Source organism: Pinus tabuliformis, chromosome 2_1, assembly GCF_031772625.1.
Source record: "Pinus tabuliformis cultivar Carrire ecotype Pingquan chromosome 2_1, CPIR1, whole genome shotgun sequence".
Classification (NCBI taxonomy): domain Eukaryota; kingdom Viridiplantae; phylum Streptophyta; class Pinopsida; order Pinales; family Pinaceae; genus Pinus; species Pinus tabuliformis.
Window position 1 is genome coordinate 102011457 of NC_142299.1, and position 72089 is coordinate 102083545.

Consider the following 72089-nt stretch of genomic DNA (forward strand, 5'->3'; position numbering starts at 1 on the left):
ATTAAATAGTCTGTTTACCTTTGCAACTTACATGTTTCCTTTCCTAAAGTATTATGATAAGGCGAAAGTATTAATCGATGTGTAAGATGGGTTGGTGTAAGATTATTCTTGTACCGTCTGCGTTCTTGTATTGATGGGAGCTGGCAGCATGAACACGGTCACTGCCGATGGCCATTCCAGTTTGGAAATTCACGCATATGCCTCGCCAAAAGATCAATAGGATTCTGTTGGGCTTGGAGCATGAGGAAAATACGGGATATGGAGGCCAGGTTTTCAAACAAATACCCTGATTTTAGTCTTTTGGTAAAACATCTGAAAGCCAGTGTGTTTATTTCTGCAAGTGGATTTATTTTTCCTTATGAAAATGTGTTTCATTTCCTTAGTATGCAAATGTGTTTTATGCAAGTGTGTTTCCTGTAACTTACGATTGATTTACTTGCACATTTCTAAGTGTTAATGGAATGTTGTCTATATAATAAGGATATGTGTTTATGCTTAATCTCTTGTAGGAATAGTTCAGTTAAAAGACTAGAATTTGGTGAAGGTCGTACCTTTGGGCTGAAATCTGTTAGGATATTCTGACACATAGGAAATAGTTAAGTACAACTTGGTCTAGTATAGAGTTAGGTAAAGTGTGTTTCTTTACTATGTACATTTTGTAACTTACAATCTGACGGTCACGATATGTAGTGATCCAACGGTTCATTCTCTCCTCGGTATTACCGACACTTGATCCGTGGCTTAGCACCCGATTGGTCCATGATCTCTATTTAAAGAGCATGGAGGGTCATTTGTAGGGTAATCCTTCTATGAGAGAAGCATATGTAAATTTTCATTCTTTTATTAATAAATTGCCTAAAGTGGCCGCGTTGGCTCAAGCCGTGGACTGTTTCCCTCTTTGAGGGTTTTAACCACGTCAAAATACTGGTGTATTGATATGTGATCTGTTTGTTCCTACATGGTATCAGGGCCGCCTCTCTCTCTCTCTCTCTCTCAATTTTTGTATAGCTCACTTGGTGCAAAGCTAATTTATGAGAGTAGAGGTCTTCAAGTTTCCATTTTGTGGGGGCGGATTTTTCATTTCCGCACATTCCCGCACTTCGTCGGCGACTTCATCAAATTTTCTTCAAAAAGCCATAACTTCTTCATCCGGAAGCCGTTTTCAGAACCGTTTTTTTTGAAACAGCCTAATTTTTCGAGATCTTTCCATTGAAACACTTAGTTTTAGCATCTATAGCATTAGTTTTTTTTAAATGGAAAGTCCATGCCAAGTTATTCTTGAAAGCACCAACTACTTCCAATGGTGGTCCTACATTGTGGATTTACTTAGAAGTAAAGGTATTTACAGAATAGCCACAGGCCAAGAGACCAAACCAAAAGATGAAGACAAGGCAGCTAAATGGGAAAATAGGCAAGACCAAGCACGTGGGTTGATAGGGATGTCTATTTCTCCAGATCTTAGATTCCATATTGCAGAACTTGATACTCCTAATGAAGCAATGAAACCTATTACTAAAGTCTTTGGAATTAAAAATGAACTTAAAGCCCATAAACTTGAAAATGAATTGCTTACTTCGGACCCCAATAATTTTTCTTGCATTGAAGATTTTTTGTCCAAGTTCAAGATCCTTAGACTTCTCTTGGAAGGTGTTAAGGTTAAGAAAGAAGATAGTAGCCTTATCTACTCCATTCTTACTAAGTTGGGACCAGCCTATTCTGTGTTTGTTTCCACCTTCCATTCTACAAGAGAAGCCTTCATTTCTCAAGGACAAACCTACAAGTCCCCTTCCTTTGATTCCTTTTGTGATTCTTTAATAAGAGAACAAGAAAAACTCTTACACCTTGGTCTTCTTCATCTTGGAAACTCTTCTAAGAAAGCGTTAGCCGCCCTTCAACAACCAAATCCAAAGAATCCTAAGAAGTTGTATCCTAAAAAGAATGGTCCTAAACCAAACAAGGGTCCTAAGCAATTTCAGCCTCAAAATGAAAAATCATTTCAATAAAATGATAAGACAAATAAAAAAAAAGGGAAGAAGACTGATAGACATTGCAACTTTTGTAATCGAGATGGCCACTTAGAATCCAAATGCTTTAAGAAGATGGAAGCCTTGGAAGCAGCAATGAAGAAGCATAACATCCATTTGGAGCAATCTTCAACTTCAACTTCATCTTCAGGAATGGCACTTTCTGCGTGTGGTTGTCAAGCATCTCGGTCTGGCTATGCACTAAATGTATCTTCTTTTTCTCATTCTCATGAGTGGCTCATTGATTCTGGAGCTTCTTATCACATGGCCAAAAACAAAGCCATGTTTTCTTCTTTAAATGATTGTAACACCAAAAATATATATGTTGGTTATGATAGATCTCTTAGTGTTGTAGGGACTGGAACTGTTCATCTAGACAATGGTCAGTTTAATGATGTATTATGTGTTCCAACCTTATCCTGCAACCTTCTATCTGTATATCAGATAACCCATTCAGGTGAAGGTAAAATTGTTGAATTTTCACCTCACGGTGTTGTAATTAAGGACCTAAGAGATCCTAGACAGATTTTAGCTACTGGCATTGCTGATGATTCTACAAGGTTGTATAAGTTTCACAACTTTGGGTCATCAAATCTTCCCTCAGTATTTGTTGCTCATAATGATGAAGTGAGAAAACTTTGGCATGAGCGATTTGGTCACTTAAACTATCGCTCTCTTCAGAATCTATGTAAAGAAAATATGGTGACAGGTCTTCCAATGGTATCTTTCAGAGATGGTGTTTGTTCTGGATGTGTACTCGGAAAACATCATCGTGACAGTTTTGAAAAACGTGCCTCTTGGCACGCCTCAGCCCCTTTACAGCTCGTGCATAGTGATTTATGTGGTCCACTTCCTGTTGCTTCATTCTTTGGCTACAAATATTTCTTAACTTTCATTGATGATTTCTCCAGACGCACTTGGGTATACTTCTTAAAACTCAAGAGTGAAGTATTTAACATGTTCTTGGCCTTTAAGGCCTTTGTTGAAAAACAATCTAGACATCAAATTCTTAAGCTAAGATCTGATAATGGCGGAGAATATGTTAAAAACACATTCATCAACTTTTGCACTGAGAATGGAATTCAAATGCAACATACTGTTCCATATACTCCACAAAAAAATGGTGTAGCTGAAAGGAAGAATCGCACCTTAAAGGAAATGGCTAATTGTATGCTTCAATCTAAAGGATTTAGTCTTAATTATTGGGCAGAAGCAATTAACTGTGAAAATTACATAATAAATCGCACTCCTACTAAGGTTTTAAAGAATATCACTCCAGAAGAAGCATGGAGCTCAATCAAACCAGATGTAAGTCACTTTCGTGTTTTTGGAAGTGAAGCATGGGCCCATATTCCAGATGAGAAACATAAAGCTTTAGAACCTAAGAGTGAAAAATGTATTTTTGTTGGATATTCTGAAGATGTCAAAGGATATAGACTTATTCCACTTAAGTCCAAAAATGTTATCATTAGAAGAGATGTAAAGTTTGCTAAAAATATATCGGCCTGCGAGCCTAGTTCGGCGGATGTGCCACCTCTCCCTATCTCTTCTACTTTTGAAAATATTTCTTCTTCAGATGATGAAAGCGAGGATGAAAATCCTCCCCCGCCTTCTCAGGATCCTCCTTCAGCTCCTCAGCTTCCAAAATGGGTCCGTGCTACTCGGGATGCAGTAGGTGATCTTGCCGGTGATCCTACAGATCAGCGCCGTACACGTTCTCAGTTCAAGAGAGCCTCTTCTTTACTGGCTCAAGCTTCAATGAATTATGATCCTGACACCTTTGCAGAAGCTTCAGGCCATCCAGATTGGGAAGCAGCTATGAATGAAGAATATCATTCATTATTGGCAAATGATACATGGGATCTTGTTCCTCTACCAAAGGGACAAAAACTTGTTAGATGCAAATGGGTTTACAGAACCAAGTATGGACCAGATGGGAAAGTTGATAAAAATAAAGCTCGTCTTGTTGCTAAGGGTTTTTCACAAGTTGAAGGCATTGACTATACTGAAACCTTCTCCCCTACTGCCAAAATGAACTCTATCTGCCTTGTTCTTTCCCTTGCTGCTTCTTTCAAATGGGAAGTCCATCAGATGGATGTTAAATCCGCCTTCTTGCATGGGGACTTGCATGAAGAAATCTATATGGAACAACCTATTGGCTTTATACAAATAGACTCCAGCCTTGTATGTTGGCTTAAGAAATCCCTTTATGGTCTCAAGCAAGCTCCTCGAGCTTGGTATGCCAAAATGGATAACTTTCTTTTAGAAAATGGCTTTTCTAGGTGTCATTTTGACAATACTGTCTACACCAAGAAAGTGGGCAAGTCCCTTATCATTCTTGTTCTTTATGTTGATGATCTTATCCTGACTGGTAGTGATCCCAACCTTATAAACCATGTGAAGTCTAGCCTTAAAAGGAAGATTGAAATGACAGACTTAGGACACTTACATTATTTTCTCGGTCTTCAAGTCTTGCAATCCAAGGAAGGTATTTCCCTTTCCCAATCCAAGTATGCCTGTCATATTCTACGCCATTTTCACATGGAAGACTGTAAGCTAGCCCCTTCTCCCTTTCAGTCTGGAGTCAAACTTTCAGTCACTTGTACTTCTCCTGAAGTTGATGCTACCTTATACCGTCAACTTGTAGGAAAACTTTTGTATCTAACCCATACTCATCCTGACCTTTCCTTTGTCGTTGGCCTTGTTGCTCGGTTTATGCAAAACCCACATGAAATTCATTGGAAAGCAGCTAACAGAATACTTCATTATGTTCAAGGTACAGTTCAGTTTGGGATTCATTACAGTGCCGAAGCAGCTCCTCTATTGGTTGGTTTCACTGATTCCGATTAGGCTGGTGACCCTGATGATCGGAAGTCTACTGCAGGTTATGTGTTCACTCTTGGTTCAGGACCTATTACATGGGCTTGCAAGAAACAAGGTGCCATTTCTCTTTCTTCAGCAGAAGCAGAGTATCGTGGTGCCGTAGAAGCTAGTAAGGGTCAGATCCTGTCAGAGTTTGTGTTGTAGCTCTGATACCAATTGTTGTAGATCTAACCCAAAGATATGATGATGATAGAAATAACCCAAGAATAACAAGATAGAAATGATTCTCTTTATTGATCAAACCCTTAAGGTAGGGCAACACCTTACATTCACTCCTTAAGGAAGGAGAACACTCCACAAGCCATATGCTTGTTCATACAATAATACTTCTCTTCATATCCTCCATGTGGAGTCTCTAGCCTTTATATAGGCCTCATACATACAATACCATGTATCATTACCATGGTTTCCTCATACCATCAACTAATACCTTGGGCCCCTTACATTATTATTAACTACTTGTGGTCCCTTACATGACATGGGTTAACCACCTTATTTATTACTATGGCCCATCCCATTATTACATTATTACCTTGGGTACCTCCCTTGGTACCCCATATTATCCCCCCTAGGTATATAACACAATCCTAGTTGTAAACATAATTTTATCAGTGTTAATTTGGCAAAAAAATTGCAAGTCCCAGCAAAACAAATTGAACATACACGGGTTGATAATGAGGATGTTCAAGTGTACAAGGATTTGAAGATTTCTATGGATAAATATGTGTTGCATGGTGATTTTTATGCTTCAGAAATGGATAATATGGAGGTTTTTTTGGGATATCCTTGGATGGAATCCATGGGTACTATCAATATTAATGTGCAGAAGAAATTCCTCAAGCTATGGTATAAAAAGAAGAAAATTACTGTTGGAAATAATACTGAGAGGGGGGTGAATCAGTATTATCTAGCAATTTAATAAATCTTCCTTATTTGATCTTTGAATTATTTTTGCATGTCAGTACCATAAAATAATGAGCATGAACAAAGAAAACAGATAGTCACACCAAGAACACAAGATGTAAGGTGGAAACCCAATGTGGGTGAAAACCACCTGCTGCAATATGTCTCTATCTTCTTTCAAATTAGAAACTCCTTTTTACAATGATTTTGTACTGGTGCAGTCCTTTACCAGTACGCAGGCTGCAACCTGCAGAGAGCTACAACTCTCTCTCTCTCTCGTTTTCCAGTATACTCCTGGAAGGGAGCTACAACCCCCTACTTCTTTTCATAAAGCATCAGATGATCAACAAGTACATAACAGTTACAATCCACTACAGATATCAGATCAGCAATAACAGAACTAACCCAGAACACCTTATCAACAGAGAAATTCAATCAACAGAACATCTTAAGATAGAGACGCAGTTTTCCCTTCTGTGGCCTGCGACCAGACGCAGTTAACCTTCTACTCCCCTGCGTCCACACGCCGAGATCCTTCTGCTGCGCTGCGGGCCCACGCACTATTCCTTCAACTGCTCTGCGTTCTGTTGCTTCAGGGACGCACCCAGAAACACTATCGCGCCGCGTCTTTTTGCTACAGGGACGCACCCAAAAACACTATCGCGCCGCGTCCTTTTGCTTCAGAGACGCACCTGAACCTTGATCGCTCTGCGTCCCCACACAGATCTCCAGTTACTGAACGGCGTCCCGGACGCACCTGAACTTCGTCTGCCCTGCGTCCCCACGCAGATCTCCAGATTCTGCACTGCGTCCTGGTGCGCTTTCCTTTCACTGTACCTGCGTCCCTTCGGGTATGAATGATTTCAAGACTTTAAGTGTAACCCAAACAGTCAGATCTTCAGATCTGATCTTGCGCCAAAGAGATCTCAGTCCTTCAGTAGATTCGCCTTTTAGATCTAGACCAGATCTCACCCCATAAGATATTCAACCAAAGACATATCCAAGCCAAATGATCTCCTTTGCTTTATATAGGCAAGCTCCTCCTCAAATCATGGAACAATACCACGAGCCGACACCATAATAACACAATACCGTCGGCTAGATACCAAGAGTAAAACACAAGAAACCCCCACGTGGGCTTTTCTCTGCCTAGAAATGTGTGCACTGGGTGGACGCACCTCCTGAACGGCTGGCCTGCGACTCTGGACGCGGTCCCTGCATGGTGTACCTGCGGGTACGCACCTTCTGAACTGATATCCTGCGTCTTTCTTAATTTTTCATAAATTGAGAGCCTTGTCATGGGAGTTGCCATCAAGTACAACATCTGTAACATATAGCCATACCAGAAAACATAATGCCAACAATCTCCCCCTTTGGACTTGATGGCAACCTTACAAACTTCAGCTTCATTCTCCCCCTTTGACATCAAGGGCAAAGGGGTATGCTCCCCCTAAGCTCATGCTCCCCCTGAAAAAGGAACCAGATCTGCAACAAAGAACCATAATCCACCATGAAAGAGATAGAGACATATTGCAGCTATTTCCAAGATCTCCTTCTGACCATCCTCCATAATGCCAACAATGCATTATATGCTCCCCCTGAACCTGTACCATCAATCAGAAAGGTTCAACAATAAGATGATGCATCAACAACCCCCAGCTTTTGCCTGAGGTACTCAAAAGTGTCCCTGGGCAATGGTTTGGTGAAAATATCAGCAACTTGTTCCTTAGAAGGAACATACTCCAACTTGACCTTCTGTTCAAGCACTTGTTCCCGGAGAAAGTGATACTTGATTGGTATGTGCTTGGTTTTTGAATGCATAACCGGATTCTTTGAGATGCTGATTGCACTTATGTTATCACATAAGATGGGGATAGGTGGTGTACAAGTTATTTGAAAATCCTGCAAGGTCTGCATCATCCAAAGGAGTTGGGTGCAACAAGATGCAGCAGCAACATATTCCGCTTCAGCTGTAGACAAGGCAATCGAACTTTGTTTCTTGCTGAACCAAGATACCAGTCTGGAACCCATAAAGAACGCACCACCACTTGTGCTTTTCCTGTCATCCACGCTTCCGGCCCAATCTGCATCTGTATAAGCATGAAGAGTAAGATCTGTATCTCTAGGATACCATAAGCCATAATTTTGAGTCCCTTGTAGATATTTGAAAATTCTCTTCACTGCCTGAAGATGAGTCTCCTTCGGATTTGCCTGAAATCTTCCAACTATTCCAACTGCATGCATGATGTCTGGTCGGGTACCTGTCAAATAAAGTAAACTTCCAATCATAGATCTGTAGGTTGGTTGATGTACTGCTGCAGATTCATCATTTGCACTGAGACTACATCCTGTGACCATGGGTGTACATACTGGTTTTGCATCTTCCATGCCATATTTCTTCAAAATCTGTTTGAGATACTTGGTTTGAGATAAAAAGATTCCTCCTTCCTTTTGTTGGATTTGCAAACCAAGGAAATATGTCAGTTCTCCTAGCAAGGACATTTCAAATTCTTTCTTCATGACCGAGGCAAAGCTTTGACTCATAGCTTCTTCATTGCTGCCAAAAATAATGTCATCTACATACACAACAAGTATTAGCAATTTGTCATTTTCAACTTTTATATAAAGATTGCTATCTGCTGAACCTTTTGAAAAACCTTGTTGATGAAGATATTTGTCCAAGCGGTAGTACCAAGCCCTTGGAGCTTGTTTGAGACCATAGAGGGCCTTTTTCAATCTGCATACAAGGTTTGGATCATTTCCAAGAATGAACCCATCTGGCTGTTCAATGTATACTTCTTCTTCCAAGTCTCCATTCAGAAAGGTTGATTTCATGTCCATTTGAAATACTTTGAAGTTTTGAAAACTTGAGAGAGCAAGAAACATTCGGATGGCCTCAAGTCTTGCAACAGGAGAAAAGGTTTCTTCAAAGTCTATTCCTTCTTGCTGCGCATACCCTTTACAAACAAGTCTGGCTTTGTTTCTAATTACTTCTCCATTTTCATTCAATTTGTTTTTGAAGACCCATTTTGTCCCGATAACATTCTTATCTTTTGGTCTAGGAACCAGCTCCCAAGTGTTGTTCTTTTCGATCTGCTCAAGTTCTTCATCCATTGCTTTCACCCAACATTCATCTTTGCATGCCTCTTTCACATTTTTTGGTTCAGTTGAGGAGAGTAATGCTAAATAGCTTGAAGCTTCTGCAATTGTTCTTCGAGTTTGTACACCTGCTTCTTTCTGTCCCATAATCTGAGATTCTGGATGGTTCTTCTGAACATATCTGGATGGAGTCTTTTCTTCTATTCTTGTTTGCTCCTCTGGTTCTTCTTGAGGTTCTTCTTGAGATTCTTCTTCTTCATCATTCTGTCTTTGAGGGTAGCCTTCATCTTCTTCGATGTCTTCACGATGTACTTGCCTAGGAATGTATCCCTTCTCATCAACCACTACATCAATGCTGTCAACAATTCTGCCAAGTCTTTTATTGTAGCATTTGTATGCTTTGCTATATGGAGAATAACCAAGAAGAATGCCTTCATCTGCTCTAAGTTCAAGTTTGCCAAGCTGCTCATCAGTATTCTTGATATAGCATTTGCTCCCAAAGATTTTGAAGTGCTTTACTGAAGGAGTCCTACCATTCCAAAGCTCATGAGGAGTTTGAGTGCTGTTCACTCGGACATTCGTTTTGTTGAGAATAACAACCGCAGCATGTGCAGCTTCACCCCAGAAAGTAGCGGGAGTTCCTGATTCATCAAGCATAGCACGAGCCATTTGTTGGATTGTTCTGTTCATTCTTTCCACAACTCCATTTTGCTGGGGAGTTCTTGCTGTAGAGAATTCTCTTCTTATCCCATGTTCTTCACAGAAATCGAAAAATTCATTTGAAGTAAATTCCCCACCTTTGTCGGATCTGAGGCACTTAATTTTATGACCTGATTCATTTTCAACCAAGGCTTTGAAGGATTTGAATTTTTCGAATGCTTCATCTTTGTGCTTCATAAGTCCTAACCAGACAAACCTGGAGAAATCGTCAATGAATAATATCAAGTATTCTTCTCCTCGAGGTGTTCTTTTTCTGAAGGGACCGCATGTATCTGTATGTACTAGCTCAAGAGGCATGCTAGCTGATCCTTCTTTCTTTGGAAAGTTAGTTCTGGTTTGTTTTCCAAACTGACATGATTTGCATATGGTGTTGTCAGGAATTTTGATATCTGGAAGATCGCGAACTGCCTGATATTTGCATGCTTTCCTTATTTGTGAGAAGCTTAGATGTCCCAACCTTCGATGCCATAACCAGTGCTCTTCATCCTTGCTCAGATAGCATTGTTGTTGTCCTTCTTCAAATATGTACAGATTATTTGGAGTTCTTTTGCCTTTGAGTACTGTTTTACCTGTATCAAGATCACGAACAAGACATCCATTCGATCTGAATATAACCTCGGTTCTTTGATCACACATCTGGCTGACACTTAGAAGATTATGCTTCAATCCATCAACATACAAAACATTTCCAGCTTTGACCTTTTCTTTTAACTGAGCAATGCCTTTTCCTTTTATAGTTGCAGGAGTATCATTTCCAAAAGAGACTTTCTTTCCCTTTTCTAGAGCAGAATAAGATTCAAGTTTTTCTTTATCACCTGTCATATGCTTCGAACATCCACTGTCAATGTACCATAGATTTTCCTGTCCCTCTGCATAAAATGCTATCCCACATCTTTCTGTTTGAGGTTCCTTTATTCTCCATGTTTTAGTGCTTGAGCCTTGTTCCTTTTTCTGCTGAAACCTGCTCCTGCATTCAGATTCTTCATGACCAAAGTTATTGCAATTAGAACATTCGACTTCATTTTCAAGAACCGAAAAGTTGTTATAGGTCCTTTTTGTAATCCCTGTCATACTTCTTTGTTTTTGAGCTTCCCTGGTCATGATTGTTTTATATGCAACACATTGAGCTGCTTTGTGCCCAAAGTTATGACAAGAAAAGCATTGTCCATTGAAGAAACTTCTGTGGTTATCGAATCTACCAGCCAACTGATTGTAATTTCTATTTTCATCTATTCTTGAACCAAATTGAGAAGATTTTACCTGTGGCTGGTTCACCCTTAAGATGGATTGCCCCTGATAGTTTCTGTTTGTAATTCGTCCCTGCTTTACCTGATGATCTTCATTGTTCTTTTGCTCATTTCTTCTTGCTGCATCAAGATAACTCTTTGAGGTGGATGCTTGAGAGGTTTCTCCATTGTAGCCCAGACCTGTCTTGTTTAGAGGAGACCGCTGCACATTGATAATCTTATCCAAAGTTTCAGATCCTTTGACAAACTTAAGATTAATAGCTTTTGTTTTCTCAATCTCTTTTCTAAGACCAACAATTTCTCCTTCTAGTTTTTCAAGATGTTTTTCCTTTTCATCAATTTGAAATTGTAGAGTATCAATGATCACATTCTTTTCTTCTATACATCTCTTGAGTCTAGTAATTTCATCATAAAGGTTATCCACATCTATAGCATCCATATAATCATCATCTTCAAATGCCATTAACAACTTATATTCATTACCTCGTTCATCTTCATCACTGTTCGATAGACCATCACTATCTTCATGGGTGTAGTAGCTTTTCTTATTTGCACTTTGTTTCTTGTTCCATCTAGCAGGTTCCTTTCCTTTATCCTTATAAGGACATTTTGCAGCATAATGACCTACTCTTCCACAAGCAAAGCATTTAAAAGGTAGCTTACCTCTGAACCTTCCAGAACCCCTTTGAAGATTTCTGACAAAATTTGATTCTTCTTCCTCTTCTTTTGGAACATGGCTTGCTTCATAATGATCTTCTTTGCCTGATGCCTTGAAAGCAGCTTCCCTTCTGTCTGATGGACCTCCCTTTCTCATTTCATAAGCATTAAGAATTCCATGTAGCTGAGACATAGTGAGAATTCGGAGATTTTCCTTTTCTTCTATTGCAGATACTTTAGATTCAAACTTGGGGGACAATGATCTTAGAACCTTTTCAACTACTATAGCCTCTTTTATTTCTTCACCCAAATTTTTCATACAATTAACAATCTCATCTACCTGAAGAAAATAATTAGCCACACTTTCATCATTATACATCTTGAGAGTCTCATACTGAATCCTGAGAGTTTGAAGTTTAGCACGCTTTACCTGTTCATCTCCTTCATAGATTGTGACCATTTTGTCCCATATCTCTTTTGCGGATTTGAAGTGCATTACCTTCATGAATTCCGTTTGGGATATACTTCCTAATAGAGTACTGACTGCTTTTGCATTTGTTTCATACTTCTTCTTCTCAGCTGCATCTGTAGGAGTAGCTGAAGGAAAAGCGTAGCCTGTTTCAACAATGTCCCAAACTTCTGTACCAAGAGATTGAAGATATGCAGTAACTCTTACCTTCCAATAATTGAAGTTTGTCCCATCAAAAACCGGTGGCCTGATTGATGCTTCTCTCTCGTAGTTGCTCATGATGAACGATCTACCTTCAAGCGATCAAGCTTCTCTGAAGGACCTGCTCCAATACCAATTGTTGGAAATAATACTGAGAGGGGGGGTGAATCAGTATTATCTAGCAATTTAATAAATCTTCCTTATTTGATCTTTGAATTATTTTTGCATGTCAGTACCATAAAATAATGAGCATGAACAAAGAAAGCAGATAGTCACACCAAGAACACAAGATGTAAGGTGGAAACCCAATGTGGGTGAAAACCACCTGCTGCAATATGTCTCTATCTTCTTTCAAATTAGAAACTCCTTTTTACAATGATTTTGTACTGGTGCAGTCCTTTACCAGTACGCAGGCTGCAACCTGCAGAGAGCTACAACTCTCTCTCTCTCTCGTTTTCCAGTATACTCCTGGAAGGGAGCTACAACCCCCTACTTCTTTTCATAAAGCATCAGATGATCAACAAGTACATAACAGTTACAATCCACTACAGATATCAGATCAGCAATAACAGAACTAACCCAGAACACCTTATCAACAGAGAAATTCAATCAACAGAACATCTTAAGACAGAGACGCAGTTTTCCCTTCTGTGGCCTGCGACCAGACGCAGTTAACCTTCTACTCCCCTGCGTCCACACGCCGAGATCCTTCTGCTGCGCTGCGGGCCCACGCACTGTTCCTTCAACTGCTCTGCGTTTTGTTGCTTCAGGGACGCACCCAGAAACACTATCGCGCCGCGTCTTTTTGCTACAGGGACGCACCCAAAAACACTATCGCGCCGCGTCCTTTTGCTTCAGAGACACACCTGAACCTTGATCGCTCTGCGTCCCCACGCAGATCTCCAGTTACTGAATGGCGTCCCGGACACACCTGAACTTAGTCTGCCCTGCGTCCCCACGCAGATCTCCAGATTCTGCACTGCGTCCCGGTGCGCTTTCCTTTCACTGTACCTGCGTCCCTTCGGGTATGAATGATTTCAAGACTTTAAGTGTAACCCAAACAGTCAGATCTTCAGATCTGATCTTGCGCCAAAGAGATCTCAGTCCTTCAGTAGATTCGCCTTTTAGATCTAGACCAGATCTCACCCCATAAGATATTCAACCAAAGACATATCCAAGCCAAATGATCTCCTTTGCTTTATATAGGCAAGCTCCTCCTCAAATCATGGAACAATACCACGAGCCGACACCATAATAACACAATACCGTCGGCTAGATACCAAGAGTAAAACACAAGAAACCCCCACGTGGGCTTTTCTCTGCCTAGAAATGTGTGCACTGGGTGGACGCACCTCCTGAACGGCTGGCCTGCGACTCTGGACGCGGTCCCTGCATGGTGTACCTGCGGGTACGCACCTTCTGAACTGATATCCTGCGTCTTTCTTAATTTTTCATAAATTGAGAGCCTTGTCATGGGAGTTGCCATCAAGTACAACATCTGTAACATATAGCCATACCAGAAAACATAATGCCAACAATTACATTACAGGATATTTCCATCCATAAACAGGTAGAGCACATGGAGGCTGAAGCAGAAGATGTTCAAGGGACTGACATATCAGATGATGAGCCTTTGATGATCGACAATCAAACACAAACAGAGGCTGCAGAAGAAAAGGTTACAGGTGATGATACATCAGAGGAGGGCTCGGTGGTTGAAGTCATATTGAAAAAGAAGACACCACAACAGGCACCACAGCAGGGTGAAGTCAAGCAAAAGCCATCGTGGGTTAAAACTTCAACATATCATCACCCACATCACCCCGCAAGACAACCATCATGGAAACCAAGTAGTCACATGATGGATAGAAAGGAGAGACGATCCACCTACTACACATCAACACAGAAGAGCTACCACGGTCAACTTCCATCTCAAGCGAGCGAGGCACCAGCGAAATCGGGGGTTCACCTTTCTCTTGGATGGCTAGATGCACGTGCATGGTATCAGTGGACTACTCTTTTGAGTAGATCTTATTATTTGTGTTCTTCCCATGTTTCGGGGACGAAACATGCTTAGGGGGGTGGAATGTTATATACCTAGGGGGGATAATATGGGGTACCAAGGCCCTAGGTATATAACAGTTTGGCTTTCAGCAGCAGCATCCGACTACACTTTGGTGTGATAATCAAAGTGCCATTCAACTATGCAAAGATCTAGTCCAACATCAGCGCAGCAAACACATTGAATTGCACATGCACTTCATCAGAAAGCTCATTCATGACCATGTTCTTGAAGTGCAATATTGTTCAACAGATGATCAAGTTGCAGACATCTTTACAAAGGCTCTCACAGAGGCGAAGTTCACTAAACTTCGATTTATGGTTGGAGTTTAGGAAGTTGTCACTAAGGGGGGATAGGCTTTAGTGCCTCCTTCCTTCCCTATTGTGTCATATTTGTAAATCCTTCAATGCTATCCCAAGTTGTTCTTAAGGGGGGATGTTAGGATATTCCGACACATAGGAAATAGTTAAGTACAACTTGGTCTAGTATAGAGTTAGGTAAAGTGTGTTTCTTTACTATGTACATTTTGTAACTTACAATCTGACAGTCACGATATGTAGTGATCCGACGGTTCATTCTCTCCTCGGTATTACCGACACTTGATCCGTGGCTTAACACCCGATTGGTCCATGATCTCTATTTAAAGAGCATGGAGAGTCATTTGTAGGGTAATCCGTCTATGAGAGAAGCATATGTAAATTTTCATTCTTTTATTAATAAATTGCCTGAAGTGGCCGCATTGGCTTAGGCCGTGGACTGTTTCCCTCTTTGAGGGTTTTAACCACGTCAAAATACTGGTGTATTGATCTGTGATCTGTTTGTGAACGGTGTCCTTTGGTGTTCTGTCTGAGGAACTTACCCTGTAAATTCCTACAAAATCTCTATTTGATAAAAGTGCAGATATGGTTAATTTCATGACAGTCATCTAAGAAAGAAGGGATGCTTTGTTTTTAGAGTGAATGATCACTTTCCCATGAAGAAGTTTCTGTTGCAGTAACAATTTCCTTTGGTTTTCAAAGTATTTTTTACTCTTTGAATGAATAATTAAATAGGGAATCTTTCTATTACATGCATTTATTTCTCTGTTGTGGTTTTCTTTGCTTGTTTAGGAGAGAGAATTAGTAGAGCATGAGAGAGAATTAATGGGGTCTTAATATTGAGTCTATATTTGGGTTTAAAAGTTGAAGGTACCTTTCTAAATTCCTTAAAAAGGATATTTTGTATATTTTTTTAAAAGTGGATTTGTAAATGAGTTGAAAATGTAAGGTGAGAAGTCAACTTTATTGATGATTACTTCATTTCTAAGGAGAAAATGTGCCATTTTTCACTCTCTATTTAATAGATTTTTTTTTTTGTTGGTGTTTGAGTCCCATTTTTTGGGACATTGGCTCTTGTCCGAAGTCAAATTGGGACACAATGTGCATTTCCTCTCTGTGTCTCTATCTTATTCTCCAATAGTGAGAAGAAATATTGTGTTGCCTAATGATCCGGATTGGATCATTATATTGTTTGTCATCCATCTCAATGATTTTAGAGTATAAAAAGAGGAGGAATCAAGTCATGGAACCATTTTTCCAGCAAAACCTAGTTTGGCAAAATGGGGCCTGAAACCTTCTAGGAGCTTTTTGAGGCATCAAACAACGTTTTTTGGGGGTAAAATCTTGTTGCTTTAGTGAACAATTTTTCATTTTATTTTACACACAAATACCTTTCCAATTGCACAAGAATTGCATCAATCAAAGTCTATATTGAAAGTTATGCCTCGCAGAAGTTGACCTTCATGTTTTCACCACCATAGTTTGAAAGGATGTCATGTCAGCCCCCATTATTTATGGAAAAATGGCTAGCCACATGATTATGATATAGAAAACTCTAGAATATTCTATATTGTAACTATGGTTAAGAGTTGAAGTAGTCAAACCTAACCACTACTAGGCTATCGGTTGGTGTTAAAACCGAGCCACTAGGAGGAAAAGGGGTTCCATCATTTAGAGTGCATTTGTTCCATAGTTAAGCAAAAATGGCCAAGAGGGATAGGAGGTTGATAAAACAGAGAGGATTTGTTCTTTGTAGTAGCCCATGGGCTACAAACCATAATTTTTTGTATTCGCAGCCATATTTCCATACAAAGAAAGAGAGCGGAGCGACTTCACCTTCCAGCTGGGTTTTTCTCCCGAAAGGGTTTCCCAGAGCATATCTTGTGTTGGATATATGTGTGAGCTGTTATTTTTCTATTCTCTATTTTCTACATAATTTTCATTCGCATGCATGCACTATTAATAGTAAAATCTAAATATCTAGAAATATAAGAAAATTGTAATAGTGTAGAATTTCATATTTTAATTATAATTTTATTAGATCTGTTGTGATGAAATGTCCAGTGGAATATCCACAACTGTTTACGGATCACCTAAACTTGTTCTCACAAATTATTTTTATTGGAGCAAACACATGCTACCTATATTCATCACTAAATATTTATGGGAACTTGTAACCAAGGTGTTATCACTGAAAATTCTGTTGCTAAAAAATTTTTAGCCTAGCTTAAAGACAGGGTGTTTTCGCAGCGCATGAATTCTTTTTAGCAGTTTCGCAACGCTACCTGTTTAGGTGATTTCGTAGCGTGCTACGAAATTGGGGATTTGTTCGAGTTTTCAGTGGAGGCCCAAATCCTATCATGCCTATTGTACACGGGCTACAACTGCTGTGGATGAGGTTGATCTGCTTAAAAGGTCTAATGTCAGATCTTTCAGATAAGATTGAAGATATCAAGGCTTACAAGGTTGTTCGTGTATTAGTTCTTCCATGTGATTGTATCTGCCAGAGGCAAAGCAACGGATATGTAAGCAGATTTTATTCTTGTATGTTATACCCCATGCCATCCTCAACTAATTCAGAACTCCGAGCCTCTGTCCTGCCATATACATTTCCCGAAAGTGGCTCTGAACAAAACAATTCAATGGGTCCAAATGAATGTCACTTTGATTCTTCTTGTTACTATGTCCCTTACTGACCTGAGCATTTTGTTTCATCTTCTCATGTAAATACTTCTGCAAGTTGAGAGTGCATAACCGTTGCCCCACTTGCAGACATGAACTGGGGAATATAAGATGTTTGGCTCTTGAAAAGGTTGCAGAATCTCTGGAACTTCCTTGCAGACATCAAAAGCTTGGTTGTCACGACATATTCCCATATTATAGCAAGCTCAAGCATGAACAACAATGCATGTTCAGGCCTTACAGTTGCCCTTACGCAGAATTCTGAATGCTCAGTTACTGGGGACATTCCAGCGCTTGTGACTCACTTGAGAAATGATCACAAGGTGGACATGCACAATGGCTGCACCTTCAATCATCGATATGTAAAACCTAATCCTCAGGAGGTGGAAAATGCAACATGGATGCTGACGGTATTCAACTGTTTTGGTCAACAATTCTGTCTTCACTTTGTAACATTCCAGCTTAGAATAGCCCCTGTGTATATGGCCTTTTTGCGCTTTATGGGTGATGATAATGAAGAAAAAATTTGGCGTGCGGGCAAATGGACAAAAGCTGTGTTGGCAAGGCTGAAACTGAGGGTCACGGGCTGTATATGGAAAGAACAGAGATGATGCTATGGAATTGTCTTTTTGTAAATCCTACTAGATAGTGGGTCCATGACTCATCGTAGTCTAATCTACCTCGAATTTGGAGTAAACTTATTAATGAAGGGTTTGATGTGTTCATCTATATTGAGTCTGCAGGAAATGGAATGCGGCATTAAGTAGTGATCCAGGTACTGCAGAAGATGGGTGTGAAGATTTTCTATGTGCAAAGCTTCACTTAGTGGATCTTGCAGGTTCTGAACGAGCCAAGAAGATAGGTGCGGATGGTCTCTGTTTCAAAGAAGGTGTTCACATTAACAAGAGTTTATTGGCACTTGGAAATATCATAAGTGCATTGGGAGCGCATAAGCAAGGTCAATACCGCCCTTTCTGAACATGGACGTTCAGATTCTGGGCAATAGACAGCAGGCATATCGACACAAGATATCTCAACTTTCTCTTTTCAAAAAGGTCTTGAAGTCAGACATATATGGCGCCTTTTAATGTTTCCTGTAGTATCCTTGAACACTTGCGGTAGTTACACTTGGTGCAAACGGTCGAATGGTGGATTTATAACTTCGACAGCATCAAAACATTAAGAGAACACGTGGTAACATGCAATCTTATGTAATGAAAGCTAATGATGGATATAGCTGACATCTGGAACGTGTGAATAGCTATTTGGATGCGCCTAGCCGTCCTTATGGTGGAGTTTCTTGTTCAAAACATCCATATGCTGTTCTGGATGATGTTCCTAGATATACAGAGCTAGATTTAAAGCACTCCAGAGCACGCCAAAAAATGAAACACGCGGTGATCTGAGTTAGAAATACAATGCAATTATTGCAGTTGTCTCGGATAGTTATCTGCGGATGTGGTATTCAAAGCCGCAGCACCTCTTCGCACCAGTCCATAATATTGTAACGAGGATCACGGGAACCTAATTGAAGTTCAGTAATGGCGACAGTTCTGTTAAGCCGTCTAGCATTCTGTACATGCGTATGTTCAGCAATAAAAGCCCGAAATCCATCGATGCAAGCAGGCAAATGTTGGAAAAGACGGATATCATGGTGGTTCATTTGGGCCACAAAATCATCAGGCAGTGAAGGTATCTGCACATAGTGACAAAGGTTCACTGATTGATGAAAATAACAAATTGGCAGGGAAGCATAACAAAGGAGTGGTAGAGACTATGGTCCCTGAAAACATGTTAAGCAATGGGATTAATCCAGAAAGGCAGAGATTGCAGCGCTTTGATTTGCACAGTCAGCCTAGGAATATTGCAGATGATTTCATCCAGGAAACAGAGTTTGAGAGGTTTCCTCCACTAGGGCAGAAGTCATGAGGGAACAGAAGTAGACAGAAGGGCATTTCACAAATGACAGACACCTTATCTTAATTCTAGAAACTGATGCATTCTGTAAAGTAGCGCAAGGGATAGCTCTTGTAAAGGATTCTATAGCAGTATCGAATGAAACTTCTAAAGAAAATCACTGGGGATATAAGGAAGCGTTTGCTTCTCATAAGCATGCTTTGGGGCATGACAAACATGAGATTGAAGTTTCTAATGGCGCTGAAGTTCTAAAAGATGGCATTGTTTCTGACTCACCTTGTAACACTACCGATAGTGAACCAGATGATTGATGCATCTTTCCCAGTTGAAGGATTTCGCAGTGTTAATGCGACTATGGCTGTCAATGATAATTTCTGCCATAATGATGAACCTGGTTTAAAAGATGAAAGCCTGGGCATGGTTGAAGAACCCATGGCAATTGATGAGAGTGTTTCTAAGGTTGATGCCCCAGTAACTGGTAATGAGAGTGCCTACAAGGCTGAGTTCATTGAGGCTGTTGAAGAGAGGAAAGTCAATATTGGGTTTCCAGTGACAGTTGATGAGAGCGCTTGCAATGTGAAAGACACTGTAGCAGTTACTCAGGGTGTGTGTATGGTTGATTGTCATGTGGCTGTTGAACAGAGTGTCTGCAAGCTGGATGCTCTTGCAGCTGTTGATGCATGCACCAACATTGGGAAGTTTAAAGGTCAGGAGGAGGTATTGGATGAATGTTCTGTAGAGATGGTCTCAGAAGTCGCCAGTGATGATGTTTATGAAGAAGATGATGAACCTGTTTATGAAGATGGAAAATGCAGAGATCAAAATCCTTGTTATTGGGATGAAGATATAGTAGAAGAACTGGAATGCCCTCTATTCCTCGTGATAAACTTGAAGTGAAATTATTAAGCTCTGTTAGCCCTTCAAGATTTTTCTCCTTGCTCGAACATATAAAAAAAAAAACTTGAAATGTGGCAGTGGGCATTAAACCCTGAACTGGATGAGGCATTACAATTTCTTCAATCATTGAGATCTGTGTTGTATGCCTTCAACAAAGATATTGCCAAGGCAGAGGATATTATTGCTGAGATGTTTTGTTTGACTATAGAGAGCAGATTACATTATTATCTGGCGTTTGTTTCCGGCACTTTGGTGGTCTGTGCAAGTCTTATTTCAAAGCTGTGTTTTGTGCTTGCACAGCAGTTTCGTAGCGCGCTACAAAACTGCTGTAGCTGCATGTTGACAAATCAGCGAATTTTTCTGAAAGGTGTTGTCTTCACACATGGAAAATGGCCAGCACATTGAAGACGTGGCAGCCTATGCTATTTTGAGTAATTAAAGATAAAAGGCATGCTTCCTTGGATTCGAATATGTTGAGGCAAACTAAGGACCGACAAACAGGAACAGTTTCCTATATTTCAGGGTGTTGGAAAACATGTTGCATTAAAGGCCAGCAAGCAGCTACAGACACCTATCACAGCCAAACTAAAGGAAGCCACTTGTCAGGGAATGAGCCTGTTCTCTCCTTTTTCTAGTAGGAGCGCCATCTTGGTTGTAATAAATGCTATTTCTAGCATGATGTAGAGTTAGAGTTTTAATTGTCTTAGGATTCCAGCGTTAATTGTTTAGGATTGTAGTGCTGTCAGTTAGTAGTAAGTGACTTTATTAGTTAGTTTAAAAGGTGTATAGGTGGCATTAGGAAAGGACTTCGAATTCCCCTCAGAGGAATCGGAGTCAAGTAGGAGAACTTTATAAATAGCTGAAAGAGAAATAAACAAAGGGTTGGAGATTTTATACAAAAACAGAGTTTATTTGGGCCAATGTAAAGACTTATTACAGTAATAGTAAAACAGTGGTTGTTTCTTCTCAAGATTCTCAATGGATTATATTGTTCAAATGTGATAGTGTTTTATTTTCTTAATGTTCTTTTACAGCCTTGTTATAGCACAATCACTCAGAATTCATATCTTATGCTCTGACTTCCTGTGTGTTTGGCAAGCTGTGGTTTTTGTGAAGTATGTTTGAACATTTAATGCAAAGAGCCTTGACTTCCATGAAATGACTGTGCTTTTGTTTACTAAAGGTGTGAGACTCCATAGCCCAATGAAGACTAATTTGATATGTGTCCAACCAGCTTTGTTTTCATGAATGTGTGAAGAGTTAGCCATCTGTTGTTGTGATTGATTTTTATCAAAAGTCTGTGAGAGAGCCCTCTCTGACCAAAGAGGCTAATCTTTGGTCTAAAGTCTGGTTGAAAGAGTTACATGAAATCTTGCTTGGCTGCAGCCCTTAGTACTGATTTTGTGATAACATTTTGGTGCGTCTGCCGGGAGTCTGAAGATTATTTTTTCCCGAAATTTTAAGATTGAATTTCTGAAGGTAGCAGGAGTTCAAAGTGGTTTTCGAGGCTGCAAACCTACCTTGGCGACTCCATTGTTGAAGAATTCAAGGTTTATACATTCATGGTGATTCCACTGGAGTTATGAAGGACCCAGAGGCTGCCATTCTTTGTTCAAGGTATGCATGCATAGATTTCTCAGGAATTCATGGTTTCCCAAATCATTTTCCCAAGGATGCATATTTTCTAAGGAATGGTCCCAAATTTAATGGAAAAGATTTGAGTTTAACTCTGAAGCATATCTCATATTTCTGTCATTTTTCTGAGCTTCTTAGGGTTAAACATGAAGATGTTTTTATAAGATTATTCTATGATTCACTTCAAGGGAAGTGCAAACAGTGGGTTGAATGCTTGCCTGCCAAATCCATTAAGTCATTTCAAGACCTTTGGCTCATGTTTTTGGAGGAATGGATAGATAGGTCAGAGTTGGTGGCAGACTCTCCCTCAGTTGAAGGTTTCAAACAATGGAATGATGATCATAGTAAAGAAGAAACAAATGAATCTTTTTCTTTGTCATTATCCTCATATCTAAAATCCTTTGACTGCAAGTCAGAGGATAAGATGAAATTTTTTGATGAATTTGCCAAAGACATTGAGAAAGAAATTGAAGGTTTAGAAGGACAAATTCAGGCATACAGTTTTCATGATCATGATCATTATTCTCAGAAGTTTTCTATGGCAGAACGCAAGGAGACTATGCTGGTTCCTTTCTCTTTCACGATTGAGGAACTGAACACTGTGGTTGAAGATCAGTTTGCACAGCTGGAAAGTTACAAGGAAAAACAAGCTGATCATGTATTCTGGGATCCTGTAGCTGATTACATGGAAGAGTTTTATTCTCCAGTATTTCAGTTTTTCAAAGAAGATCAGAGACAATTTCAGTGGCAGCGGTCATCACACTATCATATTGGCTCTGAACTCCGATGCAGTCAAAGAAGTCAAATATCAGATAAAACAGAGGATTGGTTACATTGGAAATTTCATATTGATTGAGCAGAAAGAAGTTGAAATGGTTAGGGTAGGTAGGTAGAGGTAAATGCAAATAAGCTCAAGGTTAACTGAGCATTTCTTTTTTCAGTAGATGTAGCTTTCTTTCTCCTACAGTCATGCTGGTCAAGCAAATTTCTGTTTGTCAAATAAGTTTTACAAGGCACTGGAACTGCAGGTTCTTAGTGCACCACAAGGGCACACTATCCCAAGTGGAGCCACTGTTATCACTGAAAATTCTGTTGCTAAAAAATTTTTAGCCTAGCTTAAAGACAGGGTGTTTTCGCAGCGCATGAATTCTTTTTAGCAGTTTCGCAGCGCTACCTGTTTAGGTGATTTCGTAGCGTGCTACGAAATTGGGGATTTGTTCGAGTTTTCAGTGGAGGCCCAAATCCTATCATGCCTATTGTACACGGGCTACAACTGCTGTGGATGAGGTTGATCTGCTTAAAAGGTCTAATGTTAGATCTTTCAGATAAGATTGAAGATATCAAGGCTTACAAGGTTGTTCGTGTATTAGTTCTTCCATGTGATTGTATCTGCCAGAGGCAAAGCAACGGATATGTAAGCAGATTTTATTCTTGTATGTTATACCCCATGCCATCCTCAACTAATTCAGAACTCCGAGCCTCTGTCCTGCCATATACATTTCCCGAAAGTGGCTCTGAACAAAACAATTCAATGGGTCCAAATGAATGTCACTTTGATTCTTCTTGTTACTATGTCCCTTACTGACCTGAGCATTCTGTTTCATCTTCTCATGTAAAAACTTATGCAAGTTGAGGGTGCATAACCGTTGCTCCACTAGCAGACATGAACTGGGGAATATAAGATGTTTGGCTCTTGAAAAGGTTGCAGAATCTCTGGAACTTCCTTGCAGACATCAAAAGCTTGGTTGTCACGACATATTCCCATATTATAGCAAGCTCAAGCATGAACAACAATGCATGTTCAGGCCTTACAGTTGCCCTTACGCAGAATTCTGAATGCTCAGTTACTGGGGACATTCCAGCGCTTGTGACTCACTTGAGAAATGATCACAAGGTGGACATGCACAATGGCTGCACCTTCAATCATCGATATGTAAAACCTAATCCTCAGGAGGTGGATAATGCAACATGGATGCTGACGGTATTCAACTGTTTTGGTCAACAATTCTGTCTTCACTTTGAAACATTCCAGCTTGGAATGGCCCCTGTGTATATGGCCTTTTTGCGCTTTATGGGTGATGATAATGAAGCAAAAAAATTTGGCGTGGGGGCAAATGGACGAAAGCTGTGTTGGCAAGGCTGAAACTGAGGGTCACAGGCCGTATATGGAAAGAACAGAGATGATGCTATGGAATTGTCTTATTTGTAAATCCTACTAGATAGTGGGTCCATGACTCATCGTAGTCTAATCTACCTCGAATTTGGAGTAAACTTATTAATGAAGGGTTTGATGTGTTCATCTATATTGAGTCTGTAGGAAATGGAATGCGGCATTAAGTAGTGATCCAGGTACTGCAGAAGATGGGTGTGAAGATTTTCTATGTGCAAAGCTTCACTTAGTGGATCTTGCAGGTTCTGAACGAGCCAAGAAGACAGGTGCGGATGGTCTCTGTTTCAAAGAAGGTGTTCACATTAACAAGAGTTTATTGGCACTTGGAAATATCATAAGTGCATTGGGAGCGCATAAGCAAGGTCAATACCGCCCTTTTTGAACATGGACGTTCAGATTCTGGGCAATAGACAGCAGGCATATCGACACAAGATATCTCAACTTTCTCTTTTCATAAAGGTCTTGAAGTCAGACGTATATGGCGCCTTTTAATGTTTCCTGTAGTATCCTTGAACACTTGCGGTAGTTACACTTGGTGCAAATGGTCGAATGGTGGAGTTATAACTTCGACAGCATCAAAACATTAAGAGAACACGTGGTAACATGCAATCTTATGTAATGAAAGCTAATGATGGATATAGCTGACATCTGGAATGTGTGAATAGCTATTTGGATGCGCCTAGCCGTCCTTATGGTGGAGTTTCTTGTTCAAAACATCCATATGCTGTTCTGGATGATGTTCCTAGATATACAGAGCTAGATTTAAAGCACTCCAGAGCATGCCAAAAAATGAAACACGCGGTGATCTGAGTTAGAAATACAATGCAATTATTGCAGTTGTCTCGGATAGTTATCTGCGGATGTGGTATTCAAAGCCGCAGCACCTCTTCGCACCAGTCCATAATATTGTAACGAGGATCACGGGAACCTAATTGAAGTTTAGTAATGGCGACAGTTCTGTTAAGCCGTCTAGCATTCTGTACATGCGTATGTTCAGCAATAAAAGCCCGAAATCCATCGATGCAAGCAGGCAAATGTTGGAAAAGACGGATATCATGGTGGTTCATTTGGGCCACAAAATCATCAGGCAGTGAAGGTATCTGCACATAGTGACAAAGGTTCACTGATTGATGAAAATAACAAATTGGCAGGGAAGCATAACAAAGGAGTGGTAGAGACTATGGTCCCTGAAAACATGTTAAGCAATGGGATTAATCCAGAAAGGCAGAGATTGCAGCGCTTTGATTTGCACAGTCAGCCTAGGAATATTGCAGATGATTTCATCCAGGAAACAGAGTTTGAGAGGTTTCCTCCACTAGGGCAGAAGTCACGAGGGAACAGAAGTAGACAGAAGGGCATTTCACAAATGACAGACACCTTATCTTAATTCCAGAAACTGATGCATTCTGTAAAGTAGCGCAAGGGATAGCTCTTGTAAAGGATTCTATAGCAGTATCGAATGAAACTTCTAAAGAAAATCACTGGGGATATAAGGAAGCGTTTGCTTCTCATAAGCATGCTTTGGGGCATGGCAAACATGAGATTGAAGTTTGTAATGGCGCTGAGGTTCTAAAAGATGGCATTGTTTCTGACTCACCTTGTAACACTACCGATAGTGAACCAGATGATTGATGCATCTTTCCCAGTTGAAGGATTTCGCAGTGTTAATGCGACTATGGCTGTCAATGATAATTTCTGCCATAATGATGAACCTGGTTTAAAAGATGAAAGCCTGGGCATGGTTGAAGAACCCATGGCAATTGATGAGAGTGTTTCTAAGGTTGATGCCCCAGTAACTGGTAATGAGAGTGCCTACAAGGCTGAGTTCATTGAGGCTGTTGAAGAGAGGAAAGTCAATATTGGGTTTCCAGTGACAGTTGATGAGAGCGCTTGCAATGTGAAAGACACTGTAGCAGTTACTCAGGGTGTGTGTATGGTTGATTGTCATGTGGCTGTTGAACAGAGTGTCTGCAAGCTGGATGCTCTTGCAGCTGTTGATGCATGCACCAACATTGGGAAGTTTAAAGGTCAGGAGGAGGTATTGGATGAATGTTCTGTAGAGATGGTCTCAGAAGTCGCCAGTGATGATGTTTATGAAGAAGATGATGAACCTGTTTATGAAGATGGAAAATGCAGAGATCAAAATCCTTGTTATTGGGATGAAGATATAGTAGAAGAACTGGAATGCCCTCTATTCCTCGTGATAAACTTGAAGTGAAATTATTAAGCTCTGTTAGCCCTTCAAGAGTTTTCTCCTTGCTCGAACATATAAAAAAAAAAACTTGAAATGTGGCAGTGGGCATTAAACCCTGAACTGGATGAGGCATTACAATTTCTTCAATCATTGAGATCTGTGTTGTATGCCTTCAACAAAGATATTGCCAAGGCAGAGGATATTATTGCTGAGATGTTTTGTTTGACTATAGAGAGCAGATTACATTATTATCTGGCGTTTGTTTCCGGCACTTTGGTGGTCTGTGCAAGTCTTATTTCAAAGCTGTGTTTTGTGCTTGCACAGCAGTTTCGTAGCACACTACGAAACTGCTGTAGCTGCATGTTGACAAATCAGCGAATTTTTCTGAAAGGTGTTGTCTTCACACATGGAAAATGGCCAGCACATTGAAGACGTGGCAGCCTATGCTATTTTGAGTAATTAAAGATAAAAGGCATGCTTCCTTGGATTCGAATATGTTGAGGCAAACTAAGGACCGACAAACAGGAACAGTTTCCTATATTTCAGGGTGTTGGAAAACATGTTGCATTAAAGGCCAGCAAGCAGCTACAGACACCTATCACAGCCAAACTAAAGGAAGCCACTTGTCAGGGAATGAGCCTGTTCTCTCCTTTTTCTAGTAGGAGCGCCATCTTGGTTGTAATAAATGCTATTTCCAGCATGATGTAGAGTTAGAGTTTTAATTGTCTTAGGATTCCAGCGTTAATTGTTTAGGATTGTAGTGCTGTCAGTTAGTAGTAAGTGACTTTATTAGTTAGTTTAAAAGGTGTATAGGTGGCATTAGGAAAGGACTTCGAATTCCCCTCAGAGGAATCGGAGTCAAGTAGGAGAACTTTATAAATAGCTGAAAGAGAAATAAACAAAGGGTTGGAGATTTTATACAAAAACAGAGTTTATTTGGGCCAATGTAAAGACTTATTACAGTAATAGTAAAACAGTGGTTGTTTCTTCTCAAGATTCTCAATGGATTATATTGTTCAAATGTGATAGTGTTTTATTTTCTTAATGTTCTTTTACAGCCTTGTTATAGCACAATCACTCAGAATTCATATCTTATGCTCTGACTTCCTGTGTGTTTGGCAAGCTGTGGTTTTTGTGAAGTATGTTTGAACATTTAATGCAAAGAGCCTTGACTTCCATGAAATGACTGTGCTTTTGTTTACTAAAGGTGTGAGACTCCATAGCCCAATGAAGACTAATTTGATATGTGTCCAACCAGCTTTGTTTTCATGAATGTGTGAAGAGTTAGCCATCTGTTGTTGTGATTGATTTTTATCAAAAGTCTGTGAGAGAGCCCTCTCTGACCAAAGAGGCTAATCTTTGGTCTAAAGTCTGGTTGAAAGAGTTACATGAAATCTTGCTTGGCTGCATCCCTTAGTACTGATTTTGTGATAACACAAGGGATATATTATTCCTTCTCTTGATGAATTCAAAGCATTGAGTGATGATGATAAGGAATATCTAAAGAAATTTATTAAGAAATATAATGAAGCCCTTTCACTTTTAGGGAGTATTGTTGAAGAATCTATATTTCCAAGAATCAGTGGTGTAGTATCATCCAAGCAAGCATGGGATATTTTAAATAACACATATGAAGGTGTGGTTGTAGCTAAATTCCAAACATTAAGGAGGAATTTTGAAAATGCCAATATGCAAAGTAATGAATCCATTCATGATTACATCACAAAAATGCAAGATCTTGTTAATCATATGAGGTCATTTGGTGAATATTTTCTAGAAAGAAGGTTGACTGAGAATATTTTAAGAAGTGTTCTACCCAAGTTTCATATGGTCACCACCAATATTATGGTATCCAAACATTTAAACATAATGAAAATTGATGGATTGAGTGGGTTATTATTAACTATTGAAGAAAATAAACCTTTTGAAGAAGTGCAACATGCTTTTTCTACAAGGCATAGATGAAGAAGAAGATGTAGGGGTCAAAATCATAATCAAAATAGAAATCAACAAAATTCGCAAGGAAATGCATCTCCTTTGAGAGGCAAAGGAAGGAGTCCTAGCCAGTTCGGAGGAAGAGGAAAAGATGGATCTTATGGAACAGGACAAATAGGACATGGAGGAAAAAATGGATGAAGAGGTGGAGGACCACAATGTTATTATTGCCAAAAATTTGGCTATATTGAAAGATATTTCTATGTAAAAATGCAAGATATCAAACATAAGGATGCTAATACAATTGTTGAAAAAACTAGGAATGAGAAGCTATTCATCTCAAGTTTGATGGAACATAGTGAATAAAGTGAAGCATGGTATATTGATTTAGGATGTTCAACTCATATGACATCTCAAGAGGAATTGTTTACTAAAATTAATGTCAACTATTCTGGCAAATTTATATTTGACAACGATAATGTTTCTGAGGTGAAAGGGAAAGGTATAATTGAAATATCAACATTGCATGGAAAGAAGAAGTTGGTTGAGTACATTTTGTTAACACTAACATTGAAGAAGGACCTAATTTCTGCAGGACATATTATGGAGAAAAAGTACAAGTTAGTTTTTGATAATAACAAGTGTTTATCATGGATAAGTTGAATCAAAATGCAGTTGTAGCAAGAGGCAAAATTTTCAATCTTTCCTTTGATCCAAGTAATTCAAAGATTGAATGTTACAGAGGAGATGAATATCAAACTTCGACATTTAAGGATTGGGACATCTGAATTTTCAGAGTTTGGTGTTTCTAAGAAAGCAGAGAATGATGAATGGCCTTCCTCATATCAAGTTGGATGATGAAGTATGTGAAGGGTGTATTTTTTGGAAACAACGTAGGGAAATTTTCTCAAATAGAGCATGCAAGGCCTGATAATGTCTAACATTGGTGCATTCAGATTTGTGTGGTCCAATGGAGGTTGTGTCTTTTGGAAAGGAACATTATATTCCTGCTTTCATTGATGATTATTCTAGGAAGAATTGGGTATATTTTTTGTAGGAGAAGTCTAAATTGTTTTCTCATTTTCTTGAGTTTAAGGATTTTGTTGAAAGGAAAGTGATTTGAAAATTCTTACCTTTTGAACATATAATTGGGGAGAATACAAGTCAAATGAGTTCTTGAATTATAGGAAGAATGGAATAAAGTGAGAGTTTACCAATTCATACTCTACTCAACAAAATGAATTCGTGGAGAGGAAAACCATGACCATAGTTGAAATGGCTTCGAGCATTTTAAAAACAAAGTCTCTCGGAAATTATTTTTGAGCCAAATCAATACACACAATAGTATTGACTCTTAACAGATGACCTATGGCAGCAATGTTGAATTTGACTCTAGAAGAAGCATGGTCAAGATACAAACTGAGTGTTGCACATATGGAAGTTTTTTGTTGTACTACATATTCACATGTTCCTAAGGAAAAGAGGAGGAAATTGGATGATAAAGTGTGAAGTGTATCTTTATTGGATATAGTACTAAAACAAGAAGTTATAGGTTGTTTGATCCTCAAGCAAAGAAGGTGGTAATAAGTAGAGATTTTTTGTCTCATGAGTAGGGCATATATCAACCAAAACACGTATAGTTTGTGTTTGGTCAATTTAGTGTGTTCTAAATTGCTATTTAAAATGTCAATCCGAGATTCGTAAACTGACGAAGTGAAGTGTACTATATGTACTAGATAACCATTTCCTTAGTCTTTTGTCGTTTTTGAATTTTTTAGTTTGTTTTTGGATTTATCTTTCCCTAATGTGTGATTGCGAAAATGAAAGTTAAGTATGGAATATGGATGGATGGTGATGATGATTTCTACAGTGATTTTTCAAAACTTAAAAAGTGCTCAAAAAGAAAGCTTTAAAACAACTGTAATGAAATCAATTCTTAAGAAAAACAGTGAACTAATGACAATGGCCCAGTATCCTTGCTGCTGAATGAAAAGAAAGTAAAAACTGATCTTAAAGCAACTCAAAGCAAAGCAACTAATTCACACTACTTTAACTCTTCTGATCCTTTACCCTTCAGCTCAATCTACCTTGTGGGAAGCAATCATGAACAAGTCAAGCAATATGATATCTAAATGGCAAGAAATTAAATTGCATAAAAGAAACTAGTCACACTACTTCAACTCTTCTGATCCTTTACCCTTCAGCTCAATCTACCTTGTGGAAAGCAATCATGAACAAGTCAAGCAATATGATATCTAAATGGCAAGAAATTAAATTGCATAAAAGAAACTAGTCACACTACTTCAACTCTTCTGATCCTTTACCCTTCAGCTCAATCTACCTTGTGGGAAGCAATCATGAATAAGTTTAAGCAATATGATAACTAAATTGCAAGAAATTAAATTGCAGAAAAGGAAACTAATCACACTACTTCAACTCTTCTGATCCTTTACCCTTCAGCTCAATCTACCTTGTGGGAAGCAATCATGAATAAGTTTAAGCAATATCATAACTAAATCACACTACAATAAGTAATATTCTGATTTCTTACTAATAGATTCACTTGACTATAGAAAGAAACCATAAACTGATGAGCAGTATGATGTCTAAATAACAGAAAAATAAATAAGCAAATCACAACTTGAAAAAGGACAATGCTGGAATTAAACTTCAGAAAATGAAAGTTAGCAGGAAGGACAAGATGATCTCATGTGTCAATAGTTATCAAAAAGATGAAAATTTTCCCGGGCTGCCTAAGAAAACTTGCAGAAAAACATTGATCAGCTGACAGCTACAAGAAAACAGAAGTGAAAATATAAACAACAGTGAATTAAAAACATCAAAACAGCATGTTATATACAAGCTAGCAATTATGAAAACAGAAACATAATGAAATCAAATGACAACTATACAAGGCTTTAGTGCGCAGGGGCCCTCTGCCACCTCAGCCAGTCAACGAACAGTCACACGAATGAGCTCAAGAAAGTAGTCTTCTCATGTATTAAAGCAGCAACAACATATATAAAACAAAGTACAGTGGGGTGATAATAACAACAGTTCAGAAATTACATCGCAAAAAGCTTCTACACAGCATTCATCAACGCGTTATTTATAATTAAAAAGTGCTAAAACTAACTAACTGAATCCTACGCTATTAACTGCGTTGCCAAAGACACGTAGATCTCCTCAGCCGAGATCTAGCGTAACTGTCATCATGTCTATTAAATCTTCGGAGTGGTAGCTGTTGGATTCAGGTTACGGGGATGATCTACAGGTGTGTTGGTGTCTTCGTGGGCTGAGGATTGTGCCACGTAAACGTTCACGTGCTCAAAACAGAGATGTGCCACAGCTAAATTCCTTGGTTGGCTTTGCCTTTGACCCTTGTTGACCGTGACCTTCTATAGATGATTTGGCTGATTTGAAGGGACACGTTCCATGTACCCGTCACCTGTAGCTTGCCCATGTGGCTCGTTTCTTCATAGGACACCTGTAGCATAGCTTTTAACAAAATAGCTGCGGAATCCTGTGCTGGCTGCGGAAACCTGTGCTGGCAGTTTCCGCAGCTGCCTGAACAAAAATCTAAACCAAACAACAGTCATAAGCATAGTCAGAAAACCATGTAAAAAGCTCTTTTTAGACTATAATGCAATGATTTAACAGCTTGGTGGATGAAGTAAGTGGAAAAAGAAGGCTGAGAGGGTGTATAGGAAGGTGCAGGTTTGAGGCTCAACATACCCCCACTGTGAAGGTGTTGCATGCCCTCATGCAACCAAAATTTAGTTATTTCCCTCTAATCCACATGTTCTGAGGCTTCTGCAAGGACATCTAGTCCTCTTTTCTTCTTCTTTGATGCTAACATCATCCTTGGTTTCCTGACTAGACATTTGAACTTGAGATTAATCAATGCTCTGCTTAACTTTTTGCACTTCTTCTTCAGTTTCCTGTTTTTCTTTTGCCACAGTCCTAAATGGAGCATAGTGTTATCATGGACAATCTTGTCTACCTTACTCTGCTCTTTGAGTGCTTCATTTTCCTGTTTGATATGCCTATTTAGGACTTCTAACTCAAATACCTCTTGTTTCAAAGACTGAACTTGTGCATCAAGTGGCAGAGTGGTACTCGGTCCTGCAGCTGATTGTTCTAAGGATTCCAGGTAGTTATATACCTCTTGCTTATTAGGATCTACCTCAGGTGTCTTTCTCGGACTAGGCTCAAAATCTGGTGGAGGAGGAAGACCGCTCTCTCTTTCCGACTGAAAAGGGCTTTCCTCACGTGGAGGACTTGATTCAATGCTTGGCTGAGCTGGAGATTTCTCAAGTGTCTCTTCACCTAAATCAATAAAGTGAGACTGTTTTTCTTGGGTTTTATTCCCTCTCCCTTTTAGCCTAGTGCTCCTCCTTAAGTATGGACTAGTACTCTTCTCTTGTGCACTCCATTTTCCTTTTTGCTTTTTCTTGGCTATAGCAGCAGCCTGAAGGTGTACTAATCTTTCTGACAGAGGTTGATAATCCTCTTCTATGGATTGCTCAGGGGATGGATAGACTTCTTGAATGGTTCTTTTGCCTTTTTCTTTCTTTTGTTTCTTATTTTTAGCTCTATCTTCTTCTTCTTTTTGGACAGTTTCTTGAATTTCTATTGTAGGGGAGTCTTGGACTGTAATGTTCTTTTCTTTCCTCCTACTTTTCCTTGGAATCTTTGGTGGACTGCTTCCAGAGGCCTCAAACGGCTCTTGGAAGTAGTTCCTTGTCAAGAATTTCTCCCAAGTATCCTTGTTTTCTTTAACTGATCCTCAATAAGAATTTTTATGAATCCATGATGGTAGAGATGAGGTTCAATGTTGCCTACGTGTTTTTGAACTGTAAAACTCATCTTTTTCAAACTTAATAGCAGAAAATGAGGAAAATTAAGAGTGTGACCCTCTATGAAATTCATCATCAGTCTGGCATGATACATATACGTAGAACCAAAACGACCTTCACACGTGATAAATTTTTGGATGACTAACAGTAGACTAGACCATTCCTCTTTTAGTGCATGAACAGGGATGCCTTTTGTAAATACGGTGGTATCCATACCTTGGTTTTGTAGCATGATTCTCCATATTTGATCGTCCACACTTCTATTTTTAAACCACCTTTCACCTTCTTGAGGTAGGCCTGTGGCAGCTGCTACTATGGCCTCAGTCACTGTAAACTTTAAGTCTCCAATCTCCACTGTTTGTCCATCAAAAGACCGCGCAAAAGCTTTGGTCACCTCCTTGTTATGGCCTTTAAACTTTTGGATAAATCGTAGCCACCTGGCTTTCTTCAGCAATTCCTTAGTTTGAGGATAACCCTCCAAGTATTTCGGTCCTTCTGGCTCGACTCTCAGTAATTTACCCATCCTCTGTTTTAAATTCCAGTTGAGAGTTCTTCTGCATGAGAGGGTTTAGGAAAAATGGCTCTGTTACAGGGTTTACGATAGACTATAGTGACTGCAAGCGGGGTTTAGGATGACTGTAGTGACTGCAGTCAGGGTTTAGGATGACTGTAGTGGCTGCAGTCGGAAATGGTGAACAAACTGTAGTGGCTACAGTCGGCAATGGAGAACAGGGAATGGAAGTACTTGAATTACCGGAGGAATAGAGGGTGAGCAGTAGTGAACAAGTTCAAAATAAAATGCGAATGCATGCGAGGAGTATGGTATAAGTGGAGTGGTGAACGAGTGGAGTAACGGTGGGATTCTTTCGAATCGGATGACTGTGTATGAAATTTTACACATCTCAACAGACGGCTGCGGAAATTACGGCTAAGAAGAGCCGTAACACAATAGGTCACGTCTCAAGAGTACGGGTAATAAATGGAAGTGCAGTCAGTCTTGAGTTTAAACTCGGAATAATCATGAGACCGTTAGAGAAATGAATGCGAGGTGTGTGGAGTGATATCGTGGAATAGGAGTGGTAGTGGAGCTATCGTATCAAATCATTGCACATAGTAGAACTTGTTATGGTTTAATAACTATGCGTAATTATGACTTGAATTGTTATTTGATAAAGATTTTTGATCATACCTTTGGAAACTTTGTCATTTCTTGCTCAAGGCTTCTAACCAACTGCTCTTCTTTGTTTCTTGGAGATGCCCCATGTCTTTATCTCAATTATACCTGCATTTCATGATTATGGCACTAACAGTTGACTGTAAATTTTGAAAACATAGTGATGTTGGCTGCGAAAATCGTTTCTGGTTGCGGAAACTGCTTCTGGCTACGGAAATGGTTTCCAGCTGCGGAAACTGAGACATCACCCCTTAACTGCACAAAAATAGTTAGAGAAGAACTAACTGAATGAAAATAGTCCTGAAAGGGACTTTTATTGATGAAATGAAATTTAATGAGTGGAATGAAGTGAAAATGAAGTGGAGTGAAGTGAAATGGAAATGAGAATGAGATGGAGATGGAGTGAGATGGCAAATGAGGTGGAGTGAAAATGGAAAAAGAAGGAGAGGAGAGATTTTTTTTTTTTTGGAAAATATAGAGTGTCAGGTGTCCCTGATTTTCACTCTACATTTTCTGCATTAGACCGCCAATCTGTGATTGGTTTTCAGGCTTATACACACATTTTTTTTTTATTTTTTTTTCAAGAACTGGAAGAAACAAAGATTAGGCTGGTGGGGGAGAAGGATTCTTCTCCACCAGCCTTATTGCAGAATTCTCTTGGAACATTTTGACAAATTCCTCTTTTGAGAGTGGCTTATGATAAATTTTCAATCGATGGCCATTCACAATAAGAGGAGTCTGAAATTCATCAATGGTCTTGATTCTTACCGCTCCATTGTTAAAGACTTTGTCAATCTCATATGGCCCAAGCCAATGAGTCTGAAATTTTCCTTTGAAGTCTTTAAACTTGGAATCAAACAGTAACGCCCAATCTCCCTCTTGAAACTTTCTCTATTTGATGTATATGTCATGCCACTTAGCTCTTTGATGTTGAACTAGATCAGTCCTTAAAATTGCATCTTGTCTGATCTCATCTAGCTCATTCAGCTACTCCATTCTGTGCTTTTGGGCTTCTGATAGATTCATCCCCAACTGAACTGCCATCTTGAAAGTCTTGACTTAAAACTCAAAGGGGAGCAGGACTTCTTTCCCATAAACAAGTTCATAGGGAGAATGTCCTGTTGTGTTCCTCCATGTAGTTCTGTAGGCCCATAAGGCTTTAGGAAGCCTTTATGCCCAATCTCTTCTATGTAGATGAACAATTTTGGTGATGATGTTCTCAAGAACTTTGTTTGTAGATTCCACTTGGCCATTTGCTTGCGGATGGTAAGGAGTAGATTTTTTATGCTTGATTTTGTATTCTTCCATCAGCTTCTCCATCAAGTTAGATGTAAATTGACTTCCCTGATCTATCACAACTTCTCTTGGGACACCAAAACGAGTAAAAATATCCTCAAAAAGAAATTGAACAACTGAATTTTCAGTGGCAGAAGGCAATGCTTTGGCTTCTACCCATTTAGTGACATAATCAGTGCAAGCCAATATATACTTCTTTTGTCTAGATGGTGGATTAATGGGTCCAATGAAATCTAAAGCCCATTTTTCAAAGGGTTCGATGAGTACCTGTGGCTGTAATGGAATTTCATTTGAAAGAGTCGGTCTCCCAACTCTCTGGCAGCTGTCACACCTTCTGACATATTGTTTTGCATCTTTGAAGAGAGAAGGCCAATAATATCCTAAAGAAAGGATTTTATAGGCCGTCCTCTTGTCAGCAAAGTGCCCACCGCATGGTTCATCATGACATGCCTTAAGGATGTCAGGCATTTCATCTTCCCGAACACATCTTCTGATCACACAATCTAGCCCTGTTTTAAACAATTCATTAGAAATCCATGAATAATTCGAACTCTCCTGAATAATTCTTCTCTTTTCATTAGGAAATAAATGTGGAGGTAGCTTCCCTGTAACCAAATAGTTAGCAATATCTGCATACCAAGGAGTCTTAGTAGTTACTGCAAACAAATATTCATCTGGAAACTTATCCTCTACAAGAGAATCTTCGTTAGTATTTTGGATTCTAGACAAGAAATCAGCTACTGTATTTTGTTTCCCTGGCCTATCCAACACAGTAATATTGAATTCTTGTAAAAGTAAAAGCCATCTTGTAACTCTGCCATTAGTAATAGGTTTGTTCATGAGATATCTAATTGCATAATGATCAGTATGGACAAAAGTTTCATAGCCTGTTATATAATGTCTAAACTTGTTGATTGCATGAACAACAACTAAGAACTCTTTCTCAGTCACAGTATAGTTTAACTCAGTGGGAGTCAAACTTTTACTGGTGTAGTAAATAGCATAAGGAACTAAATCCTTTTGTCCCAACACAGCTCCTAGAGCTGTATCTGAAGCATCTGTGGAAATATGGAAAGGAAGTTTCCAATTTGGACCTCTCAAAATGGGTGCTTCAGATATTCTTGTTTTCAAAGTTTCAAATGCAGATTGACAATCAGGATCCCATTTGAATTCACAGTCTTTTGTAAGTAATTTGAAGAGTGGAGATGCTATTTTGGTGAAGTTTTCAATAAATCTTCTATAGTATCCAGTAAATCCAAGAAAACTTCTAACATCTTTTTGACAATTTGGAATAGGCAACTTGGAGATGACTTCAAATTTTGATCTATCAACTTTAATCCCATCCCCTGAAATATGATGTCCTAAAACAATCCCTTCAGTAAACATCATAAAGCATTTTTCATGACTTAATGATAGGTTTGTTTCTTTACATCTTATAAGGACTTTTTCCAAATTCTCTAATGCCTCTTCAAACGAATTACCATAAACTGTAAAATCATCCATATAAACCTCTACACAATCATGGATTAGATCGGAAAAGATTCCTAGTACTGCCCTTTGAAATGTTGCGGGTGCATTACATAATCCAAAAGGAAGCACTCAGTAAGCAAAAGTTCCCCATGGACAGGTAAATGTGGTCTTGTCCTGATCTTCAGGTGCTACCTGAATCTGATTGTAACCACTAAAACCATCCAAAAATGAAAAATACTTTTTGCCTGCTAAAGTATCTAATACCTGATCGATAAAGGGTAAAGGAAAGTGATCCTTCAAAGTTGCTTTGTTCAATTCCCTGTAATCAATGCATACCCTCCATTTACCATTCTTTTTAGGTACTATAACCAAAGGAGAAACCCATCGGCTATCTGAAATTGGATAAATGAAGTTCACATTAAGTAACTTTTGGAGCTCTTCTTTCACTATCTCCCTAAGGTTTGGATTCATCCTTCTCTGAGGTTGTCTGGTTGGTCTACTGTTTTCCTCAATGTAGATGTGGTGAATGCAAGTCTTAGGGTAAATACCTTTCATATCGGTATACTCCCATGCAAATGCAGTAGAATGTTTTTGCAAGATTTTGGTTAGTTCTTCCTGTTGTGATCTTTCCAAATTTTTGTTGATATTCAATGTTTTTCCTGGAAAGATCTCAATGGCAGAACTACCAAATTCTTCCATAGAGAAAAGAGACATTTGTCTAGATGATAGATACTCAATGTCATAATCTAACTGAAATTGTGTGTGGTCATATTCTGAAGATGTTTCAAAATTTTCTAATGTGTTCAGAATTTGACTATCTTCACTAACTTCAGAAATGGTAAAGACGGGTTGTATAGTATCTTCATCATCAATCCACTCATTATCTCCTATTTCTGTAATTGCTTTTGCTGGAGGATACAGATTGAATTTCTTTGTCGAATTACCATCAGAAATATCCCAGACCTACAACTGATAAAAGCATCAGCTGTGGCTAGCCAAGGTCTTCCTAAGATGAGAGGATGTCCTCCTAAATTACTCTTGGGAGTTAAAATCATGAAATCCACTGGATATTCCCAAGAGTCTAAGGAGACTGAAATGTCTTCTAGTACACCATCTGGTTTAATAATTGATCAATCTGCAAGTTGCAGTAAGGTAGGTGTAAAGAGAAGATTAGGAAGTTTCAGCTGTTCCATAGTCTGTCTACCCATAATGTTGATAGCAGCCCCTAAATCAATCAAAGTATTTGGAATTTCTACCCCATTGATATGTGTTTTGACAATTGGACTACCAGGATCTACATACTTCTGCATAGTAATTTTTCCCATCATGATGTCTGCAATTTTCCCTACCAGGTGGATTCTTCTTGTATCTCTAGGTTTCCTTCCTGGTCTTTTAAGACTCAACTCCTTTATTGTTTTTGCTAGAATAGGAATCTCTTTAATGGCTTGCAACAAGGGAATCTTGATACAGACATTCTTCAATTCATCTAGAAAATCATAGTTAGGCAACAAGATTTGTTTTTCCACCCCTTTGTCAATTTGTAATCTTTCAGGAAAAGGAGGTGTGGATGAAGATGCAAGTTGCTCAACTATAGGAGTTGTGGGGGTTAGCTCTTTTTATTTTTCTTTCTGAGTGTTTGGGTTTTGAAGAGATGCTTCAGAACCCTTATTGGCTTCAAGAGACTCTTCCTCGGAAATGCTTTGATTTTGGGCATCTATAGAAGGTTTATCTAGAACTCTACCAGGTCTGAGTTGTACATCATTGAGAGGAACAATCATATAGGCAGGAAATTGTTGACCTTCTATCATGTAAGCATTTTGAGGGTTTTTATTATTGGGATTTGGCAATGGCTGAGAAGGAAGTTGATTTGACTTCTGTTGGAATGGAAGCAAGAGTTGAGAATTTGGGTTTTGTTGAGAGGGTTGTTGTTGTTGAAATGGAAATGATAGTTGTGGGTTTTGATTTGGAAGTTGTGGAGCTTGTTGGTTTTGAAAAGATGGAGGATATTGATAAAATTGAGCAAATCTCCCATAAGGATTTTGCATACCTTGTACCCATGATTGAAAAGGATTTTGAGGTTGGGACCAAGGTTGTTGCCAAGGATTCCAATTTGGTGGGGGTTGAAAGTTCATAGAGTTGTTAAACCCTTGATTTTGTTTCCCCTACCAAGGTCTCCTTGCAACAAAACAGAGAGACTCAATTGTATTTGGATCTTCTTGAAAGACAGCTTTGAGCCCAGGAATTGAAGGACAATCCTTGGTCTCATGATTCTCTGAACAGATCACACATGTTTCTACAACTTTTGCATCCAAGGGACATTCCCTGAGAGCATGTTTTTTCCTACATTTTGGGCAAAAGATGGCTAAAGCTTCAGCTTCTGCTTTCTGTTTATTGTGGATCTTAAGAGTGTCTAGTTGCTCACTAAGACTCCCTAAGATATCAGTTTTGAATTCATCAAGCATGTTGCCAATCTCAGCCCTACTTACTGATCTAGTTGCAGATTTGTTTGCTCTGATGAGAGAAGGATCTCTAGGCCCTTTTTGAGTTTTAGATTTCCCCCTTGAGAGATGGACACATAGCTCTGCTATATCATGAAGTGGAAGTGGAGATATGTCTCCTTTTCCCATCATGTTCAAAATATCTATCCATTCATCTCTAATGGCTTTTAATAGAAGGGCTTTCAAGGTCTCCTCATCTAAGTTACTCATTTTTGCTCTTTTCAGATTGTATTGGAATCTTTCAAGTAAATCCTCCAAGTTTTCATCTTCTTTTTGTACCATTTTAAATACCTCATCCTTGTGATTGGTGGGCATACAATAGTCCAGGTACCTATCCAAAATATTTGTTTCATATCATTCCAAGTCCTAATGGATTGAGTGAGTAATCCCATGAACCATTTCAAAGCTGCTCCTTTCAATGTTGAAGGAAACAGTTTGAGTTTTTGAGAGTCTTCCAGATAATCATAGGTTCGACACACGACCTCAAACTCAAATAGAAATGTTTCAGGATCTTCATTTCTTAACCCATGAAAGTTTGGGAGGACAGATGGTGAAATATTTTTCATTGTTGCTCGAGAATCCTCATCGACTATAGGAAATCCAAATGAGTTATCTCCATCCCTATTTCCCCCATTGTTACCTCTACCTCCTCCATTATTTCCTCCTCCTCCTCCTCTACCTCTACCTCTACCAAATCCGTTTACTCCTTCTTCTGTCATGGTAGTTTCCCCAGAGACTTCAGAGTCCTCTGGTTCCTCTACTAAGGGCGAACGAGGAGGAATTTCTCCCTCTTCTTCCTCAGGTGATTCTACTTCTTCAATTACAATTTGTCTCCCTGTAGAAGGAAGGAAAGGATCTCTTCCTAATTCAGATTCAATGGATGGTGTGGGAGAGTCAACTACTGCCTCTTGAATTCCAGGAATCCTAGGGCTAGGAGTGTAGGTTGGAGATGATGGAGGTGTCTCTTGTCTATTCCTTGAAGTAGATGGAGTTGTAAAAATCGAACTCTTTGCTCTAGCTAAAAACCTTCCTCTAGAATCTCTTGCTCTATGCATGTCATTTTTTTATTTTTCTTCAAGTCGGGCTAATAATCCTCTTTCTGATCTTCCAGGTCACTCTAAGTGCAAGAAGAGAGCATACTCAAGAAACTATTAAACCAATAACTTTCTCTTTTTTGATCCTCCAGATCACACTAAGTGCAAGAGGAGAGCATACTTTGAGAGGTTATCAATTTTCCTTCCTTGAAATTTTCTTGTTTTTTTTTAAGAAATTGGCTACCTAATTTCACTTCCCCGGCAACGGCACCAAAATGTTTGGTCAATTTAGTGTGTTCTAAATTGCTATTTAAAATGTCAATCCGAGATTCGTAAACTGACGAAGTGAAGTGTACTATATGTACTAGATAACCATTTCCTTAGTCTTTTGTCGTTTTTGAATTTTTTAGTTTGTTTTTGGATTTATTTTTCCCTAATGTGTGATTGCGAAAATGAAAGTTAAGTATGGAATATGGATGGATGGTGATGATGATTTCTACAGTGATTTTTCAAAACTTAAAAAGTGCTCAAAAAGAAAGCTTTAAAACAACTATAATGAAATCAATTCTTAAGAAAAACAGTGAACTAATGACAATGGCCCAGTATCCTTGCTGCTGAATGAAAATAAAGTGAAAACTGATCTTAAAGCAACTCAAAGCAAAGCAACTAATTCACACTACTTTAACTCTTCTGATCCTTTACCCTTCAACTCAATCTACCTTGTGGGAAGCAATCATGAACAAGTCAAGCAATATGATATCTAAATGGCAAGAAATTAAATTGCATAAAAGAAACTAGTCACACTACTTCAACTCTTTTGATCCTTTACCCTTCAGCTCAATCTACCTTGTGGGAAGCAATCATGAACAAGTCAAGCAATATGATATCTAAATGGTAAGAAATTAAATTGCATAAAAGAAACTAGTCACACTACTTCAACTCTTCTGATCCTTTACCCTTCAGCTCAATCTACCTTGTGGGAAGCAATCATGAATAAGTTTAAGCAATATGATAACTAAATTGCAAGAAATTAAATTGCAGAAAGGAAACTAATCACACTACTTCAACTCTTCTGATCCTTTACCCTTCAGCTCAATCTACCTTGTGGGAAGCAATCATGAATAAGTTTAAGCAATATGATAACTAAATCACACTACAATAAGTAATATTCTAATTTCTTGCTAATAGAGTCACTTGACTATAGAAAGAAACCATAAACTGATGAGTAGTATGATGTCTAAATAACAGAAAAATAAATAAGCAAATCACAACTTGAAAAAGGACAATGCTGGAATTAAACTTCAGAAAATGAAAGTTAGCAGGAAGGACAAGATGATCTCATGTGTCAATAGTTATCAAAAAGATGAAAATTTGCCCGAGCTGCCTAAGAAAACCTGCAGAAAAACATTGATCAGCTGACAGCTACAAGAAAACAGAAGTGAAAATATAAACAGCAGTGAATTAAAAACATCAAAACAGCATGTTATATACAAGCTAGCAATTATGAAAACAGAAACATAATGAAATCAAATGACAACTATACAGGGCTTTAGTGCGCAGGGGCCCTCTGCCACCTCAGCCAGTCAACGAACAGTCACACAAATGAGCTCAAGAAAGTAGTCTTCTCATGTATTAAAGCAGCAGCAACATATATAAAACAAAGTACAGTGGGGTGATAATAACAACAGTTCAGAAATTACATCGCAAAAAGCTTCTACACAGCATTCATCAACGCGTTATTTATAATGAAAAAGTGCTGAAACTAACTAACTGAATCCTACGCTATTAACTGCGTTGCCAAAGACACGTAGATCTCCTCAGCCGAGATCTAACGTAACTGTCATCATGTCTATTAAATCTTCGGAGTGGTAGCTGTTGGATTCAGGTTACGGGGATGATCTCCAGGTGTGCCGGTGTCTTCGTGGGCTGAGGACTGTGCCACGTAAATGTTCACGTGCTCAAAACAGAGACGCGCCACAGCTAAATTCCTTGGTTGGCTTTGCCTTTGACCCTTGTTGACCGTGACCTTCTATAGATGATTTGGCTGATTTGAAGGGACATGTTCCATGTACCCGTCACCTGTAGCTTGCCCATGTGGCTCATTTCTTCATAGGACACCTGTAGCATAGCTTTTAACAAAATAGCTGCGGAATCCTGTGTTGGCTGCGGAAACCTGTGCTGGCTGCGGAAACTAACAAGTTTCTACAGCTGTCTGAACAAAAATATAAACCAAACAACAGTCATAAGCATAGTCAGAAAACCATGTAAAAAGCTCTTTTTAGACTATAATGCAATGATTTAACAGCTTGGTGGATGAAGTAAGTGGAAAAAGAAGGTTGAGAGGGTGTATAGGAAGGTGCAGGTTTGAGGCTCAACAGTTTGAACTAAGAAAAGATGCAGTAGATATTGGTGATGAATCAAATTCCAAGACAGTAATGATAGAATTAAGTTAAGTAGAAGCCTAGGTGGTTTGAAAGGGGTCATTCACAAAGCATTATGTTGGATACAAATTTTGAAAGAAGGATTACTAGATACCAAAGTTCTGTAATGAATTATGCACTTACGACACAAGTAATGAAAATGGAGAACCACAAAATTATGCAGAAGCATCAAGAAAGATAGAATGGAATGAACCTATGGAGGTAGAATTGGTGAGAAATGATATACGGGACTTGGTCAAATTAACAAAACAAAAAGATGTAATTGGCACAAAATGGGTTTATAAAAACCAAGTATAAATCAGATGGCACAATTTACAAGTATAAGGTTCGTTTAGTTGAAAAAGGTTACACAGAGAGGGAAGGCATTCATTATACTGAGACATTTTCCCTAGTGGCAAAGTTGGATACAATCATATGGACAATTTTTTATATGGATGCTAAATCAAATTTTTTGAATGGTTATGTGGTTTATTCTAAGGGGAAAGCCCAATAAGCGCACCATCACCTTTTATCAATTCATATTAATAATCTTCCTCCTTACTGTATTGATTGTGTAGGTCAACCTGATCACATTTTCTCTTTGAAGCGAGAGGGAGGAGGGGGATGCTCATATATAATAGACATGCATGAAGGCCATATTCGACTATGATAACAAACAAGTGCCAGAAAGAGTGAGAGCATAAATTCGACTGGAGAGAGAGTGAGTAGATAAATGCAAATACCTATAGTCATTCATTATATGTATATCTATCAAGCAGGAAGCACTTTTTCCCATTCCAAATGAATGTATCTGGGTTTACAAATAAAATAAATAGTCTTACCAATTTGTTTGGTTGGAATGACTAGCTAAGAGATGGACGCGGTCACTATCATTATAAAATATCTCTTAATTCAACTTGAAATAAAATCTTATTTTTTTCCGAAAACAAAAAACAAGCAAGGATTCCCTTGCTTGACTTACTCCCTCCTTGTTAATATAGCCGATAATGTTCATTGATGGTTTATTCTTTCTTTACCTTTTCCCTACGTGGTGGTGGTTGTTCCTATCAATATTTGCATGGATGGATAAGGAGAGGGGATGGGGGAAAGTCCTGGATAAAGTCCTTGTACCAAAATATCATATATAGAAAGAATTTGAAAACATGCTTCTTCAAACGACAATGTTGCTATTATATATGTAAAATTGGATCCATGGACTTGTGGGGCCCACTAAAGGTGCATGTCCTATTTTGATGATTTGGGGTCCTAAGACTTTCAAATCCTATTTGGGACATTAATGCTTATTTTTGGGGTCAAAACTTTGCAAACAAAGATTTTGGCCCTCCAACGATGTTTTGTGTGTTCAGATCTTTCCAACAATGGAAAGATCACCTCAATTGAATTTTGTAAGAGGAAGCTATAACACTTACAAGTTGACTTATGTTTTCACCACCATAGGATTAAGTAGATACCATGTCATCTCTTATTACCCACACAAGCTAGTCATGTGTGAACTTTCAAAAAGATTTTAGAGGGTCCCATACCCTAACCTTAATTGGGAGTTGAGGCATGAAAAATCCTCGACACTAAAGAACTCTCAATAAATATTAAATATTGGACCACGATGAAAAGAGGAAGTTCCATTCCTATTGAATTAATTTGTTTCTTCTTCTTAAATAGTGATGGGGAAATTTATATTATCAAAATAAATTTAGTAAAACTGGTAGCACTATAAAGACATAAGCAAAGTCCTCTTAATTCTAACTATAATGCAAGCATCTTGTGGAAAAAAATTCAAAATACATATGTTGCTATAAATCTCAAAATGACCTATAAAATACTAAATTCTTAAAAATATATAGGTAAAGAAAGGAGTTGTGACGCATTACTTCATAAACTCTAATGTTGATGTTTATTGATTCTTGCTCCAATATGTCCATCGCTTTAGTCATTAATATTATTGTATTTTTATGCCCATTAGTCTCAGGTTCTAGAACTTATTGGTTGGATTCCATTAAAAGAGCATCCTTATTAATAGATTCCACCATGTGTTTGAGAAGATCACACTTTTGTCTTTAGAATTGCTAATTGCTCCTTAATCTACAATAAGGTGTTCATAATCTCCATGAATTGTTGCATGCATTGTTGTTCAAATTCTATAAATTTGGAAATGAGGGAAAGATAAAAGTTTTGTTTCCCTAAACCTTTTCTTCACATATCCTAAAAATCCTTCTAAAGTCCATTAAATCTCATCCTTTCATATATTATACTCAAATAGAAAGGGAACATATTTCCAATCTATGTAATTTAATGTATTCTAAATATAAAATCTAAATTCAACTTAGTTTTAATATTAATTAGCTTTTATTTTTAATCGAAATGAAATATTATTTATCTTAACTTATTTGTATTTATTTTCTGCAAATGTATTATATGCATAGATACAACCCTTCATAAATACTTTACGAAATGATATTGGCATGCCCAATGAAGCGCACCGATACTCTTAGTTAAAATTATTCTATTTCCATATCATTATAGATGATGTTGTCGAAACATTAGTTTATTTGCTAAAATTCATATGGCTCAAAACTTGATAAATGATATTTAGCCAATGTCCTTTTTATCAAAATATAATTAATTTAAAAATTTGTAAATTGAGATCCCAAGTTAGGTGATAATAATAGACAGTTTGTTTTATAGTAGATGCAGATACCAAGTTAGGTTTATAGTAAAGTTTGTTCTAGTAGATACGGATCCCAAGTTAGGTGACACTGGTTGAAAGTTCGTTTTTCAAAATTGTACAACGATTAGGTTGGTATGAGTTTGACCATTCTTAGTTTGAAAATTGAACCAACCTTAAATTTCTATTTAGAAAAGTCAAACTTAAAAACCAACCCCATCAAATAATTGTATATAAGACTCTCCATGGTCAAAAGTGGGACCAATGAGAGAAGGTTATGGTCAAAATGTGACCAATAAAACATAAAATCCTCTACATGGTCAAAAGTGTGACCAATGACCAAAAGGACAATGACCAAAAGGTAATGGTCATTGAGAAACGTTGACTCGAAACAAACGGTTGTATCACTGGAAGGTTAGATTTGAATATACTCATTGTTGGAACTTTTACATAACGTGGAACATTGAGCAGACGTATCAGAACACCACTTTTGACCAATGAAGATGTATTTTTAAAAGTTATTAATATGAGTTATGGTCTTAAAAAGTGTCGAGAGAGGTCAATAGGATTGTTAAATTGGAATTGTTGAATTGTAAAAATTACATTTTAGTTTGAAATAATAATTGTTGTATTAAATTTAGTTGTTTACATTTACATATATTCTTGGTATGGATATCATTTGGAAATCATTTATCTAGGGTTCATCTTTTCGATGTTATTTATTGGTAAACTAAAAAGCATAGTCCATGACCCAAAAACAAAAAGATCAAATTAAATATTTTTAATATTCAACTAAAAAAATCTAGCCCATAACCCATTTTTTTAATCCAAATCAAATACTTTTAGAAGATCTTTGCCACAAATTAAAGAGTGCTTTTTGGTGGAGTTATGACAATTAGGATTTGAAAAACATTTAATTCATTAGAAATATAATTAATATTATAATAATATTTTTTACAATTTAATTAAAATCAAATGTAAAAACAGAGTATCTCATTACAAACATTTTTCTTTTCAATTTTTACGTAATATAATAAAATATTAAACCATAGAAAAAAATGAATTTCTGTCATAAAAACATGTGAGTAAAATGTACCTTGATGGCTTGTCCTTCACGTTCTCTTCCCCACTCTGACATCGTAAGCCATGGCTAACTTGGTCATCTTGTAGAAGCTAGTTGATCCCTCTAATGATGCTTGTGCTCATGATTCACACTATTAATTTTATACACAGGTCTTAGGATTGAGACCTGACAATATCTTTTTATTTACCTCTTATTTGTGTCTTTAGAGATTTTAATTTTAAATGATTTAAAAATAATAATAATAATCCCTACACCTATTTAAAAATCATGCATGAATATAGCAACAATATATAGCAATAATAACATAAAATATACCAAGCAGTTATTCATATTTAACATTGTTATTACAACATTGTTTTATTAACATTTAATGAAATGAATGATTTTATCAATAATGTTGATGTGTGAGTTTGTTGTGTTGTTGGTACATACAACAACAATAGTTGAACATTTAATGAAATGATTGATTTTATCAATAATGTGGATGTGTGAGTTTGCTATGTTGTTGTTAGATACAACAATAACCATTGAACTTTTTAAATGTGATACTTATTCATGTGTTTGGTAGCCCTTGAGCAAATCTTATTCATGTGTCTGGTAGTCCTTGAGCAAATCTTAGCATTTTCAGCTTGTGGAAAAAGCAAAAAAGAATTGTTGAGGATCCCACCACATATTGAAAATATTAAAAGAAAAATATTATTTATATTTTCAAATTTTAATTTATGATGTAATCATAGTTGTTATCTAAAGTTTTAATATCACTTTGATGACTAGACAAGAAAACCATACAATAATATAATAGATCAAATTGTTACTTTGTAAATCAAATTAAGTAAATTAATTATTGGAAATAAATCATTAAATAAACTCAAAATTATTAATAATTAAATTAATATTGTTTATATTTTTAAAGTGCTTTAATTATAAAAAAATATTAAATGGGTCAAGTTCACAAGTAGAATTACACTTCTATAATTTATATTTTAAAATCAGATGCCTTATAAATCACCTTGAGAGATTCTACAAAATGATTTCACTTTATTTCGCTATGTGACTTCAAAGGATGGTAGTAATGGCAAGTGTGCTTTAAAAACAAATATTATATTGATATGAAAACATATTTATCAATTGCTTTATAGAAAAGAGGCACCACCATCAAACATTCCAAAAATCTCATTTTCAATAATAATTTTATAATAATCCTATTTCCAAAAAATAATTTTAAATATTAAAAAGAGGAGCCACCTTCGTCAAACATGCGAAGAGTCCCATTTTCAATAATAATTTTATAATAAATCCTATTTCCGAAAAATAATTTTAAATATTTTTATAATAGAATTTCATTAAAAAAAAATATTATAGGTGAAAGAAATGAAATGAAAAGTGGAAACTTGACCCAGTGGCACTTATTTGAAATGGTGTTTGTTAAATTTTTTAATGCCAATTGATGTGGCTAAGATACCGTGGGCGGTGAGGTGTCTGAGGCTGAATTGAAGGCTTTCTTGATCAGTCACTTGAATTCGCAAATGACAATTCCAAATAAGTGTTTAAGAAAAGAAATAATTACAAATTGATGTTACAGGTGTACAAAATACAAATTTATTATTATTAGAGGGTCTTTACAATCTCTGGAAACATAACCATACCAGCAACACATATAACTTCTGAATAATGTTGCAGCGATATATGTGTGGCATCAAGGATCTTTGCTACATAGTAGCAATCCTTTGTATCCACATACAAAACACATTGGTCATAGGTAGTAATAACAAGCTTTGTCTCTATATGCTAATCACTTATACATAGCCCCTGCACAAAACAATATCACCTATAAAACTTTGCACAATACTACACAATTAATAAACTGTTTTGAGTGGTATTAACAGTACCTGTAATAGAAATATTGAAGCGTTAGCAGTGCGTGAAATTTGGATGAATACGTTTGCCTTGAGGCAGAAAAAAAGAACACACTTTGTGCATCTCACAACATTTGCAGCTCTCGTGTTTGATTCACAATGCCTGATAATCCAAAAAAATAGGGCGACATCCCCGTCCTTTCCCATATTGCAGTTAGAATGCAAGGAAAGAATTTGTCTCTTCGGCAGAAGATAGAGCATCATGCCGAACAAACCTTCATTTCTTCGGCATATTGCGTACACAAAATAAATATTTCTCATGTTTCAATGGCCTGTTCGTATAGCTCTCGAAAAATTCATATTCACACAGTAAAGCCAAGTCTAATTAACATATCTTTTGATAGTGAAGGAGATCAGATCACCATAGTGTTTACCTGTAACAACATAGACGATCAACATAGTGTTTACCTGTAACAGCGTAGACGATCAACATAGCGTTTACCTGTAACAACGCAGACGAGGGTTCAATATTTGGGAACACTAGGAAATCCCAGAACTACACTGATAGGAACTATTACGTATATGGGAACATAAGCACTTGTCGCTTACCATGGTTGGAGCCTCACTCCATCTGTATTGTCTCCTCGTCAGTGGGCTCTTCTAAAAAAGTAATGGAAAAACTACTCCTCAAAGACAAACTAATAGAAGAACTGCTCTCTTATCTTTCAACAAACCATACCTATACCCACTGCCTACGCATACGATGTATACGCTCGGCTCTTCCCCGCTAGAATAAGGCTCCTACCGACTACTCGAATGCACCGAATTAGGCTTCTGTGTTAGGGGTTATACAAGAGCACTATAAGGTTGTGCGTGCTTGATGATCTCTGCAGCTGAAGTGCTTGGCTTTTGAGAGAGAAGGGAAGTTTATGATCTATGCATTGAGAGGAAGGCATCGAGTGGAAGGCATCCATCGGTTGTTGGCACCCATAACAGAAATGCCCACCATTCCGCCCATAAATGAAGACCATGAGGAGTTTTGCCAGTAACGGAAGGATGAAGACCATGAAGAGTAACTAAAGGATGAAGACCTTGACGAATATCCAGAAAATGTGCATAGATGTCAGTGGAGAGCAGAAGGGTGGCCCTAAAAATCTGTGCACAGATGTCAGACATACATTAAAAGTGTAGACGGTCCACTGATTCAAAAGAAGGCCTATAGGCCTAAATATGAAAATGATTGATTTGAAATTAATAAGGTTTTGGCATGATGGCAAAGAATATAAAATTAAAGTTAATAAGATTTTGATTTAATTATAAACTAGCGTTATATGGCAGTTTAATTTATGCTATTTAAGTTTAAAATTATGCTTTCAGAGTAATTGCAAATTGAGATTTGAAATGGAAAAAATATTTGTCTATTCAAGTGTAAGGATTTGCATAAATTTTGGTGGGTAATAACCACTAGTAAGGCACTACTAGTTGTAAGTATATTTATTTATATCTTATTCATATCCATTCGTGATGTAAATACTTGCTTAAATTATGGTGGGTAGTAAATAATGGTAACTATGTTATTTAGTATGTGCTATTTTGAAGGATTTTAATTTTAGGTGGTTTTCATGTGAAGCTTAACAATATAAAATCATTGCACAAATATATAAAAATCATGGCATGAATATTGCAATTGCATCCCGAAATGATGACAAAAATTAATGAGTAATTATCCACATGACATTGTATTTTGCAAAGGTCCAATCAAGTTATGGTCCAATCAAATGTCAGAAAAAAATAAAAAAAAATAAAAAAAATAAATTTAAATAATAATAAAAAAATTAAAATAAAAAATAAACTTTAATTGTTTTGAAAGCTAAATATTTGCTTTTCAAAGTGAAATATTATAAGTTTCATTGTTCAATGTTAAATTAGGAGTGGTCAACAACAAAATCAATTGTTATAGTCCTTATTTAGCAAAGACTGATAAGATTTTGGTTTGAGGGTTAAATATTAAAATTAAATATAATTATATTTTGGTTTAATGTTTTTCTTTAAGTAAACTAGTAGAATTTATTAGCAAAATTTGTGTTAGCACAAAACATGATTTGTCCGTAGTGCTAGATTTTTCATAAACCATCCTCTATATGGCATGCTTTTAGCATGTTTTCTTAACCAGGACAAAAATTCAAAATTACAAAGAGGTTTATACATAAATTGTGTAGAAATTATGATGTATATTTGCAACTTCTCATGAAGTTTTAATCAAAATCACAAGACACAAACCTACTCTACTACTCTACGGAATTCAATTCACAATTTAGAACATCAATCACAAACATGCAATGAAAAATAACTCATATGCACACAATATTTTTCCAGGGGAAAGCAATCTGTGAAAAATCCTTTTTCTTGCTTGCATTAATTTGATGAATAGATATGTATTACAATTGGTTTTCTTAATTGAGCACAACCTACAAGTGAATAACCTATCTCTTTTCTCACTGAAAAGCTTTGACCCAGACTTAGTCAATTTCCGCCTCTGCTTGAACCCCTATTTCCTTGCGCAATTCCTTGAGAAATTTGTAACAACCCCGGGTTAAAAACTTCATGTAATAAAGTTAACAAAGGCAAAAATACCATGGTCACGGGACACTTATTCCAAACATAATGTTGGGAAAAGCATCCTAGTGTGGACGTTCATTTGGTTTATTATGGCTAAGAGGAAATTGGAAAAGGCAATGGAAAATGCTTTGAAAAGGAAAAGTGGCACAAAATTCAAGGTCGCTGGCACAGAACTAGCTGAAAAAATCCACAGTCACTGGCATGCCTTGTTGTGGAAGTGACTGGAACGCCTTAGTCGCTTGCATGGCTTGTCACGGGAGAAGTTGAGGGTCAAGATCAGTCAAATGATGATTTTTCTCAGGGGTTGATCACCTGAAAGGGTTGGTTGGCTCCTAAGAGTTCTGTAGAATGTGTGAAAGGTCAGTTTGGTTGTGTTATGTCAATTCCACTTCCTTAAGGTGACCTAAAAGTTGAATCACATCATAGTAGCCTCTCGTCACATGTTTACCCTAGTGGACTAGTTAGTTTGGGTTAATGTGGGAGGAGGGTGTTACAAAATTAGACCCCTATTATTTAGGAATTTCTCCAAACGGATTTTGCAATTCCCAAGGTTGATCATCTGACTGCATGCAGCACATGTACACTCAAGACTAGTCTACAACTAATGTTACATTGCTTTGGAATATCCACCACAACTGGGGAACTCAAATTCTCTGCATGCACTAGTTATTTGGGGTTGATTGATTAGTTAATTGTATGATCACTGAGTTTGACTAAAGTCCCACTGCACAACTGACCTTCCACTAGTTCCTCAAATAGTTGGAACTTAGTTTAACTGAAAACAACTTGAAATAACTGACCTTGATTGCTACAAATTAGAAATCACACATGCTTAATTGAACTCTAACTCCTCCAACTTGAATTTACTCAGTAAACTAGGTGATACGAGCCATGTCACACAAGTTAACTGCACACAAGTTGTCTGCTAATATGGAAATTCAAATTTTCTCAATTTAATCATGGGAAAATCAAGTTGAGAATTTCTTGCTACATTTTTCAACACCCCCTCTCAGCAAGAAAATGATTATCAACCACCCCTATCCTACACATTTGGAACTCGAACTTCCCTTTTGACAAGGCCTTTGTTAAAATGTCAGCATCTTGTTCCTCTATCGAAATGTATTGTAGCAACATTATCCACCTCTGCACACAATCCCATAAATGGTGATATCATATATCTATATGCTTGGATCGATTGTGAAATACCGGATTCTCAGATCGCTTAATGCAACTGTAATTATCACAATAGATCATAGTTGGATCCTCATCTGACCAAACAACCCTACAAGTATCTTTTTCATCCAGATTACCTCACATGTTGCTTGACTTGTAGCCATGTATTATGCTTATGTCGAGTTGAGCAGCACTGATCTTTTCTTCCTATTGTAACAGGAAACAACTGGGGACCCAACACTAAAAATTCCACCCGATGTACCCTTTCAGTCTGATGGACTCCCCACCATATTTTCATCTGTGAAGCCACGCAAATTCACTCCCTCTATCCATCTATACCATAGTCCAAATTGGGTATTTCCTCAAAGGTACCATAAAACATGCTTAGTTGCCTTCCAATATAATTTGGTTAGCCTAACCATAGCTTGGTTCAGCCGGTTGACTGCATAGCACATATATGGTTGTGTGTTCACAAGATACACCATTGAACCCACTAGATGCCAATAAATGGTAGCATCCACTTCCTCACCTAAAATGGCATCCTCCTTCCTCAAGTTGGTTGCTAGAGGTGTCTCCATGGGTGATCAGGGATCAGTGTTTTAGCTAAAAAATGAAATGCTCAGAATTGCTTCAGACCTGAATGACTGGATAGCGTTCATCACTACGATTCCAACACCGTGAACAGTTCGAAAAACTGACGTCGTATGCAAAAGTTAGAGCTTCTGAAAGTTTGGTAAAAACAAAGCCCCCGGGGCCAAACCCCTCTCCATGTGACCTCAACCAAATGACCGGGGACCAGAACGGAAGTGGGATTAGTGCCATAATCAGGATTAGCATTAAATTAATCCATAATTAAGTTGGCAGAATTTATGGCGGAACCACTAAATCCGGAATCACCACCAAACTTGGCGGACTTAACTGGAGTCTCTCCAGATTTAGTGGAAGTTTTCTAGGAAAAACTGTTTGAGCCATAACTTACTCAATTCTCAGTCAAATTTCGAAAAGAAATAGTCATTTTTGGATAATTGGCATGCTGGGAAGTCATTGGAGTAGGTTTCAGAGGTAGAAGATGTCATATATAGGTGTTTTTGGTCACTTGAAAATTTTTGAAGCTTAGGGCCACCAAGTGTTGGAGGCCATTCCCAGAGCAGCTAGTAACCAAATTGAGTAAAAAGATAGTCATTTCTGATAGATTTGAATGTTTTAAACTCATTGGAGTAGGTTTAAAAGGTAGAAGAGGTCATATATAGGTGTGTTTGGTCACTTGAAGATTTTTGAAGGCAAGGGCCACCAGGTGTTGGAGGTCATTCCCAGAGCAGCTAGTAACCAAATTAAGTAAAAAAATAGTCATTTCTAGCAGATTTGAATGTTTTAAACTCATTGGAATAGGTTCCAAGAGAATTGGATGCATGTAACATCAATTTGAGCACTATTGAAGCTAATACAATGGCCCACACTATGAAGCTGGACTGAGGAGATGTAGCCCAAGAGGGGTGAACTCCTTCAACAAAAAATTGTGTATTGAGCTCTGTTATTTGTGCTTGTTGTGTTTTTGTATGTTTTTGTTCAGCCATTTAAATTCATTCTTTTAATTTCATGCAAAACACTAAATTTCACCAAGTTAGATTAATTGACAATCACATGCTCATGGATAGACTCTTGATGGATAAGCAAACCAAAGCAAAGAAAGTTTTATATCTGGAAATGATACTAGCACAGCATTAACTAGCAATCAATTTCAGATCAAGTTGGTATCAGAGCACAAGGTTGCTTGCTTTATTTGCTTGAAGGGTTTAATAGTTGCAATTGTTTTTATGATTACAAGGTTGAAGTTGCAGAGAGGAGAAGCGACAAGAAGGAAGAAGGCTGAGAAAGCATCATCCTAACCCAAAGGATCACTCAAGGCAGCACCTGAATCACCTCAAGTTCCATCTCAATTAGTTGAGATTGAAGAGGCACAGGTTGCATAAGAGGCTAAAGTGATTGAAGAGGTACAATCAGTACAAATTTTTGAGCATGAATCCATAGTCATTATGTCTGGAGAAAGAGAGCATGAAGGTCCCTCTTCAGAAGAGGAAGAATTCAAGAAATATTTCTATACTTTGATTGAGATGGTTAAAGTCCTCTATGAAGAGAGGAACACCAGAATGGTTGGAGAGATTTCTAAACCTCCATATGGAGAAGGAAGCTCAGAGGGAAAAAAAGATGAAAAGAAGGATTCCAAAGGGAATGGTGGAAAGCCACCTCCATCTCCACCATCCTCATCATCTTCACAATCTCACACAACATCATCTTCCATTACCACCACTGCCCATACTCATTCCAAAACCCCAAAAGGAAAAACTCCATTACTGAAATTGGACATAAAATTCGAACTTCCCATGTACAATGGAGAAGTGAATGCAGAAAAGTTGGACAATTAGATTTGACAGTTGGAGGTATACTGCAGAATTCATAACCTTCAAGAAGATGACATAAAGATACATTTTGCTTCATTGAGGCTAGAAGGAGCTGCACTAGTTTGGTGGGAAGCAAAGACTCAAGGGGAAATGTGAATCCATGGTAAGATATCCATTTATTGGGTTGAATTTGTTTCTGCAATTAAAATATAGTTTTATCCTTTAGATTATATGCAAAAACCATCATGAGTTGGTAGACTTTTAGGCAACTAAAAGGCCAAACTATCCAAGACTACATTCAGGAGTTTAGGAAGAGGGCTTTATTGTTGGGAGTAAACTTGAATTCACAAGACACACTCTTGAAATATATTGGACGTTTACATTCCTATTTGCAGCATACTATCCTTATGTTTAACCCAAGCAACTTAGATGAAGTATGTGTGTAAGCCATGCATCTTGAGGCAAGGGGAAAACAAAACATAGAGGAGAAAGGTGAAAGTGAGGGTAAGGGAAAAGAGAAGGGAGTAAAATGGAAGGGAAAGAATAATGCAAGTATAAAAAAAGAGAAAGAAAAAATCACATGCAAAAACTATTCAAAGACTCGCCATGATGAATACCATTGTTGGCAACTTCATCCAGAATTAAAACCAGATAGATTGAAAGCCAAAGAGAAGGGAAAAACTGTTGCTATAGTTGAAAAAGACTTAGGGTCAGATTCAGGAGATGAGACAAAAATTACAACTATGGGTTTGAAAGGTCAACATGTTGAAAGCACTAGTTCCTCAAATAGTCACAACAACACTCCAAATGAAGACAAAAGGGAAGAGTTGTTCACTGTCAGAGTAATCTCAAATCATACCAAGATTGATGCACTCTTTGATAGTGGATCACAAGCAAACCTAATTTCAAAAGACTTAGTTAAAGAGATTAAACTTGAAACCGTACCACATCATAAACCATACCCTTTGGGTTGGATAGTTAATGATGCCAATTTACAGGTTTCAAGGAAATGCATTTTTATATTTTCTATTACTACAAACTTTGTTGATGAAGTCGAGTTAGATGTGGTTCCACTTGACATTTCTGGAATTATCTTGGGAAGTCCATATTTGTATGACAGGAAAGCGGTGTTTCATCGCTATGAGCACAAATATCATTTGCTTAAAGATGGGGTGAAGTATATTGTGAGAGCTCATTGCAAGAAACTGAACATTTCTTTAGTTAATGCAGGGAAAATGAAGAGGCTAGTGAATGCAAGTCAGAACTTAACATTGTTGATGATCAAACAAAGATGCTTATATTTGTAATGAGTTGTTTTAGAATGATAACAGGTTTCCTTTGAAACAAGGTGAAAAACATTTGCAGCAGCCAACATTGGTGTTGAGTGGTGTTGAAAGCAAGGTTCCGGTGCAAGAAGTTGCAAAGGTCAAAGAGAATAGGATAAAGTAGCTTGGCAAATAAGGCATGGGTTTCACAAATGTTCATTGCTGGTTTCCAAACGGCACATTACAATGGCAAAGAAACTTGGGCAAGAGTCGACTCAAGTACAAGGCAAAAGAAACTAAAAATCGCCATAGAGACAAAGTGCAAGGTGAGAAAGATTCCAAGTTTCCTTTGATTGTTGACCAAAGTAGGAACAAGATGTTTTGTACAAAATTAGATTGTTGTTCTGCAAATTCAGAAATATTGCAGCATGATGGTGTCAAAGACAACAATAGATGGTTGTCGAAATCAAGGAAAATTTTGATTTTTTTTGAAAAGATCTAAATGATGAAATTAGGAAAATTCTAATGGATAAAGACTGGAAGGATAAGGGAACAGTCCCCTCATCAAAATAATCGGTGATCAAGAGAGATTTTGAGGTCCAAAAGGCTTATAATGGGGAGGAATGATCAGGGATCAGTATTTTAGCTAAAAAATGAAAGTGCTCAGAATTGCTTCAGACATGAATGAATGGATAGAGTTTGTCTCCATGATTCCAACACCATGAATAGTTCAAAAAATCAACATCGTATGCAAAAGTTAGAGCTTCTGAAAGTTTGGTAAAAACAAAGCCCCCCGAGGCCAACCCCCTCCCCATGTGACCTCAACCACATGACCGAGGGCCAGAACGGAAGCAGGATTAGTGCCATAATCAGAATTAGCATTTAATTAATCTGTAATTAAGTTGGCAGAATATATGGCAGATCCACTAAATACGGAACCACCACCAAACTTGGCGGACTTAACTAGAGTCTCTCCAAATTTAGTGGAGGTTTTCCAGGGAAAATTGTTTGAGCCATAACTTACTCAATTCTCAGCCAAATTTTGAAAATGAATAGTCATTTTTGGCTAATTGGCATGTTGGGAACTCATTGGAGCAGGTTTCAGAGGCAAAAGAGGTCATCTACATGTGGTTTTTGTCACTTGAATGTTTTTGAAGCCTAGGGCCACCAGGTGTTGGAGGCCATTCCCAGAGCAACTGGTAACCAAATTGAGTAAAAAAAATAGTCATTTATGATAGATTTGAATGTTTTAAACTCATTGGAGCAGGTTTCAGAGGAATAAGAGGTCATCTATAGGTTTTTTTTGTCACTTGAATATTTTTGAAGCTAAGGGCCACCAGGTGTTGGAGGCCATTTCCAGAGCAGCTGGTAACCAAATTGAGTAAACAAATAGTAATTTATGATTGATTTGAATGTTTTAAACTCATTGGAATAGGTTTCAAGAGAATTGGATGCATGTAACAACAATTTGAACGCTATTGAAGCTAATACAAAGGCCCACACTATGAAGCTGGACCAAGGAGATGTAGCCCAGGAGGGGTGAACTCCTTCAACAAAAATTTATGTATTGAGCTCCGTTATTTGTGCTTGCTATGTTTTTATATGATTATGTTCATCAATTTAATTCATGATTTTAAGTTCATACAAAAAACTAAATTTCACCAAGTTAGATGAATTGACAATCACATGCTCATGGATAAACTCTTGATGGATAAGCAAACAAAAGCACATAAAATTTTATAATTGGAAATGATACTAGCACAACATTAGCTAGCAAACAATTTCATATCAATGGGTTTACAACTCTCCATGTGGAATCTTTGTCGTATATCATTTGCATACTTTCCTTGAGAAATAAAAAATTCCCCATCGCCTTGCCATACTTCCAACCCAAGGAAGTAGTGGATGAAAGCCATGTCCTTCATTTCAAATTTCCTTGCAAGGTCCTCCTTGCAAGATCTGAACAGTTTCTCATCACTAGTTAAAATTAAATCATCAACATATAAGAGAATAATAATCAATTTACCTTCTACTAAGATGTGACATAGGTTTGCATCCACTTCACTTTTGGTGAAGCCCAAATTGGTGAGATAATTGTTGATCCTGGTGTACCAAACACAGGGTGTTTGTTTGAGATCGTACAACACTCACTTGAGTCTGCACACGAGGCTCTTGATCAAATGTATCAAAACCTTTTGGTTTCTCGATGTACACCTCCTCCTCAATAATTCCATTGAGAAATGTTGTCTTTACATCCATCTGGGGGATCTTACACCCCATCTGCACAGCCAATGCAAGAATTGATCTAATGGATAAGTACTTTGCTACATGAGAAAAGGTCTCCTCATAGTCAATTCCCTCAACTTTAGAGTGCCCTTTGGCCATAAATCTGGCCTTATATTTCTGAATGCTACCATCTGCTGCATGCTTAATCTTGAAGATTCATCTCGAACCCACAATTGATTTATCTACTAGTCTTGGGACCACTTCCCAAACATTGTTCTTTACAATGGATTCATATTCCTCCACTATTTCATAAACCCATACAGGTTTCTCTACTGCTTCCTCAAAATAGGAAGGCTCGGTCTCTATAATCTCAATCATTAGATCCATGTACCCAGTGTACCGATGAGGTGACATTCTTTGCCTGTGAAAATTTGAACGAGCTCCCACATTCTCCCTTGCATCCTTCACAAGTCTATCAGCTTCCTTGGTTCTTTTTTTCCTTCTCTAGATGGTTCTTCTTGAGTGGATGTCTCTTTGCTCCTCTACTTCTAGTTTCTCCACAAGTTCCTGAGGCTCCTCCTTTGGAGCTAAAATCTCTTCTTCTAGTGGGATCTAAATCTCCCTCTCAAGAGAGCACCACGTCACTTTCTCCTCATCAAATTTTACATCCATTCACACAATTGTCATTCTAAGGACTGGCAAGTACATACGGTAGTTGTGGGGAGTTTCTGTGTAGCCCAAAAATACCCTCAATGATGTTGTTGGCTCAAGCTTCTTCCTTGATTCTTTAGAGACATGGCACTAAACAAAGGCTCCAAAAATCATAAAGTGCGACACATTCGACTTTCTCCCCAAGAAAACCTCCTCCAGTGTAATCATGCCCAGAATCTGATGAGGACTCTTGTTCTGCAAATAGACTGTTGTGTTACGTGCTTCAGCACACAAATGTAGAGGTAGGCCTTAGTCATGCAACATATCCCTCGTGGCTCCCATAATGATATGGTTATTTCTCTTAGCCACCCCATTCTACTATGGGTTGTGGGGTATTTTCAAATCTCATTGAATTCCTTCTTTCGCAGAGAAAGTTTTGAATTCATTCAACATGTGCTCAATTCCATTATCCCTCTTGAGAGCCTTCACCTTCTTACAAATTTCTTTCTCAACCAGTGCCTTGAATTCTATGAACTTGGAGAATGTCTTATTTTTCTTCTGCATGAAGAAGGTCTAGAACATCTGTGAGAAATTATCAATAAAAATGACAAAATAGTTGTGTCTAGAAGTGAATGCTATCAAGAAAGGTCCAAAAGCATCAGAGTGGATCCTTTCCAAGATTGCATGTTCTATGTTGTCCCAATCATGGAATGTGGATCTTGTGTACTTCCCCAAAGTACATCCTTTGCATACATTCTTCTTCTCAAGTGCTCCTATAGGGAGGCCAATGGTTATTTGCTGCATAATATTCAAGGTGCCATGATGCAAATATCCAAGTATTTTGTGCAAAAGTTCACTGACATCGCGACCTTGCACTTTCTCAGCCTTAGTTCTTAATGCAAGACAACCTTCCACATCTAGCTTATACATGTTCTTCAAACGAACCCCGGTCTACTTCACTTGTCCCATGGTGATGTGTCTCGAGATTTATTTTCCTTTGTTGAATATCACATCATAACCAAGGTCTTCCAAAATTGCAAAAGAGATGATATTTTTCTTTAGGACTAGAACGAACATGACATCCTTGAGTCTGGGAGGGGATCTCGACTCCCTCTGAAAGGTGACTGTACAAACCTCGATCATGTTGTACCTTTCTTCGTCCCCTAGCTTGATATGCATCTACAAATATTTCTCCTCTAGGTCACTGAAAAATTGTCTACTCCATGTCATGTTGAAGGATGCACCTGAGTCCAAGTACCACACGCTCCCCATCATTGTGTTGGCCATACATGCGATAAGGCTAAAGTCAAGATCGAAGTGTGAAGCCAAGGATTCACCTGTTTCTCCTCCTCAGGTCTTCTTTCTTTCCTTCTCAGGTTGAAACTTCATGGCATAGTGCCTGAATTCATGATAATGGAAGCATTTAATTTTGAACAAATATTTCTTCTTGCCTCCTTGGCTAGATTCTAGTTTGGTTTGAGATTTCTTCTATTTTCCCTTCTTTCCCTTTCCAACCAATGAAAGTTTTCTTCATCCTCACCCTTGGATGATGTTCCATCTCTGGTGTTCTGCATTATTTCCTCTTGTACCAAATCAAACCATTAGCATTCCCAATTCGGCAGTTTCTCCCTCCCATTCACCGAATCTTTGTAGTTATGCTAGCTTTTGGGAAGACCTAGAAGGGATAGGCTTACCAAATCATCAGCTGAAATAGTAACACAAACTTCTGCAAGTTCATCACCAACTTGTGAGAACCTACTCAGATATTGTTTAATAGTATCATTCTTATACATCTTAATATTTCAAAGTTTATCCTTGAGCATTAGTTTCCTATGGCCGCTATTATTCTGGAACAAATTTGTCAATGTCTGCCTCATTTCTTAAGGAGATTCTTTCCCATGGATTTTGGTGACAATATGGTCCCGTAATCCCTCCAACATTATTCTCCTCACCTTGGCTACATCTTTCTTCCATTAGGCTATGTTTTGGGCATCAGATTCCATTGGTTTTGCAACATCTCTCTTGATGTATTCTAGCAATCCATTATCATCCAATACCGCCTCCATGTGATCATTTTGTCCAAGGAAATTAAATTTGTCTTCCAAGGCATACTCTGTTAAGTCCCTATACTACTAGTGTATCCCCTTATTGTTATTAGTGCAACCCCCTTATTGTATTGTTGTGCCCATTTAGTCCCCATATTGTTATTATTGTGCTCCATAGAAGCCCATTATTGTTATTGTTGTGCCCTTACAAATTATTGTTAATTATATTATGACCCCTTAGACTCCTATATGTATAAAGGAGGTCTTGTCATTTGTATCATCCAAGAATTGTTCATTTGTGTAATGTAAATGAGGTTTACCCCTCGAAGAGGCTAATTTTGAAGTCGTTGATCTATCTCTTCTTCTATTTTGTGAGTTGGTTGCATAACATTTGGTATCAGAGCTTTGGATTCTAGGGTTTCACTGTTGTAAACAACTCATCGTGGAATTTTTTCTATAACATTTTTTATGCTAAGGTTCAGAAGCTGAAATTTTTATCATAAGGATCTGAAATCATGAATAACTTCGTGTGAAAATTTCAAATCTTGTTTCGCTATATTTGGGGATATATGATCCAATGAAGTTAGGGTTGTTTCATGATCCAGAATTTCATCTCAAATAGGTGACATTGGGAAAATTGTCATAAACTTCTCTCTGGGAATCGGATTCAAATTTCATAAGAAGTGACAGAAAGAGGACGAAATTTAGTTTGTTGGGTATCATTTTCAAGGCTAAAGGTCGAAACAGTGACGCATGGCACTTCGTAAAAGTTTTCTCTGCTAAACCAATCTATAATCAGGTCATCGTGGGAGATTGGGCATAACATTTTCTTAAAGAATCAAATCTTGATCAGACTTGTGGGGTTTGAAAGAGAACACATAGGGATACTACATGATGAAATTTAAGACCTTTTAGATCCAAAATTACAAAGTTACAATAGATTCAATATCGAGCTCCTACAAAAAAAATGTGTAGTTTTTTAAATTTGCATAAGTTTTGTTTGAAAAAATAGTTTGAAGTGATTCAAAGGGCAAAGTGAATCATAATTATCATTAATTGATGCCCCAAAGAAATAAAATGCAAACACCTAGTAAGCAATCCGAAATATCTACTATGACACATGTAGAAGAGGAAGAAATGCAACATGATATCAAAATTGCGAGACCAAGTGAAACAAATTTCGCTCTCACAAAAAGTAATAGAAGCTAAGATAGATGGTATAGAAGAAAAATTGAAAGGAAACATGGAAGATTTGAAGACAGACTTGAAAAATTTGCTACAATATATGCTTCCTAATGTTGAAAAGGTAGTAGAGGAAACTCATGATGAGAACAAAATAAATGTTAATCATGATTTCATAGACCCTAATGCGGGATGGAAGACCCACAATATTCCAAAAATCGATATGAGGAAGTTTGATGGAAAGGATATCGTAACATGGATACTACAGATGGAGCAATATTTTGATCTCCATAATGAGCAACACACAAAAAAGGTATGCATTGCATCTTTATATTTAGAATTGAATGAGTTTGTATGGTATCGATGGCTTTGTTCTCGTAAACCACTTGTCTCTTGGTCAATTTTTACAAAGAAAATGATAGCACATGTTGAGAATACAAAGAGAAACACCTTATTTATCCAAATGATAAATCTCAAACAAAAGGGTTTAATGGTAGAGCACAATGAAGACTTCCAAAAATTGAACATCAAGGTAAATGATATTCCAGAGGAGCATAGGATTGATGTATTCATAGGGACTTTAAAGGATAACATCCAACATGAGGTTCACCTTTGGGAACTTGATTCATTGGAGAAGGCATTCATGGTGGCCAAAAAAGTGGAAAGACAAATTATGGCAACAAGGAATTCTACCACTCACGACTATAAAGAAAGAAGTGTTCCTTCTCCTAACCTTCCACAACCTACAAGGTTGACACCATGACAGTTAGAGGAAAAAAGAGAAAAAGGACTTTGTTACAATTGTGATAGAAAATACATTAAAGGTCATAAGTGTGCTGAGAAGAAATTATTTTACATAGATTGTGAAGATGAGGAAGAAAAGGATCAAGAAACGTCAAAAGAAGAGGATATACACCAGGAACCAACCCCAAAGAAAGAAGAAATGAATCTGACCATATCTTGTAATGCATTGGCAGGAATTACCACTCCTCAAACTCTCAAGATAAAAGGACATATCAAGAAGAAAAGGTAATAGTATTGATTGATTCAGGTAGTACCCATAATTTTATTCATTGTAAGATAGCCAAGGAATTGAATTGCTTGCATATCCAGCACTAGAGTGTCAAGTAATCGTTGCAAATGGAGGAACTATAAATTGTTATCGAAAGTGTCATAATATCAAGCTATCCATGGGGCAATATGTATTTAATAGTCTGATGCTTTCCATTCCAATGGGCGGTGTTGATGTTGTACTAGGAGTCCAATGGTTACAATCTTTAGGGATGATAGCTTTTAATTTTCGAGAAATTTTATTGAAAATTTTTTGGGAAGGAAAGGAAGTTGAATTAAGGGGTATCGAAAGGAAACTAGGAAAGATAATAAGCTCTAATGGCATGACAAAGATTCTAAAGAAATAACAACGAGGCATAATTGCACAATTATGCTCACTAGATGTTCAAACATCGAAATTATCTATTTCTCCATATCTCCAAAAAGTCTTGGACAATCATTACAAGGTATTTGAGACTCCCGAAGGTATCCCACCTATTCGTGATCATGATCATGCTATTCATTTGATTACAATAAGTGTTCCCCCAAACATCAAGCCTTACAGATATCTGTATGCCCAAAATATGAAATTGAACGTATGGTCACAGAAATGCTAGAGGCTGGTATAATTCAACCTAGTCAAAGTTATTTCTCTTCTCCAGTAGCATTGGTGCACAAGAAGGATGGATCATGGCACATGTGTCTGGATTATAGGGAACTCAACAAGCTCAGTATTAACGATAAATTTCCCATTCTTGTTATTGATGAATTGTTGGATGAATTACATGGATCAATTTACTTCACCAAGCTAGATCTTCGTTAAGGGTATCATCAATTAGAATGAAGAACGAAGACATTTCGAAAACAGAATTCAGAACTCATGAGGGTCATTATGAATTTTTGGTCATGCCTTTTGGCCTTACTAATGCACCTTCAGCATTTCAAGGTTTGATGAATTCCATTTTCAAACCTTTCCTTAGAAAATTGGTGTTAGTATTTTTTGATGATATATTAATCTACAACAAGTCTTGGAAGGCTCATGTTCAACATGTTGACAGGGTGCTCAAACTGTTGGAGGAGAAACAATTATATGAAAAAACCTCCAAATGTTTCTTTGGAGTACAGGGGGTGGAATATTTGGGTCATATTGTATCTCATGAGGGTGTTAAGGTAGACCCTAACAAAATTAAATCCATTAAGGAATGGAAAATACCCACAACCATAAAGCATCTTCGAGAATTTCTTGGGTTGACAGGGTATTATCACAAGTTTATTAAGAATTATGGGAGAATAGCAACACCTTTAACATCATTATTGAAGAAAGATGCATTTTCTTGGAATCTAGAAGCAACTAAGGCCTTTGAACATCTTAAAGAGGCAATGTGCCAAGCACCGGTCTTAGCTATGCTAGACTTCATAAAAACCTTTATTGTGGAATGTGATGCCTCAGGAAATGGAATTGGTGTTGTTTTAATGTAAGAAGGAAGACCCATTGCTTTTGAAAGTCGTCCAATCAAAGGAAATTATTTACACAAACCTATTTATGAGAAGGAAATGTTGGCAATACTACATGCACTAAAGAAATGATGACCTTACCTAATGAGAAGACACTTCAAGGTAAAAATAGGTCATGATAACCTTAAATACTTTTTGGAACAAATATTATCTTCAAAAGAGAAGCAAAAATGGGTCACAAAGATGTTGGGTTATGACTTTGAAATCATCTATAAAAAGGGAAGCAAAATTTTGTTGTAAATGCACTCTCAAGAAAGGATGAGAATGTGGAAGGATTTATTTGTGCCTTTTCTATTATCCAACTAGTTTGGATAACCAAAGCAAGGGATGAATGGAAGAATGATGAAGAAGTGTGGACACTCATTCAAAATTTGCAGCAAGATCCCAATATATCTGATACATTTAGCTGGAAAAATGATTCATTATGGTACAAAGATCGTTTATATCTTTGTAATAATTCCCAACTCAAACAAAATATTCTTTTGGAATTGTACACCTCTCCCTTTGGGGGCACTCATGATTTTTAAAAACTTACCATAGGGTCAAGAAGGAATTTTTTTGGGAAGGCCTTAAATCTGATGTTCAAAAGTTTGTGGCAGAATGTTTGGTTTGCCAACAAAATAAAGTTGAGACAATTAAGATCCTGGGTCTATTACAACCTTTAGCCATTCCAAGTCAATGTTGGGAGGAGGTTTTAATGGATTTTATCATAGGTTTACCCAAGTTCAAAGGAAAGAGTTTCATCATGGTGGTAGTTGATAGATTTACCAAGTATGCATATTTTTGTGCATTATCTCATCCATTTAAAGCTAGTACAGTTGCTACTACATTTATGGAAATAATTCAAAATCTACATGGAAACCCAAAGATTATTGTAAGCGACAGAGATCCTATTTTCACTAGAAATTTTTGGACGGAATTATTTTCTTGTCTGGGTACTCAATTAGATCATAGCTCATCTTATCATCCTCAATCAGATGGGAAAACTGAGATAGTGAAAAAATGTTTGGAAAGATATATTCATTTCTTTTTATTTGATAAACAAACATAATGGGTCAAGCGATTACCTCTGGCTGAATGGTGGTATAACACTTCCTTCCATACCACAGAAAAAATGACCCCATTTATAGCACTTTATGGATATCATCCACCATCCATCACATCATATTTAAGAGAAAATTATAAGGTTCAAGCAGTGGAAGATCACATCGAGCATCAACAACAAGTTCTCCAACTCTTAAAGGATAACCTCACTTTGGCACAGAATCGAATCAAACAACATGCAGATCAACATTGCGGTGAATGAATTTTTGATGTAGGCAACTGGGTATTTTTACGGCTACAACCATACAAACAAATGTCCCTCAAGTAAGCTAAGAAGGATAATAAATTATCATCAAAGTATTATGTTCCTTACAAGGTGTTACAAAATATTCGTACTATGACATACAAATTGGAGCTTCTTGCATCTTCCTGAGTGCACCTAATTTTCCATGTTTCATGCTTAAAGAAGGTTATAGGTGACAAGCTCCTAGTCAAACAATATTTCTGAAACTTGACGAGGAAGGAAAAATCATATTGGAACCTGAAGTAGTCATGGAAACAAGAACCTGACAGCGACGAAATCAATCAATATAAGAGTATCTCATCAAGTGGAAGAACATACCAGCTAAAGGTTCCACATGAGAGGATGAGATTTTTATATAAAAGAATCTAGAACTACTCAAGCGTTTAGGATTACACTTTTTTGAAGGAGAGGGGAATGTTAGGTCCCTATACTACTAGTGTAGCCATTTATTGTTATTAGTGCAACCCCCTTATTATATTGTTGTTCCCATGTAATCCCCATATTGTTATTATTGTGCCCCATAGAAGCGCACTATTGTTATTATTGTGCCCTTACAATATTATTTCTATATAGGGTATCATTAATACTGTGATCCCTTAGACTCCTATATATAGAAAGGAGGTTTTATCATTTGTATCATCCAATAATTTTTCATTTGTGTAATGTAAAGGAGGTTTCCCCCTCAAAGAGGCTAATTTTGAAGTCGTTGATCTATCTCTTCTTCTATTTTGTGATCTAGTTGCATAACATACTGTAGCCTCAACCCATTGAAGTTCATCTTTCCAAATCTGAAGAGATCCTACTACACTGAACTACAAATTCGAACCTCCTGAGAAACAACATTGAAATTCTTTCTCTAATGTGAATCATGCTCTGGTGCCATGTAGAATTTGTATCTACTCATGAATTTTTAATCAAAATCATTGGACACAAACCTACGTTATTTCTCTGCGAAATTCAATTCACAATTTAGAACATCAGTAAAAAACATGCAATGAGAATGAACACACATGCACACAATATTTTTCCAGGGGAAAGCAAGCTACTAAAAACCCCTTTTCCTTCTTGCATTAATCTGATAAATAGATATGTATTACAATTGGTTTGCTCCACTGAGCACAACCTACGAGTGAATAACCTATCTCTTTTCTCACTGAGAAGCTTTGACCCAGACTTAGTCAATTTATGCCTTTCCTTGAGCCACTATTTCCTTATGCAATTCCTTGAGAAATTAGGCCCTTATTATTTAGTAATTTCTCCAAAATGGATTGTGCAATTCCCAATGTTGATCATCTGACTGCATGCAACACTTGTACACTCAAGCCCAGTCTACAAATGACGTTACACTACCTTGGAATCTCCACCACAGCTAGGGAACTCGAATTCTCTACATGCACTAGCTATTTTGGGTTGATTGATTAGTTAACTGGATGATTACTAAGTTTGACTAAAGTCCCATTGCACATCTAACCTTCCACTAGTTCCTCCAACAATTGGAACTTAGTTTAATTGAAAACAACTTGAAATAACTGACCTTGATTGCTACAAATTAGAAATCACACATGCTTAACTGAAATCTAATTCCTCCAAATCGAATTTACTTAGTAGACTAGGTGACACACGCCATGTCACACAAGTTAACGGCACCCAAGTTGTTTGCTGATGTGGAAATTCGAATTTTCTCAATTTAATCAAGGAAAAATCAAATTCAGAATTTATTGTTGTATTTTCAACAAATTCTCTATGAAAAAACATCTCCATACTACCAACATTTTTGTTTCATATTAATTCATTAAGTTGTATCGCTATCAGGTAAAATTGTCAATATTTACCAAAGGAGCTAGGGCATTCAAATCAAAAGGTGCCATGGGAGGGGAGAAAACTGAGTTGGATAAGGATGTTGTGGGAACTACAAACATGGAAGGATGAAATTATTTTAGCTGAAATTCCTTTAATTGTTTTCATAGGTTTTCAATTTCATTGTCTTGCCTTTGAATCAACATTTAGTGCTCAATCATAATCTCCATGGTGGATATGAGCTCAACTATGAAAAATCCTAGGGACATGTATTGATCTTGGAGCTTGATTACCTCCACATTTAGCATTATGTTGACGCAAACATTGACTCGCCTATCTCAACAAGGGAGAGATGACCGAGACCAATTATCTTCACATCGCCCTAGTTGTTTGCAGTAGTCTTCTCGATGAGTTTAGAGGCTCTGTTGGCCTTTGGCTTCCTCCTCTAATGAAGGAGATAAACTAGAAAAGTATCCTAAAGCTATGGGATATGTTAGGTTCTTCTAAAACTAATTTAAATGATACCTAAAAATTTTGAGTTATGTTAATAGAATGAAAATATAAAATAAATGTAATCAATACAACTAACTAAATTAGATTATAATATTTACAATACTATAATACAAAAAGAAGGCTAGAACTCAATGTAACTAGCACAATGAAAAAATGTTATAAAATAGCAACTATTTTAAGAAAAGAAAAAACCAAAGAAATCTCTTTCATTAACAGAAATAAAAATTAGTTCTTTTGTCTTTAAAATAGAAAATAGAATGAAAAACTTTAATAAAAACAAGTAGTTCACACTATTAAGTAAACACAATGTAAACTTGATTTTTTTGCTTTTCAAATAGTTAAGAAAAAACAGAAGTTAAAATGAATTAATGTTCCTTACAATTATAGCTTGGCCAAGACTTATAGGAGAGAGAGGAAAAACAAACAATGAATGATACATATTTAAAAATTCAGACTATCATTGGTGATAAATGAATCAAATCAGATTATCATCAAATCAATACTAAATGAAATAATATTTATAACATTCACTGAAATACTCCTACTACAGATTCAAGAAAAACAACAGTAAAATCAACGAGATATTGTTCTGGCTAATCCAACCATTAAAATCAAATTATTATTCTTAGGTTGAAAGCCACTAGAGATGAACAATTGATCAATTAAACAAATCTGAGTAGTAAAGTTATAATAATAGAGAAATGAATAACAACATTCACTTGTTAGCACACAAATTCATCTTATCAAATGTGAATACATTCCAGAAACCATAAGATATTATGAAATTTAAATTATCACTATGGAAGGAGTAAAAAATAACACATTGATAGAATCAAACCACATCGAAATGTTAGAATTGTCATTCATTCCATAATCAAAAAATAACACTTCTTTGTCAAAATAATATATCCCTCTCCTCTCTCGGGTTCCCCCTCTTTTCCTTCAAAAAATAAGGGGTTATATAAGAGATTACAATATCAAAAATTCAAACTTTGAAACAATATGATTAAAAAATAATAAAAAGGTTTTTTTTGCTAGGACAAGTGGCAAATCTTACTAAAAATACTATTAAATAAAAATCATAAGATAAATTTATGGGTTATGTCTTGATTCAAACAGGTGTGTCCCGCAAGTAGTGATCTAGTGGATCAAAATATGCTCAAAAATGAAATTTGTTGGAATGGATCTAAAATGGAAGAAATGGATAGATATCAGCAATATGAATCCAACACAAGTCGTTTCGCTCAAAACGAACGTTGTTTGCTCCCAAAAACGCATTCTGATCGTTTTTTGAAACAACTAAAATTTCAAAAGGCAGTGTGTAGGGTTGCCTAGTCAACAATTCGTACAATAGACTGGGCCTGATGACATGGCATGGTGACTAGGATCCATTGGCCAATCTCTACTTGACACTTGGCAGGATTTCACTTTCTACGAGTTGATCGATTTTTATTAGTAGTGGATTGGGTTGAAGTGGACCAACCAAAGGCTGCCATGTGGCCCAACCAAAGGCTACCATGTGGCACCTTGTTGGCCACTAAAAAATTAGTTAATGTTGAATTGCAGCTCATGGGAATCGAACACATGACCTTGTACGAGCTAACAGCGAGCCTCACCAACAAACCATATCATGTTTCTTGTTATATGGCGTAATGGAATTTGATTTAACGTTAATATTATGGTGCTTTTGGGGAGGGGTCAAGCTAAGGCCTAGCCCCTGGCCACCCCAGCGCCACGGGTCCGTGGGTTGGGGGGCCAAGGGCTAGGCCCTAGCCCAGCCCACGAGTCAGCACCATACCATGTCAACACAATGGAACCAGACGTGAGAACTGGGGCACAATCGGATAGGGATCCATCTCGAACAACCGTCATATGCCCTCCACCCGAGAACCGAGTGCCAAAAAGGAAGGGGGCCAGCACATGGGAGCCCGTCTCGGGTCATATGACCCAACATGTGACCGCACACAAATGGAGGTGAGGGGCCAGCCGGAGGGGGGCATCCCCAGGTCCTATGCGGAACCCATATGACCAACAACGTGCTCCAACGGAGGGGCCTAGATAGGGCCCTGAAATTTCGGCACCCAAGGCGGCCATATGGACGCCACGTGACCAAGTGTTTCGGGACTGGGAGCTTAAAGACGCCCTTATCTGTCCTACAAATTCGCATGTCAAGCGGGAATTGTGTTTATTTTAGCATGCCATTTCTACATTTGGGGTGCACGAGTCAAGTTTTTGCCGAATTGTAGGATGGTTAGCTGCAAAATTTGGGAAAAGAGAGAAAGAGGCATAATTTTCTCAGTTTTTGGCCTTTTTGGGAGAAGAAAGAGGATAGACATAGGTTTTTGAATGTTCTGAAGCCATTGGATCTATTGTTGAAGCCATTGGAGCTATTATTGAAGCCATTTGAGAATTGTAACTTTATGTAAACACTATTTTATGAGCATAATGAAAGAGGCCCAACCATTGGAAGCTGGACCAGGAGATGTAGCCCAAGAGGGGTGAACTCCTTCATCATTTTGTTGTGTTGTGTTTGCTATTATGGTGATGTTGTCTCATGTTTTCTGCAAAACTGAACTTTTAATTCATGTTTATGTGTTTATGAATTTGACATAAGAGGCTTAAAAGGCCCTAATTTAATCACTTGCAATTTATCATAATCCTCAAGCAATTTCATAGACAGATCAGTTTGGTATCAAAGCTTAGGTTCTTTGTTGAACGGAGGGCTTAATTTGTTTGCAAGTTTTTCTGATGCTTACAAGGTTGAAGCTCAAGAGAGGAGGAAGAAAGCTTGTGGTTGCAGGTCCTCAAGTTGGAACAAGGACAAGGAGAGAACATTTGCCACAATATCCACCACAAATTTCACCTCAAATTGTACCTAAAGCTTCAATAAGAATGTCACATGAAGGAGGGCTAGATAATATGTCAGAGGATAAGAAATTTTTTAGAAAAGCATTCTTTGACATGACCCAAATGGTGAAAGTTCTCTATGAAGAGAGAAACACAAGATTGCAAGGTGAGAGCTCCAAGTCGCCAAAGGGAGAGGGTTCTTCTTGAGAAAAAGGAGGAGATGAGGACAAGCCTCCAAAAGGGAATGGTGAAAACCCTCATTTAACACCACCATTCTCTTCACTTCCATCCTCACCACCATCTTCACCATCTTCATCTTCCACAACAACCCCTTCACAAACACCTCCGCATTCCCCAAAGGGACATGGTAAAACTCCATTTTTGAAACTTGACATAAAGTTTTATTTGCCTATGTATGATGGAGAGGTAAATGTTGAAAGCCTAGATATTGGGTACATCAGCTTGAAGTGTATTGCAGGATACAAAGGATCAAGGATGATGACATCAAGATGTAGCTTGCTTCCCTAAGGTTGGAAAGTGTAGCTCTTATTTTGTGGGAAGCCAAAACACAAGAGTACATGAAAAAGCATGGTAAGGTCTTAACCTCTTTGAATAATTTTGTTGCTGCATTAAGAAAAAAAAATTATCCTTTAGCATACATGCAGAAATCTAAATGGATTGGCAAAAATTTAGGCAAGGAAAAGGACAAAGTGTTCAAAACTATACTCAAGAGTTTAGGAGAAGAGCACTAGTATTGGGTGTAGTTTTGACAACTCAAGAAACTTTGTTAAATTATACTGGAGGTTTATATAGTTACCTAAGACACACTATTCTTATGTTTAATCCCACAAATTTAGAAGAAGTTTGTGTACAAGCCACACATCTAGAAGTAAGAGGGAAACATGTTTCAGATGAAAAAAGTGAGAGTTCCCTTGAAATTGGAGAAAAAGGAAAGGGTAAGTTTAAGGGAAAAGGGAAGAAGAATGCTTCTATCAAATTGGAAAAATAAAAACCCACATGCAAACATTGTTTGAAAGATGGCCATGATGAAGACCATTTTTGGAAAATTCATC

The 72089-nt window shown here is 37.6% G+C and overlaps 1 protein-coding gene and 1 pseudogene across 1 annotated transcript; both read left to right on the top strand.

Moving 5' to 3' along the window:
• The first annotated feature begins 17002 nt into the window (after positions 1 to 17002).
• Positions 17003 to 18242, top strand: LOC149198989 (putative E3 ubiquitin-protein ligase SINAT1). Its single transcript, XM_089400424.1, has 3 exons — positions 17003 to 17107; positions 17402 to 17820; positions 18008 to 18242. The coding sequence occupies exons 1-3, from the start codon at positions 17003 to 17005 to the stop codon at positions 18240 to 18242; spliced, it is 759 nt and encodes a 252-aa protein (XP_089256550.1).
• Positions 18243 to 23022: 4780 nt separating this feature from the next.
• Positions 23023 to 23856, top strand: LOC149198990 (E3 ubiquitin-protein ligase SINAT2 pseudogene; annotated as a pseudogene).
• The last annotated feature ends 48233 nt before the right edge of the window (positions 23857 to 72089 follow it).

Bases quoted from the DNA above. Each gene is read 5' to 3' on its own strand.
- LOC149198989 (XM_089400424.1), top strand. From the start codon at position 17,003: ATGTCAGATCTTTCAGATAAGATTGAAGATATCAAGGCTTACAAGGTT. The intron at 17,108-17,401 runs GTAAGCAGATTT...AAAAGGTTGCAG, and splicing joins AGAGGCAAAGCAACGGATAT to AATCTCTGGAACTTCCTTGC. The intron at 17,821-18,007 runs GTTGGCAAGGCT...TTGAGTCTGCAG, and splicing joins GGCAAATGGACAAAAGCTGT to GAAATGGAATGCGGCATTAA.